Consider the following 72,089-nt stretch of genomic DNA (forward strand, 5'->3'; position numbering starts at 1 on the left):
GAGAGAGAGAGAGAGATGGTGTACAACTTAGCTTCAACTTTATATTTTGCACAAAAAGGAACTTAGAGCTTGCGGAATCAAGTGACAAGATTTGGTTATAGCATCACTAGCACATTGTCTTAGGGTTATGGGAGCCCTCTCACCATCCACCCTCTTACAATGGTAGCCAAACAATAGCCAATGAATCACAAGCAACAAAACAACAACCTTCAATGAAACAAGTCACCTTATGAAGCTGAATGAGTTTGCCAAGCCAAATTGGAGGAGAAGCATGAGCCTTTGGACATGAATTGCACCCAAAACTACCAATTCATTGATGTTGGGGTAGATACAACAATGGTAGGAAGAATATCTTCTACTCGCACTCACTCAAACTAGCTCAAGATTTTCTATGCACCAAAGTGATGGTGTATAGAAAGCTTACTCTCTCTTTACAACCAAGATAGAACTGGCGTGTGCTACGCTCAATCTAGTGTGCAATGGTATAGTGATGTCTTTTACAAGCAGGAATTGGTTCTATTTATAGGTTTTAGAAGCCTTGATTAGGATTAAGCCTAATCAATTTTATTAGGAAAGATCAAGGATTATGAATTTCAAATGAGAATGGGGTCTCTCTTTTCTCTTGAGTCACATGGATGTGGGCTCGAGTAAGAGAATTATTGATGTGGTGAAAGGAGAGAAACTTCCATGGGAGTGAGTGAATTTGGTTTACTTGTGCGGTTGCCTACTCCATATGTTGATAGTGTGGGTGCATTTTTACAAGAGAAGTTAGTTGTTAGTGGTAATAATCACTAGAATTGTTAGTGATACATTTACAATGGGTAGGATGAGTTGATTTGATGAAGGAAGAGGGGTGAATTAAAAGAGAATCATTGAGATGGTGAAGTTTTGAAGAAGCTTGAACTCACCCTTGTGTAGATTGTGGAAAAAATGACCGCTGGTCTTCTTCTTCTTCTTCGCTTCTTTACGCCGCCGCCACGGTTGACCACCACGATGAAAAGAGGATTTGTTGATGAAAAATCCTCAATTTGCAGAAGTTATCATGGTTAAGATGCTGAATTTTAGATAGTTTTAGGAGAGGTAAATGAAATTGTAACATAGAAGCAATAGAGAGAGACGTGGAGAGGGTGTATGTATGTAGAGGTTCATAAAAGAACTATAGGGATGAGAGAGAAGGGTAATGGTGAAGAGGGTGGGAGAAGCCATGGAAATTGCAGGTTTGAGTGAGGGAAGGAGAGGGAGGGATGTGTAAGAGTGAGTAGGTGTGTGGAAGGGTGAGAGAAGACTAAGGGCTACTTGTGAGAAAAGTGGGTAGACTGGGTCCACTCAAAAAATCATAGCTCACTGCTGGTAGCTCCAAAAATCATGAAAAAATTTGAGGTGATTATTCAGAGCGTGGGCTACATTTTCTTTTTTGACCACCGCTCCAAAGTCGGAGTGGAGATAGGTGCCAAAATTCTCACCAAAAAGCCTGTTTTTATGCCTGCAAAAGTCTTTTAGTGCCCCCCTCCTTTGTTGAATTTGTACAATGCATCCAAGAGTGAGCCCCTCCTTTGTCATATTATAATACAAAGCATCCAAGTTGCCCTTGACCCATGCATGGAGGAGGATTATTGGTGAATAAAGAAATATATACATGGTGGGACTAGTGTATGGACTATTCATGGACTTTAGCTCAATGAGCACATGGTGTTAGAATAATGAGTAAAAATAATAATAAAAATATGGAGGAGTTATGGATATGCAAAGATATTGGAATCATATGATATGATCCCTCCTTGAATTATTTTGGGTGAAAGAGGAAAAGGTATGCAAGTAAATAATATAATAAACGTAACCAATGAGTAGAAATCAATTTTTTGTTTTCACGAGGGTGAGGGTGAAAATGTGGGAGTGATTTGTATAAAGGAAAAATATGAGGTTAGAGTATGTACATATTGGCAAAAAATATAATTATGGTGTAAGAGGATGAAAGAAGGTGTACATAGGTTTAATAAAACACACACCTAAGTAGAAATATTTATATAAAATACCAAAATAATTATAAAAATCCCTATATTTAGGCCATATATACAATGAAATATTTACACACAAAGAGGCCATAATATGCTTTTATTTTTATTTATTTTTTTATTTTTGGCTCAACTAGCCCAGTGACTAGCTAGCTGAGGGTTTTTAAGAAGATATGAGAAAAGCCCCCTAACTCACACACACCTATGTACAGTGAAATGGTAGGGATAGCCATAGCATTTGGGTGAATTTGGTAGGGTGGAGTAACTTACTATGGCAATTATGGAGAGCCGAAAAACGTTCTGCAGCTTACTGCTGTGCCTCCAACCGTGAACACATAGCCAGTAGTGCTCCTTCGAGTATCTTTGTCACCTGCCATATCTGCATCAGCATATCCTGCTAGAAAAATATCAGTTCCTCCAAAATACAAAGCATTTGTTGTTGTCCGTTTTAGATACCTAAGTATCCAAGTCACAGCTTGCCAATGCTCTTTACCTGGGTTGTCCATGAACCTACTCACAACTCCCACTGCATGTGCAATGCCTGGCCTTGTACACACCATAGCATACATTAGAGAACCTACCGCTGCAGCATATGGAACTTTAGACATATAGGCTATCTCCTCTTGTGTCTTTGGACACATATCCTTCGTTAGTTTAAAATGACCAGCCAAAGGTGTAGAAACTGGTTTTGCATTTTGCATTGCAAACCTTTCTAGTACCTTCTTGATGTAATCTTCTTGAGATAGATTTATTGTCTTCTTCGTCCTGTCCCTTGATATTTTCATACCAAGTATTCTCTTTGCAGCACCTAAATCTTTCATTGAAAAAGATTTAGACAGCTCCTCTTTTAGGTCTTTGATGTCCTGTATGTTAGCACTTGCAATCAACATGTCATCAACATACAACATTAGGATGATGAATTTCCCATCTCCCAAATTCTTCGTGTAGACGCAGTGATCCGAGTTGCATCTTGTGAATCCATGATCCAACATCCATCGATCAAACTTCAAGTACCATTGTCTTGATGCTTGCTTTAAACCATACAAGCTCTTCTTTAATCTGCAAACCATTTTCTCCTTACCTTTTACTTTAACTCAGTCTCCTTCTTCTTCTTGGACCAGCAATCCTTCTTGACGTGGCCCTTCTTGCCGCAGTTCCAACATTCAAGAAGTGACATTGTGCGTGACTTGCTCCGCCTTGAGCGATCACGACCCTTTTGGTATTTGAACCTCTCCTTAGGCCTTCCTCTTGTTTCCTCTGATAGTGTAGCACTTGATGATTCTCCTGTGCTTCTCCTTCACATTTCCTCGCTTAGGAGAACACCCACAACATCATCAAACTTAAGAGTATTTGTGCCAGAAATAGAATTACTTACAGCCATCACAAGGCTGTCCCAACTATCCGGTAGAGATGATAGTATAAGGAGAGCTCGCACTTCGTCATCTAAATTGATTTTCATTGCTCGAAGTTGACTTATGTTTGTGTTAAAGTCATTTAGGTGTTCTGCAACTGAACCATTCTCTGCCATCTTTAGATTGAACAAGCGCTTCATAAGAAATACCTTATTGGATGCTGATGGTTTCTCGTAGAAGTCGTCAAGTGACTTCATCAAGTCCTCCGTGGTCTTCATTTCCGAAACATTGAAGGCCACCGTTGACGCCAAGCTTAACCAGATTGTTCCTAATGTCTTTCGATCAAGGACAATCCATGTTTCATCTGCCATTGTTGCGGGCTTCTTCGCAAGACCGCCTAGTGGGAAATAGAGGTCCTTCTGGTAGAGATAGTCTTCAATCTGCATCTTCCAATGTTGGTAGTTTTTGCCGTCGAACTTCTCAATCTTGAGCTTCCCTTCCTCCGCCATAACTCCCACTCAATTGAAGGAAACTTTTCCTTGAGATAATTTAGCTACAAGCAAACCTTGCTCTGATACCAGTTGTTAGAAAATAAGACGTAGCTAAATAGATTTTTGAGTAGATTACTTAATGGAGAGAGATAGATTTCACACACAAGAGATTATAGAGTAGAGAGAGAGAGAGAGAGAGAGTACACACGATATATGTGGTTCACCCAATGTGAGCTACGTCCACAGGAAAGCAGCCACTCAATGGCTTTAGCACTTCAAAAGAAGAAGTAGTTTACAAAGGGATTAAACCCTTGATAGAGCTCCCGCCTTGCTTCACTCTCACCACCTCACACTCACCTTGTTGCATCAACTTCACACTATAAAATGTGTGTAGAAATGGCCTCCTTTTATAGGCCAAAAGGGCTGCCCTCTCTTATGAGAGACAGCCATGTGTAGCCGCCCTTGTGCGAATAAGTCCAAATCGGACCCTCCAATCCGCCCATATGTGGCCTCCCTTGAGAAGACAAGTCTGCTTTTGAATTCGGCCACCGGCCATTGACTTCCGACCACCGACCATCCGATCGGTTGTTTTCCGACCACTTTCCGGCCGCCGTCCGGCCATAATATTCCGGCGAAAAAAAAAATCTCGGGGGCCTCCGCCCCCAAGGCCTCTAAAGTTGCCCCTGATTCTTGTCCGTGAAAATTTTGGTTTCTGGTGAGTGATTTTCCTTCACGCACGATGGCTTCTCCTCATAATGGGGGCCTTACAAATGTGCGCTTTTACCACAGAAAATTACAAGGGTAAATCAGGCTCCATACTTAACACTTTCCCCTTTGAGAGAGAGAACTTGATAAATGCAAAATCAATTAATTAAATCTCCTAAATTATCATTGGACCCCTTGGATGGCCAACCAATAGGCTTCAGGCACACCGTGAGGGCAACATGAGGAGGAACTTGACAAGTGTCCCTTCTGCTTTCTTTGTACCATGCATGCCTAGTGTGAGTGTGTGTGTGTTCTCTCTCATCCCCCCTCATGTAGGGTTCACCACCTCCTTGTAGGGATTGAATATTTGACTTTTTGACACCTCAAGCCCCTCATGCATAGGCCCACTTCCCACCACAAGCTTGGCCCTTAAGCACTTTAAGCTTGGGCTGGGTTCTCACCTCAAGTACAACCGTAGCATCTCAATCATCTCAATCATCAAGCACCTCAATCATCAAGCACCTTAGTCATCAAGCATGACAACCAGGACATGCACCTCGAGTTGGGTCGGGTTCCCGCCTCAAGCTCACAGTCCTAGCATACCTAAGGTGAAAGGACTTTTATACACATTATTGGAGATCTTCAATGAATCTAACCCTAAGCTATTATTCTCCATTGGTTAGCCTTGCTCTTTGATAGACCATCTCTCATTTGGGCCCCTTTTCTATTGGCCCTGTGTTGAGATAGATCTATAAGCACATCTCAATATCTTAACCCTTGTTCCTATTTATTCTCCCACGTTAAGTGATCAATTTAATATGAGAAAATCATTTGGGTTGGTTAGATATTAGTTTTTATGATAGTTATGCACACAATGTATTTATGGTCACGTATGTACATAAAAAGTGCTTTTCGTTTCACAACACATAAGCAATAGGAACACTGTTTTGGTCGTATCTCACAAACCGTTATGAATCAGGTCAAACCCTTTAAACTGGAGATTAATATACATCATTTAGAAAATTTTCTCTCCAAGGTGTCGGGTGAAAATTTTGCACGAGCTAAGAGTTATGGTCAAAAAACAACTTGCTACCCACTACACAATCAAAATTTTGAACCCCACGCTCGTTGGAGAACCACTGTATAGACTCACAGATGAGAAAACCCATTTAATCAAATCAAAACTTGATTAAACTCGTTGAAAAATGTATTTAGATGTCTGAGATCACTTGATGAGTGTGAGTTATTAGCAGTTACATGTATGGATTTTACATACGTGTGTAGGGGTGCTACCGGGGAGTACCATATGGCATCGTGAGTCGGACGAGTTGTTCATATATGATTTATGGTTTGTTTTGATGAGTTTATTTCAAGTGTTTGATATCCATAAACATATATGGGTGTACAGTCTGATTGCTTAAAAAAGATTGTTTGTGCACATGGAAGATGTTATTATGATTGGACTCGTGTGTTATGTTTCTCATGGTAGTGCTACTACAAGACTAGGATTTCCTACATTGCTTAGCCTTAGACAAAAGGGTTGATGACTTGGGGCTTTGCTAGATTGGGGTTGTTGCCTAGGTTTTCTTTTTTGTTAGGCTAATCTACACGGTTAGTGTGTCGACAGGGATTCAATGACCTACACTGCTAATGTGTCAAAGATCTTGACTTAATGGCTTTGCCTAAATACCTGATGATAGGCATGGAACTCGCATCGAAGAGGTGTGGCACCTAAACTAGTATGGTTGGTGTTGATATCCTACCACCTGCTGGTATTTGGGATCCTTTGAAAGCTCGGGTTCATGGAGGGAGGCGAAGTGGCCTCAGCCTATGTTTGGCTCAAGTATGTTGGTGGTGCTCTAGCTCGCTCCTAGCAAGTGAAATTCTCTTTGTCCATAGTAGAGTATAAGTGAATGGGTGGACCAGTCGATCTCTACACATGGTCCGGTGCTCTGCTAGTCACGACTCGTTTTAAATTTTTGATGTTATGGTATACCTAGATTTTGTTATCGCATTAATATATGATTACCTGTTCTATTTAGATGGAACATTTAAAGATTCTCTTTTTTCATTCTCATGTGTCTCGACACACTCTCTTTCACCCTCCACTATTCTCTCTCTCTCTCTCTCTCTCTCTCTCTCTCTCTTAACAACTCTTGAGTTCTCAACTCCTCGTCAGCTAGATCTTTAAGGTCTCTTGGGATAGTTCCTATGACTTTAAAACTCTCTTCTTCTTCTTCTTCTTCTTCTTCTTCTTCTTCTTCTCTCTCTTCTCGCAATGCGGTCTATACACACAATCCACCCTCGACAATGTTACTTTTCTTGAGTATGCTTTCATTCATATCACCCATTCAGAGGTAGAACTAGTCGTTAGGTGCCTCTAGATATAGCCTGGCTCATGGCCTAAACTTCATGCTAGGTCGAGCGATAAGAACTCCTCCCCTATGCAAACGCTTGTGCAACTCTGATGTATATTTAAATTGTATAAAAGTGTAAATTATGTATTTTGTGCATAGACCCCTGGGGAGGGGTATCTCTCACCTTGTATCATAGCCTACGATTATGGGGACAGCCTGAAGACTGATATTAGTCGGGTTAGTTATGCATCATGCATACATTCATGCATGATGTTTGAGAAGGAATGTTGTATTGACGATGTATCTATGAGTAACAATGATTGTTGATATCTATTTGACTTGTCTTCTTGTATGGAATTATGTGGTATTGAATTATGATGAAGTGGTTGAAGTGTTCAACAATGTATTAAGAATTTCTTTGAGTGTTTGTTTTGGAGTAACAAATGGCTTCGAAAGATGACGTCTGCATGCTTTAGCAAGGGGAATGTTGTTTTGGCCATAGTATTCAACAATGCCCCAAAGCATCAATACTGCTGTAAGAAATCATAAAATCCAATTCTTATGAATAAAGAGAATAGACTCGATTTTGGTATACATGTGTACTAAGTCTTCTCTCTCCTTGTCATGCTTTTAGATGAATCTTCTTAAGTGTCTAGATGAACTCCCAAGTGATTTTTCACAAAATGTCTTTTTCAACTATGTGGTTGGATTCAATGTTTATTGGGTAGTTGAAGTGGTTCAAGCATCAAGTGTCTAGATGAACTCCCAAGAAATTTTGCACAAAATGTCTTTTTTAACTATACAGTTGGATTCAGGGGAGTTGAAGTGGTTCAAGTGTCAAAGGGGACTGGAGATTATCTTGTTCCAAACACCTACGTAGCATTGGAAATGTATGTTGCAGCACAACCTGAACATCAAAACCCAAGTGCCTGATAAATACATAGTTGACCCACACCTATGGGTCAAGGAGAAGATTCAGGAGGGCAACATCAAAGTACAGGGATATATTCTTTATCTTAACCTATGCTCAGTCCTAGATATATCAAGCCGATAAATCATCCTTAGTAAGAAGGCACTCATGCTCAATCAAAGATATGGCTTTTGTGAGAAATTCATAATCCGGCTTGGAAGAAATCCAATGGTGGCAACCAATTCTATTATGTACCTCAAGACTGGTTTAGTAGTGTCTATGGACCTATCCTTAAGTTCAATCTTCACAATGTCACTATCACTTTCAATGACTTTGAGAAGCCTAGATGTGTTTGGGATTTTGCTCAAGAATATCCAATGGCGATGAGGTATTTTTATAAGAATGATATCAATCAATGACACACCCATATAAACTTCTTTCATGCATTACCACCAACACATACCTCTCAAGGGGAAGAGTGGTATGAGAAAGAGGATGTAAATCTCACTTCACAAGTAGAAGTTCTAAACTTTGAAACCCGAGATATAAGTAAATACAAGGGTAGAACCTCGATCATAGGAGCCAAGAATTGGTTCATGAGACCTTTTCGCATCTACGTACCTTCTTCAAAGTAGCATGTAACCTTTTATAATTTATAATTGGAAAATTTTGATTTTAATATGATTTAAATTGTCTTAAGGTCATAATCTTTGAGTTCTAATATCAACTCTAACTAACTTGAGCGATGGATGTGTGTGTAGATAACTGACATTCTACCTCAAGCGATATGGGTGGATATACTCTCTCACCTTACGGTGGAAGAGCATCTTCAACCAGGACTGGAAGTACAATGGCTTATCACGACCATGTGTGATAGAGCGGAGAAGAAGAGGACCTTCAAAACTTTTAGACCTAGACCACCTGCAGCTCCGCAGAACTTCAACCAAAATCAGAGACCTCCTCAAAACCAAGGGAACTTTAGACTAGGGAATCCACCTTTTGTGCGGAATGGGAAGTTTCAACAACAACAACAATAGAATTTCTTCAACATTCAACCTCGTCTAGGAGGATGAGAAAAGCAAAGACCTCAAGGAAGAGCCCATGCCAACAGAGTTCAAGGTGTTGGAGGTGAAGGGAATCAAGTAAATGCATATGTTCCTGCTACAATTAAACATCAAGAAGTGAATGAACATGTTTTAGTGATTATAGCGCAATAGAGTATCAAGGTAACCATTTTACCTTATTGATTGATTATGAGAGTACACATTCTTTCATTTCTCCTAGATGTATTAGAAACCTCATTCTGCTTGAACACCCTGATTCAGACATTATAGTGGAATTAGTCACGGGTAGGAAGCTTAAGTCTTCTACTTTAGTGGGTAACATGAATTTTGTTTTGGATGGTCACAATACTTCAGCTCATTTTAGAATCTTACCAATAGGAATCTATGATGGAATTCTAAGAATGGATTGGTTTAAGGCCAATGATTCTCACATACATTGTAAGAATGCTTCATTGACTTTCGTAAATGATCGAAACTCTGGAGTTATAGTTACTAAGAAATGGAGAAAACCTAAACTTCAACTAGTGAACTTTACCAAACTAAGGCTATAGAATGAATAAATTGATTTATGCGATAAATATTAACTCCACAGAAAAGAAGTCAGACACACGTGAACCTGAGTGGCTAATAGAATTTGATGATGTATTTCTTGAAGAACTTTCATAGTTACCACACAAGCATGAAGTTAATCATACAATAGAGCTTATTCTAAGAGCTCAACCAGTTGCTTGTAGACCATATAAGATTTCGGTGTGAGTCTATGGAACTCAAAGAGAAACTCACTCAACTTCTTGAACAAGGCTTTATTTGACCTAGTTTTTCTCCATGGAGTACTCTTGTTCTTTTTAATCAAAAGAAAGATGGTACTCTACATCTTTGTATAGATTATCGTGGATTGAATCACGTGACAATCAAGAATAAATATGTAATACCAAGGATTGATAAGTTACTTGATTGATTATATGGAGCTTATTTCTTCACAAAAATTGATCTTAAGTCGGGGTATTATCAAATCCGAATCAAGGAGGGGGATATACCAAAGACAGGTTTCAATACTTGATTTAGACATTATGAGTTTACAGTCATGCCTTTTGGACTTACGAATGATCCTGCAACTTTTAATCATCTTATGACCGATGTGTTTAGAGAACATCTTGATGATTTTGTTTTCATCTTCTTTGATGATATTCTAGTTTATTCAAAGAACATAGAAGAACATGTACAACAAGTACTTGAAATTCTACGTCAAAATGAGCTTTATGCTAAGCGTAAAAAATGTACCTTCTTCACTGACAAAAAGTGGACTATTTGGGGTCTATTGTATCCAAGGATGGTGTTTCTACTGATCCAAGTAAGATTAAGGATATTGTAGCTTGGCCTACACCTAAATCAGTCAAAGAAGTACGTGAATTTCTTGGCTTAACAAGATGGTATCGTACTTTCATTGAAGACTATGCTAAGATTGCATCTCCATTAATTAATACCCTTAAGAAGACTAAGTGTTTACTTGGAATGAACGTGCTCAAGCTATCTTTGAGAAACTCAAAGAAGCTTTGGTAAATGCTCCAATACTACAGCTTCCAAACTTCTCAAAGACATTCATTGTACTCACTGATGCAAGTGGACAAGCAATTGGTGGCGTTCTATCTCAAGAAGGAAGGTTGATAGCTTATAAATCTTGTAAGTTACGTACTCATGAGTTGAATTACCCTACCCATGATTTGGCATTGTTGGCCGTTGTTCATGCTCTTAAAGTATGGCGACATTATCTTCTTAAAAGGAGATTTGAACTACATACAAATCATAAGAGCCTCAAGTGGATATACACCCAACCTGATCTTAATATGTGACGAAGGATATGGATGGAGTTAATATGCAAATATGATTTTGGGATTGGTTATAAACCTAGAAAGGAAAACCTCATAGCCAATGCTTTAAGTAGAAAGAGTATTGTAGCGACTATCACATGCTCTACTACCTTTTTAATTGACCTTATTTGTGATCAACATTTTGATGCACCACCGATGAAATGGGAATGCATATCCATGGATTTCATTACAGGACTTTCTACATCTCTATGATATAACTCTATTTTTGTGGTTGTTGATATGCTTACAAAAGTAACCCATATCATCTATTGATTGATGCACCATCGATGAAATGGGAATGCATATCCATGGATTTCATTACAGGACTTTCTACATCTCTAAGATATGACTCTATTTTGTGGTTGTTGATATGCTTACAAAAGTAACCCATAGCAGCTACAAGAACCCAACTGGCCTTTAGTACTATTTATCACCCTCAAATAGATGGGCAAATGGAGAGAATTAACAAAATTATTGAGGATGTGTTGAGAGATTATTGCATGCATGAACAGAGTAAATGAACCAGATATTTGTATTTAATGGAATTTGCATATAATTCTTCATTTCAACTCTCAATTGGAATGTCTTCTTTTCAAAAAGAGTGTCTCACTCCACTAAAATGGACAAACCCTCTAATAAGAGTTCAAGTATCCAAAGATATATTGGATGAAATGCAATTATAGACGGATCTTATACGCCAAGATTTAAGATTGCTCAAGATAGATAGAAAAGTTACGCTGATCCTAACGATCTATTCGACTCTTTGAAGAATGAGATATGGTAATTTTGAGAGTAAAACCTAAACGTAGCTCTTTATCAGTGGGTAAATGTAAGAAGCTCAATGCCAGATACTGTGGAACTTTTGTAATCATAGAGAAAATCAATGGTCAAGCTTACAGACTCTTCTTACCACCACACATAAAAGTACATGATGTTTTTCACGTCATCTTACTCAAGAGGTATGTACCTGACTGAAATCACATTCTTGATGATTCTCTATTGTCTACTTCCATGATGGAACTTTTGTTGAAGTATACCCTCAAACGATTCTTCAAAGTAGAACTAAACCTCTTCGTAATCGGACCATTATTGAACACGTTGTTAAATGGTCAATATATCCAGAGAAAGATGCTACTTGGGAACGTTATGATATAATGAGACTAAAATTATCCAAATTTCATGTCAAGGTGAGGATACCTTGAATTTTTCAAGTGTGGGAGGATATAAGATCCCCAATTTTTGGGTCTCTTTTAAAAATACAAAAAATAGATTTTAATATCTACTTGGTGAAATTTTGGTTTAATATGCTTGTTTGGCAGTGTTGTAAGGTCCTAAAGAGAAAAGCAAGGTCGTTTACATGTTTTGGTAGGTTAGACGGACGTTTGGTTCAATTTTGAAAAAATAAACTTTTTTTTTATCTTTTTCATACTTTTTGTGCTTTCGGTGCTTTTTTGCAAAAAGCAGGATAGGATCCTCAAACTATGAGTCCCGGAGAAGCTATGATTCAATTTTGTAAAAATCTGCTTTTCAGACGCTTTTTACGCTATTTTTAGCTTTTCGTAAATTTTTAGTGCTTCTTAGTGAAAAGCGAGCCCGCTTTCTTATTAACGTGGATGAGAGAAACTTGTGGTTCAATTTTAGAATTTTTTGTTCTTTTAACGTTGTTCTTAGCTTTTCATCTTTTCGGTGTTCTTGAAAAGCAACGTGCTTTTTGGAATGGCCTAAATATAAAAATATTAATTTTAGTCATCGTCGATTTTAAAAACGACCATTCGGAGAAAAAACAGGATTGAACGAGATTTTTATAAAAAATATTTTTATGAAAAGAGACATCGTAAATACGTCGGGGCAGTACGGGAAAGTCATAATTATGCCAGGGCATCACGATGTAGCATAGTCTAGTCACAGTCACATTAGTTGCCGGGATATTGTCCAATTAGTCAATTTTTACTGCAAAATTGAAGGGAAATTGAAGAGTTGACTGCCAAAAGCAAAGGCCATGTTTTTAGCATAGTTGCCAAAAGGCTAGGAACTAATCTAGGCTGAGAGGTGGGGTTACCTCCTCGCTTGGACAACACTCTGGCTTGGCACCATACCTATAAATTGACCTGCAAGCCTCAGTTTTTAGTATCCACAACCGCGTCTACTACCACACGGTAATACATATCTATTATATGTAGTGGTGCATCACATATCCATAAGATCTTCTCTCTCGTTCGCGAAAAAAAAGGACATTCTCTCTCTACTTGCTTACTATCTTCTCTTCTCTTTTCACAGTGTGTCTGCTCTCCAACGGCTTTGTCGTGAAAACCACTACATAGCTCTCATCACCGCTCACTTGCGGAAAATCAACAAGCCTTTCAACAGCTACTGGTAATGAATTATAAAGCTCGATAAGAAGCCCTAAACTCCATAGCCATCATCTCTTTCTCTCTCTACGTCGTTTTGTGAGTAGCGACTCTCTCAGTGGTTGCTTTTTCGTATACGAGGACATGTATGGACTTGTCGGGTGTGGATGAGGTTGCTCCATGATTTTTTCATCATGTTTATCACACTGAGTTACACAGCGTGTTTAAGGTTACGTATGTATATAAAAAGCGAATTTTGTTTCACGTCATGTGGGCGATAGGAACACTGTTTTCGTCATATCTCACAACCCGCTATGAATTAGGTCGAACCCTTAGACACATCGTTTAAAACATTTTTCCTTCAACTTTCACGTGAAAATTTTGCACGAGCTAAGAATTATGGTAAAAAAATAGCTTCTAGTCCATTGCACAATCAAAATTTTGGACCCCAAGCTCCTTGGAGAACCACTATATAAACTCATCGGATGAAAAAACCAACTTAGTCAAATCAAAATTTTGATTAAACTCGCTAATAAATGTATTTAAATCTCTAAGATCACTTCGTGAGTGTGAGTTATTAGCAGTTACATGTATGGGTTTACTTACGCGTGTAGGGGTGCTATGAAGGGGGAGTACCAAATGGCATCGTGAGTCAGACGAGCTCTTCATATATGATATATATTTTGTTTTGGTTGATTACTTTTAAGTGTTTGCTATCCGTAAATTTATATGGGGGTATATGGTTAGCCAACCCGAACCGTACGGGTAAATATGAATAAGGTGGCCTTCTTTTTCTATTACCGTTTGGTGCATGAGTTTAATATGGGAAACGTGACATGATAAGGTGTTAGTCTATATTATGGGGCTAAGCTTGATGCATTGGTTTGAGGTCAAATACTTTCATTTGCGTGTTATGCATGCACACAAAAATGGTAAAAAGTTTTTTTTGCATGTATGTGATGCTATGGTTTATGGTTGAAAATAGTGACGGGTTGTTTTGCATCTTGTTTATGTTGATGAAATGATTTCATGTGATGTATGAAACCTCACAAATGGATGTAGACACCTCATGTGCATGTGTATGTTTCTTTCCACCCTTCCAGGTCAAAACTAGCTCTATGTGCTAGGGGGTGAGGTGCGGTCATAGTGCATCACTTATGCACGATTGGATATTGTCAAAATTGGATTTTGATATCATGATTAGTTGCTGGTCGAACTTCTTTTATGCATAAAAAATTTAGGGCTTAAGGGCCATGTGTGTGGGCTCAGTTTGATTGTAGTGGATATATCAAACTCCAAGTGTGGGAGTTGGTTCAGTACGGAATATGGTCTTATGGTCAAGAGCTGAGATCCCTTATGGATTATGGTTGTGATTCTTGATTATGGAAGCCAGTGTGGCTCTTCGATTTTTTTGGGATGTGGTTGTGTTGCCAATTTTTTTGCAACCATGTTATGTGCTAAAGTGGTTTTACAGGATTGAATATGCATCACCCTGAGTTGGGTGGAGTGCTCACCCATGTGATATGATTGGATCATGGTTTGGATTGGAACATGAAGTGGTTTTGGTGGTTTATAGTGGACGTGTGAGGGTAGAGACCATGTACATTTTGACTGCTTAAAAAAGATTGTTTGTGCATATGGAAGATGCTATTGTGATTGGACTCATGTGTTATGTTTCTCATGGCAACTTCGCTGCAAGACTAGGATCACCTACATCACTTAGCCTTAGACAAAGGGGTCGATGACTTGGGGCTTTGTTGGATTGACGTGTTGTCTAGGTCTTCTTTTTTGTTAGGCTCATCTACACGGTTGGTGAGTTGGGAGTTGAATGACCTACACGGCTAAAACGTTGGGAATCTTGCCTTAGCTTTTCCTAAACACCCAATGATGGGCATTGAAGAGGCGTGGAACCTAAACTGGTATGGTTGGTGTTGATACATTACCACTCGTTGGTATTTGGGATCCTTTCAAAGCTTGAGTTCATAGCGGGAGGTGAAGCGGCCTCAACCTATGTCTGGCTCAAGTAGGTTGGAGGTGTTCTAGATCTCTCTCGACGAAGTGAAATTCTCTCCGTCTAGAGTAGAGCGGAAGTGGATGGGTGGACCGGTCGATCCATACACACGGTTCGGTGCTCTTCTAGTCATTTTATATTTCTGATGTTATGGTATATCCATATTTTGTTATGGCATTAATACACAATTGCATGTTTCATTTAGATGGGGTATTTAAAGATTGTCTTTTGTTATTCTCATGTGTTTGTGTGCACTCTATTTCACCCTCCACTATTCTCTCTCTCTCCTCTCTCCTCTCTCTCTCTCTCTCTCTCTCTCTCTCTCTCTCTCTCTCTCTCTCTCTCTCTCTCTCTCTCTCCCCCCCCCCCCCCCTCTGCAATGAAGTGTACACACATATTCACCCTCCACAACGTTATTTTTGTTGCGTACGCTTTCATTCAAATCATATTTAGAGGTAGCACTAAACACTAGGTGCCTGAACTCCATGCTAGGTCAGATGCTGAGAACTCCTCCCCTATGCAAACGCTTCCGCAACATTAAAATTGTATATTGAAAATTGTATAAAAGTGTAAATTATGTATTTTGTGCATAGACCCTTAGGAAGGGGTATCTCTCAAGATTAAGGTCTAGGCGATTCCTTGATGCATTGAGTCTTCTTATGATCCACATAGATTCCTTTTCCAGAGATGGTGTGACCTAAATATTCAATCTCAATTTTGAAGAATAAGTTTTTCTCAATATTCGAACAAAGTTGGTTTTCATGCAAAAATTTAAAACCAAATCCAAATGTGCATAGTACCCTTTTTCATTCTTACTAAAAACCAAAATTTAATAAAATAAAACCACAACACAATCTTGATGCTTCAAAAATGATGTGATTTATCATGTATAAAAATATAGTAGGTGCCTTTGTTAAACCAAAAGGCATGACAAGAAATTCATAATGACCAATTGTGTTTGAAACACAATTTTATGAACGTCAATTTCCATCATACACACTTGATGTTATCCAGATTTAATATCTATCTTACTAAAAATGGATGTACCATTTAATTTATCAAGGAAGGCATCAACACAAGGAATATGTAAATGACTCTTTATTGTGATTTTATTAAGTTTTTCTATAGTCAATGCACAAACGATAAGTACCTTTTTTCTTTTTGAGTAAGAGAAATGGAGCACCAAAAGGTGAATTACTTGGCTTAATTAAACAATGATTTATAATTCCTCAATTTGATGTTGATTTTTTCTTTGTTCAATTTGATTTCGATGATATGATGCTCGACAAGGTGGTGCACTACATGGAATCAACTCTATTGTGTGCTGTAGTAATCTTGAAGGTAGATCTTCACCAAAAATTTCTTGATATTTCATCAAAATTGTTTTTGAGGAGGCAATTGATCTTCGTGTGTTTCAATTTCATTGATTAGAAGGAGAAAATCTAATCTTCATTTGTCAATTTTTCTTTTGAGAAGAAGACAACTAGTCTTCGTGTGTTTCAATCTCATTGATTATAACCAAAAATTGTTTGTTACCTTTTCAAGCTAACCTTTTAGCCTGAGTGTGACTAAGAAGGGGTTCTAGTTTTAGCTTTTGGTTAGCTTGTAATATGAAAGGTTTTTCCATTATGTGTGACAATGAGTGTATGCTTTTCATATTCAATCTTTGGATTGAAATGATGTCTCCCAGGCATACCCAGAATCAATTTTTTGTTTTTCAATGGTACTACTAAGAAATCTCGTGATTCAACAAAGTCTCCAAATTGGTATTGCAAATCTTTTACCATATACACACAATTTATTTTGGTTTCTTGGAAAGCGGCTTTTACTTCATAATTTGTGGGAGTCATATGCAACTTTAACTCTTATGGAATGCCTATAGAAATGAAATCATGTGTGCTTGTTGGAATTAGGGTTGTAGGGAAACACACACATCTTGGAGAAGATGAAGGAAGCTCAAGGAACATAACAGAGAGTGTTTTACTTAGTGTACAATGGAAAGATAGATAGCCCTAGTGTGATGGGCATATATACAATGCACACAAAAAAAACCTTGTAGTGAGGGAAAAAAAGCCCCGATGGTTCTAAGTGTGATCACACACATCACTACCACATGTATATGGTCACACATCTCCCCTGGGAGTGATGTGATGAAAGAGAGCTAGCACATAGAGTATAGGGAAGTGACATGCCCTGAGGACATGATCAATCCACAAATGGAAGTAAGACCAAATCTTTCAAACTTCTCATGAGACAATGCCTTTGTGAAAAGATCTGCAAGGTTGTCATGTGTTGGCACATAAGCCAAGCTGATCTCTCCTACTGAGATACTCTCCCTAACATAGTGGTAATGCACCTCAATGTTCTTTGTGCGAGCATGAAAAATTGGGTTCCTCAAAAAACTCCCAATGAACTGTGACTATCAGTGTAGATAGTGTTGGGAGCGTCATGTCCAACACCCAAATCAGCCATAAGGCATCTTAGCCATACACACTCAATTGTAGCTATGAAGACTGCCCTGTACTCAGCCTCACAACTAGAAGTGACCACAATAGGTTGCTTCTTGCTCAACCATGAGATACATGAATTGATGAGCATGAAACAAAAACCACTTGTGGATACTCGCGTGTCAAAACAACCAGCCCAATTTGAGTTCGAAAAAGCATGTAAGTCTGGCGGCAATGATCACCTCTTGGGATAAAACAAGTCAAGATGTAAAGTGCCACTTAAGTAACTAAAAATCCTCTAGACAGCCTGACAATGCTTAGACCCTAGGCTATGCATGAACCTGCTGACTTGTGAGACTGCAACCTGAATATCCGATCTCATGCTGAGTACATAAATAAGGCAAGCAAAAACTGGTAAATAGTGGCATCGGCAGAATCACCAACATCATGAAGTTCCATGGGAGTGGCAATAGCTTTGCAATTCTCAAGTTCAAACTTACATAGCAATGTCTCTATGTAACTTGTATGACACAAGGCAATACCACCATCACACTGCTTAAATTGTATACCCAAGTAATGATGCAACATCCCCAAATCCATCTTGAAAGTATCATTCAAATTAGCCTTATATTCAGCAATATGTTTCTCATTTGGTCCAATGATCAGCAAATCATTGACATAGAGAACCACAATGAGAAGCACCCTCATGCTTTACATATAATGTGCTTTCTGTTGGACTATTACGAAAGACTCGTTTGACCAAATGAGTGCCAGCCTTCTCATAGCAAGCACGAGGAGATTGCTTCAACCCATACAAATCTTTCTTACATTTGCACACTTTATCCTCTTGTCCTTTCTTGGCAAAACCATGAGATTGCATTACATAAACTTCCTCAAATATGTCACCATTCAAGAAAGCATTAAAAAAATGTCCGACTGATGTACATCCCAACCAAAATGAGATGCCAATGCACATAGAAAATGCACAGTAGTAGTCATTCGACAAAGTGGGAGCAAAAGTCTCTTCATAATCTATGCCTTTTTCCTGTGCATAACCCTTTGCAACAAGTCGCGCATTATAGCGATCAATCTCACCATATGGCTTGTGTTTCATCTTGTAAACCCACTTTGTACCAATGGCCTTTTTTCTAGGAGGCAAATCACATAAAGTCCATGTATCATTTTCTATAAGTGCATCATATTCTGATTGCATGGCAGCCATCCAAATTTTCAAATTCTGTGCCTCATCAAAAGATAGAGGTTCTTCAACATCATATAAACTAGACACAGCCAAAGCATAAGAATCTGGTGCATAAGATGCATGCGTGAACAAGTACGACTAGACAAAGGTGCATCCAATTTGCTGTCACATAAAGTATGCACCAACCTGCTCATTCTCAACCCTTTCCTCATTGAGCACATCATGTACATCTGCATCAGTAATAGGCTGATTTTAACATTTTCAGAAACCCGCATAGGATGTACATTTGCCTTCATTGAAATTTACATTGGAACTTCCACCACTAAAAAGTGGCAACAAAGTGTCACAAAAGTCCTATGAGCTTACATTAATGTCTCTAGTACATGACAGCAAGGGTTGAGCAAAATCACAAACACAACATCCCATGAAACCAAGATCCATTTTGTTTGCAAATGATACAACCTAAAACCTTTTCTTTCAGCACTATAATTAACCAACAAAAATACATTTGACATCCTTATCATCCATTGTTTTGCATTGCGTTTGTGGCACCCTCGTGGCACCAAAGCATATGCCAAATAGCCAAAAACATGCATGTACTCAATTGAAGCATTTCTATCATGACATGCTTTATATGGAGTCATAAACTGCAAAGCTTTTGTAGGACACCTGTTAAGTACATAAGTGGCACACATGCTGGCCTTAAGTCAAAAAAAAAGTGGAAAAGCTTGAATTTTGACCATACATCATGCCATTTCCGTAAGTGACCTATTTTTTCTCTCAACAATGTTACCATATACATGTGGTAGTGATGTGTGTGAACACACTAGGACCACTGGGGCATTTTTTTCCTTTTTAGGAGGTTTTTTCCCCCATGCATTGTCTATATGCCCATCACTCTAGGGCTGTCTATCTTTCCATTGCACACTAAGTGATACACTGTCTATTGTGTGCCTTGAGTTTCCTTTGTCTTCTCCAAGCTGTGTGCGTTTCCCTGCAACCCTAATTCCAACAATTGGTATCAGAGCAGGTCACGTCCTCTCGGGCTTAGTCGCCAACATCGCCAGAACACCCCTGCTCATTTTCTCAGAGTTCAATGAGCTTTGGTGAGCGTCAGTAGGTCAAATTTTTTTTTGGGAAAGCTTGTAGAGCTTGGTCTTCTCAGAATTTCATTTCGGGCTCATTTTGACCTCCGTTTCACTACAGCCAGGTTTGCACAAGCAATTTTGTTATTTTGTGCAAACTTTCTGTCAGTGTCAATTACTGCATAATAGGTCCCATACAGCCTATTGCGGGTTGTGCTATATAGCACGCCTGGTCAGTTTCTCCTCATTTTGGGTAGTTTTCACATCAGGTGCAGGCATTTTCCATGGCTGACAACAACACACATGTGTTCAAGATATTTGTTGTTGAGGATAGATTGGATGGGGACAATTAACCTATGTGGGCTTACATGATGCAACATGTACTTGTATCAAAGGGAGTTTGGAACATTGTGCAGGGCATTGATGTACGTCCTTCTACTGTGGATGCAGGCGATGTTGAGGATGCTCTAGGTTTTGCTGCCAAGGTTGCTATTGGCAGAGCTATTTTACCTACAGCTAAGCAGGCTCGTTGGGATGTAAGAGATGCACATGATTATACATTGATTGCATTGTCTGTGAAGCGCACTAGCACTCCTCACATCCGTTCAGTAAAATTTGCAAAAGTGGCTTGGGATATTCTAGCATGTCTTTATGCAAGCTGCAATGACGCTAAAATTTCTTGCTGCGTAAAGAGCTAGAATTAAAGATTATGCAAGAGGAAGATGAAATGGAAACTTTCCTTGCTGTTGTCAAGGATGTTAATGAGCAACTAATTTCTGCACGAGTAGTCAATTCTGACAGTTCACTTGTGCAGACTGTTCTTGATGCTTTGCCAGATTCTTACCAGACTTTTGCTAGTACTTGGAGACTTATGACCCAATGAAATTCTAAAGTTGTCAAGTTTGATGTATTATGCTCATTGCTATTGCAAGAGTCACTTTCCAAAAAAAATAGGACTAGGCAGCGTGCAATTGAACAAGCTTTTATTGCAGCTCAAAGAAATGGTGGGAACAACAATGTAGCCACTTCTTAAGGTTCTACTGCGAGTGGCAAAACTTCTATTTGTAATGATTCTATTGGCAGCACTTCATATGGAAATTTTGGCGATAAGGGCAAAAAGAAGGTGCATTTCCATTATTGTAAAGCTAATGATCACTTGATCAAGCAGTGTCCAAAATTGAAGGCAAAAGAGGCTGGATCCACTACAGGGTCCAATACAATTCACCAATTGTAAAGTCTTCTATCAAAGGAGATTGTGATGCTGATGTTGATGCAAAATGGGCATTTAAGCTAATGATCACTTGATCAAGAAGTGTCCAAAATTGAAGGCAAAAGAGGCTAAGAAGAAAGAGGTTGGATCCACCACAGGGTTCAATACAAGTGCATCGAATGTAGAGTCTTCTATCAAAGGAGATTGTGATACTGATGTTGATGCAGAATGGGCATGTAGTGCAGAGTGCACTTATGATCCTATTGTCCATGATGCATGTATGTCAGTTGCTGCAGATTCACATGTGTGGTATTTTGACATTGGTGCTACAAAGCACATTACCTCACAGCGTGATTTGTTTACCTCTATTGAGTCTGTCCCCCATGGGAATATGGTGACTTGTACCAACAATGCCTCTTATCATGTTCAAGGACTTGGAAAGATTGTGTTTACTGATGCAAATGGTAGTTCTTGCACACTTGTTGATGCATTGTATGTACCTGGGATTAAAAAAAACCTTTTGTCTATATCTGTACTTGTTAGACTTGGTCTCGTGGTCAAATTTGTGGATGACAAATGTACATTTCATGATCTCAATTTTGGTGATGAAATTATTGCATCTGGCCTTTTGTGTCATGGGCTATATAAGTTCCCTTTGTATGACAAGTATGAACAAAATTTTGAAGATGCAATTTCAGATTCAAGGGCTGTTTCAGATGCAAAATTGTGGCATGCACGTTTTGGGAATCTGAATTTTGCAAGTTTGCTGCATTTGCAAAAATCTGATATGGTTGCTTCTTTGCCGCCTCTTAATGCACCTTTCGAACATGTTTTTGAAGACTATATTTTCGATAAAAAGCAGCGTGCTAAGTTTCCAAAGGATAGGTCAGTTCGTGCTACATGCAGATTGCAACTTCTGCATAATGTGTTTGTGGGTCTATGCAAACTCTGTCCTTGGGAAATTACTTGTACTTTGTGACTATCAATATTGTTGACTACTCCATGCATGCATGGGTAAATTCGTTGAAAGCTAAGTCCAAAGTGTTTATGTGCTTCAATCAATTTCTTGCTATGGCTGGAAATGTCTCAAAATGTACTATGGGCACCCTCCATTCTAATCGAGGGGGGGAGTATGTCTCATGAATTTAATGCATTTTTGGCTAGTTGTGGGATAAAACACCAATGTACAGTGCCATATACGCCTTAGCAAAATGGTGTTACTGAGAGGAAAAATAGGTCTCTCACGAAGTGGCACGATGAATGGTCAAGAGTCAAGCTTTACCACATTTTTTTTTGGCTCAAAGCTGTCATGTGTGCCACTTATGTACTCAGCAGGTGTCCTACAAAAGCATTGCACTCTATGACTCCATATGAAGCATGGCATGATAGAAAGCCATCTATTGAGCACATACGTGTTTTTGGTTGTTTGGCTTATGGTTTAGTGCCACAAGCGAAGCACAAAAAATTGGATGATAAGGTTGTCAAATGTATTTTTGTTGGTTATAGTGTTGAAAGCAAAGGAGGTTACAGGTTGTACCATCCACAAACAAAGCATATTTTAGTCTCACGTGATGTTGTGTTTGTGGAAGATTCTATTCAGCCTCTCGTTGTCATGTACTAGCGATAGTAATATACGCTCACTTGACATTTATGACAATGTATTGCCTCTTTTTAGTGGTGGAAGTTTGAATGTAAATTCAAATGAGGCAAATGTATAGCCTATGGGGATTTCTGAAAATGTTATAGATCAGCCTATTACTGATGAAAATGCGCATGATGTACTTGATGGGAAAAGGGTTGAACATGAGCAGGCTAGAGATATGCCAAAATGGCTGGTGCACACTTTGCATGATAGTAAATGGATGCACCTTTGTCTAGTCGTATCATTCAGGTTCTCACCATGCCTCTTATGCATCAGATTGTTATGCTTTGGCTGTGTCTAGCTTATGTGATATAGAGGAACCCCTATCTTTTAATGAAGCACAGAATCCAAAAAATTGGATGGCTGCCATGCAATCAGAATATGATGCACTTATAGAAAATGACACATGGACTTTATGTGATTTGACTCTTAGAAAAAATTCCATTGGTACAAAGTGGATTTAATGGTTGAAACGCAAGCTGGATGGTGAGGTTGATCGCCATAAGGCTCGACTTGTTGCGAAAGGCTATGCGCAACAGAAAGACATAGATTATGAAGAAACTTTATCTCCCACTTGTCGTATGACTACTGTGCATTGGCATCTCATTTTGGTTGGGATGTACATCAATCCGATATTGTTATTGCTTTCTTGAATGGTGACATTTTTTAGGAAGTCTATGTAACGTAGCCTTGCGGTTTTGTCAAGAAAGGACAAGAGGACAAAGTGTGCAGATGTAAGAAGGCTTTGTATGGGTTGAAGCAATATCCTTGTGCTTGGTATGAGAAAGCTGACACTCATTTGTTCAAGCGAGGTTTTTGTGACAGTCCAATAGAAAGCACATTGTATGTCAAGCGTGAGGGCGATGTACTTCTCATTGTTGTTCTTTATGTGGATGATTTTCTGATCACTGGTCCCAATGAGGCACATATTGTTGAATTTTAGACTGATTTGAATGCTACTTTCAAGATGAAATATTTGGGGATGTTGCATCATTACTTGGGCATATAGTTTAAGCAATGTGATGGTGGTATTGCCTTGTGTCAGAAAGTTACGGAGAGACATTGCTATGTAAGTTTGGACTTGAGGATTGCAAACCTATTGCCACTCCCATGAAACAGGTTTGAAGTTGATTCTATATGATGGTGGTGATCCGTTTGATGTCACTCTTTACCAAACTATTGTTGGCTACCTTATTTATGTATGCAACATGAAGCCGAATATTCAGTTTGTGTCTCATACGTGAGCAGATTTATGCAAAGTTCACCGTCTGAGTATTGGCAGGTAGTCAACAGGATCTTTTGCTACTTGAGTGGCACTTTCCATATTGGCTTGTTTTATCCCAAGGGGCGGTCATTGCCGCCTTCTCATGGTTTTTCAGACTCAAATTGGGCTGGTTGTTATGACACGCGAGTGTCCACAAGTGCTTTTTGTTTCATGTTTGGCAGTTCATGTATTTCATGGTTGAGCAAGAAGTAACCTACTTTGGCCACTTCCAATTGTGAGGCTGAGCACATGGCAGTCTTCACAACTATTGTTGAGTGTGTATGGCTCAGACGCCTTATGGATGATTTGGGTGTTAAACAAGATATTGCCAACATCATCTACACTGACAGTCAGAGCACATTGGCAATTGTGAGGAGCCCGGTTTTTCATGCTCACAGAAAGCACATTGAGGTGCATTACCACTATCTCAGGGAGAGACTCTCAGTAGGAGAGATCAACTTGGATTATGTGCCAACATAGGACAATCTTGCATATATTTTTACAAAGGTATTATCTCGTGAGAAGTTCGAAGCTTTCCCCAAAGCTTTTGGCGACTGATCATGTCCTCAGGGCATAGCAGTACCCTTTACTCTTCGTGTTAGCCCTCGTTCACCACATCACTCCCAGGGGGGATTTATTACCATATACATGTGATAGTGATGTGTGTGAACACACTAGGACCACTGGGGCTTTTTTTCCCTTTTTAGGAGGTTTTTTTTCCCGTGCATTGTATATACACCCATCACTCTAGGGCTATCTATCTTTCCACCGCACACTAAGTAATACACTCTCTGTTGTGTGCTTTCATGTGGTAGTGATGTGTGTGTGCACACTAGGACCGCCGGGGGATTTTTTCCCTTTTTAGGAGGTTTTTCCCCCGTGCATTGTATATACGCCCATCACTCTAGGGCTATCTATCTTTCCATTGCACACTAAGTAATACACTCTCTATGGTGTGCCTTGAGCTTCCTTTGTCTTCTCCAAGCTGTTTGCATTTCCTTGCAACCCTAATTCCAACAAACAACACCATTTTGTTGAGGTGGATACGGCATTGTATATTGGTGTTTTATCCCATGATTAGGTAGAAATGCATTAAATTCATGAGACATATACTCCCCCCCTCGATGGAAATGGAGGGTGTCCATAGTTCATTTTGAGACATTTTCAGCCATAACCAAAAATTGCTTGAAGCACAAAAACACTTTGGACTTTGCCTTAGGTGGATACACCCATGCATGCCTAGAGTAATCATCAATGAAAATCATGAAGTAAAGGTCATTTCCCAAGGATGGAGTTTTCATGGGTCCACAAACATCACTATGCACAAGCTACAACCTGCATGTGGCCCTAACTGAACCATCCTTTGGAAACTTCAAACGCTGCATCTTACCCAAAATACAACCTTCACAAACATGTTTGACAGGTGCTTCAAGAGGATGCAAAGAAGCAACCATGTCAAATTTCTGCAAACGCAGCAAACTAGAAAAATTCAGATACCCAAAACATGCATGCCAAAGTTTTGCATTTGTAATAGCCTTTGAATCCACAACCATATTTGCAAAATTCTCCCCACACTTGTCATACAAAGTGAGATTATACAGCCCACGACATAAAATCACAGATGCAACAATTTCATCACCAAACTAAAATCATGTACTGTACATATGTCATCCATAAATTTGACTACAAGACCAAGTCTAGCAAGTGCAAATACAGAAAAAAGATTCTTCTTAATCTTTCGTACATACAATGCATCAACAAGTGTGAAATAACTACCATTTGCAACAATAAGCACAATCTTTCCAACTCCATGAATCGGACAATAGGGCATTGTTTTGGCACAAGTGATTGAATTCCCATGAGGGACATCCTTGAGAGAGGTAAACAAGTCACGATGAGAGGTAATGTGCTTTGTAGGACCACTATCAAAGTACCACACGTGAGCAACTACAGCAATTGACAAACATGCATCATGGATAGAAGGATCTTAAGTGCACTCTGCACTAAAAGCCCATTCTGCATCAACATCAACATCATTGTCTCTTTTCACAAAAGACTCAACAATAGATGCAATTGCAATGGAACTAGCATTTGTAGTGAAACCAACCTCTTTCTTCTTAGCCTCTTTGGCCTTCAACTTAGGACACTTCTTGATCAAGTGATCATTAGCTTTACAATAATGGAAACGCATCTTCTTTTTCCCTTTTCATCAAAATTCTCAGACAAATTGTTGCCAGCAGAAGCATTAGGTACATTTGATTTACCACTCGTAGAAGAATCATGAGAAGTGGCTACATTGGTTTTTACCACCTTTTCTTTGAGCATCAATAAAGGCATGTTCAACTGCACACTGTCTAGTCTTGTTTTTTTTGGAAAGTAACTCTTACAACACAATGTGCATAATGCATCAAACTTGATAACATCTAGATTTCCTTGGGTCATAAGTCTCCAAGTACTAGCAAAAATCTGGTAAGAATCTGGCAAAGCATCAAGAACAATCTACACAAGTGAACTGTCAAAAATGACTTCGCCAGCAGAAATAAGTTGCTCATTGATATCCTTGACACCAGCAAGGAAAGTTTCCATATCATCTTTCTCATGCATAATCTTCGACTCCAGCTCTTTACGCAACAATGCAATTTTTGCCTCATTGCGACTTTCATAAAGGCCAGCCAGAATATCCCAAGCCTGTTTTGCATATTTTGCTGAACGCATGTGAGAAGTAATAGTACACTTCACAGACAATGCAATCAATACATGAGCCTGTGCATCTCTTTTACATCCCAACGAGCTTGCTCAGTCATAGGCAAAACAGTTCTAGCAATAGAAATCCTGCCACCAAAACCTGCAACATCCTTAGCATCACCTACATCCTCAACACCAAGACGTACATCAATGCCTTGCACAATATTCCAGACACCCTTTGACACATGGACATGCTGCATCATACAAGCCCACATAGGATAATTGTCCCCATCCAATCTATCCTCAGCAACAAACATCTTGAACACATTTGTGTTGTTGTGAGTCATGCAAAATGATGCACCTAATGTGAAAATTGCTCGAAAAGAGGAGAAACAAAGTGGGAACAACACGTGCTATAAGGCACAAACCGTAGAAGACCGTAAAGGACCTATTATGGCAAAAAAAAAAAAAAAACATTGACAAAAAATTGCACAAAGTGACAAAATTGCATCTGTAGCACTACCTGTAGTGGAAACGAAGGCCAAAATGAGGCCAAATAAAAAATCTGAGCAGCTTAAGCTTTACGAGCCTATCCGAAGTATTTGTCAACCTCTTGATGCTCACCAAATCTCACAAAAATTGGAGAAAGTGAGCAGGCATATGCTGGAGTTGTTGGCGACTAAGCTCGGAAGGATGCAACTTTCTCTTATACCAATTGAGTTAGGTCTTCGAGCAACCTTTGGAGCGAGTTTTTTTTTTTGCCACCCTCCCTAGCTCTCCTTCCTCCTCTTGACACCCATGTGCCTCCTCCCCTCCACTTACTTCTCCTCCTCAGCCTCCTCCTCCAACATCCTCCCTCCCCTCCACCTTCTTCCTCCATCTCCTCCTCTAGCTGCCATCCTCCTCCTCCTTACTCATCCCTCTCCTCTACCTCATTCCTCCCTCTCTCTCTCTCTCTCTCTCTCTCTCTCTCTCTCATCTTGTCCTCCCATGTCTCTCCTTCTCTCTCCCCCACTACCCTCCTCCTCCCCTCCCCCCTCTCTCTATCTCTCTTTGCCTCCTCTCCCTCTCCTCTACCTCATTCATCCCTCTCTCTTCTCTCCCTCTCTCTCTCTCTCTCTCTCTCAATCTGCCTCATGTGTCCTCTCTCTTTCCCTCTCTCCCACTAAACCCTGCTTGCTCTCTCTCTCTCTCTCCCTCTCTCTCTCACACTCTCAAAAAACGCAACCGTTTTTTGACCTAGTAGACAACAGTCCACTCTTTTGATCATAACTTCTTCATCCGAACTCCGATTTGGGTGATCTATAGCCTCAATCGAAGAGCACGAAGTCCTCTACGCATTGTTGTAAAGACAAAAATTTTCAAAGTTATGGAAGGCATTTCTGTAGCAGCATTTTCGAAGTAAACAGGTTCAACAAAATTTATTCTCATCTCCTATTTTACATACAATGTCTTCCGGCACTCGCAAGGGTTCTTCTTCTTCAACAAGGTCCACAACCATTGTGGAAAATGATCCAAAATCTCCTAAGTGTGGAGATAGCAACACAACCACCCAACCAACGACATCGGAAACCATGATCATGGCGTACTTGGTATCATTGCAAGAGACCGTAAACAAACAAGGCGAAGACTTACGAGCACTTGCAATGGAGAATGGCACACTAAGGGTACTTGTGGTTGAGAATGAGAATCTCAAGAGGACACTTGAGATGCAAACAACACGTTTGATGCAACTTGAAGAGGAAGTCAAGGAATGTAAACGCTCTCTTGTGGACTTGAATGCTTTGAAGGAGCGGATGAGCAAAGTAGAGCATGACCATGTATTGAAAGAGGAGAAATTTGACGCTATGAGCCGGGATGTATGCGACATGAAAAATGTATGCACAAACAAGTCTTGGGCTGATGTATGTGGTAGCAATGTGGTTTCTAATTCCTCACTCATGCAAGCTATGGTTCAAACAAAGAATGTTGAGAATGTGGATGTGGAGGAGTTGAAGGAACGGGAGCGACATTCCAAGAACATTGTTATTCGTGGAATTCCCGAAGAGAAGTTAGAGACACCTCCTTCTCTTGCCATTGTTATTGAACATTTCTTCAAAACCCACTTTGGCATGTCCGGAGTTATGGTCTATGGAGCACATAGAGTGGGGAAGCAAGGAGCTCCTCGCTCGGGAGAACGGCCAATTGTATGCACCATGCCGGATGAGACCAAGCGAAAGATTATCTTTGATAATAGTTGGATATATTTGAGGGATACAAAATGTTTTGTATGTGAAGATCGCACTATTAAGCAACAAAATATGCGTCGCAAGGCATATGAGGAAAAGAATAATAAAAACAAGGAGATCTCTCATGAAGAAAATGTGCCCAAGGAGGAGGCAAGTCTCTCAAGCAAATAGGGATGCGTGACCTATGAGACCGAGTTACAATTGAAAATATGCTTTTGGAATTGTAATGGATACCCATGGAATGCGGGGTTGGCATTGATGAACTAACAAGCAAAGCCGATGTTGTACTTCTTGTTGAAACTTGGGAGCATGATACACAAAGGATTAACGGCTTGGAGGATTACAATGTACATTCATTGATGTGGTCAAAGAATCTCAAGCAACGAAGAGGACAAGGAGGGTTAGCATGTATGGTTAAGAAAGGATTGGAAGATTTTGTATCAATTGTGAAAGATGACAAGTACAAACATTATGTATGGCTGAAAATTATGACACCAAAAAGAGCACCCATTTTTGTAGCCGGTTGCTACATTCCTCATCATGATTCTCCCTTTTATGCTTGCATGGATAGAGATCAACCATTTTTTGATTTGGAAGAGGACATTGCTTATTTCAAAGGTGAAGGTGATGTTATTGTATTTGAGGATATGAATGCTCGCACAAAAACATTGCAACATGATACTCAACAATTTGATATGCCATACATTTCAAGGGAGTTGGAGGAAGTTCACTTGTATGATCGTACTTCAATGGATGAGAAAGAGCCGGATCACTATGGAAAGTTACTTTTACACATGTGTAATAGCACGGGTATGCTCATTGCCAATGGTGTATCTTTGTGGAGTGGAACCAATGGATTTACATGTAGGAGACATAATGGGGATAGTGTGATTGACTATATGCTACTCTCTGAAGCCATCATGTATCGCATAAAGAGTTTTATGTTTGGTCAATGGACCCCGGAATCCGACCATCGCACCTTATGTATTGACCTTTCATGTGGAGAAGCAACTAAGCATGATAATCTCAGCCAAAGGAAAGAGAAGTTATCACTATGTATGGATTTCAAACGGGCACCAATGTACATTGAAATGGTTGAGCAAAAATTATGGATGACAAAGCTTCAATGTGATGCACCATTGGAAACTAAATGGGAAGCTTTCAAGAAAGCTATTTGTTCTTGTGCGGAAGAATGCTTTGCCATAAAGCATCTCCATGGTATCAACAAAGATAGATCACGCAAAAGGTGGTTTGATAAAGAATGTCAAAATGCTCGAAAGTCCTTGATAAAGCTTGATGCAACTATGGACAAAGACAACTATCAAAGTCATTTGCATACATACAAGGCATTGATTCAAAAGAAGAGAAGAAGATGGGAAGTAAAGCAACAAGAATTTCAAGTCCAAGAAAAGGCACATGCATGTGGAAGATTTTGGAGAAACTTGAGAGGCAAGCGGGTTGAGAATTTTGGTAACTTGAGTCTAGTGGATATGTACACACATTGTAGGCAATTATATGAGCAAGCAAATACTGAAAAAATGCCATTTTATGGTTCACTCCCATGTATGCCGTCTTTTTTTACTATTGAGGATGTATGCGGTGGGCTTGAAAAGTTGGCCACTCGCAAAGCGGGAGATCTTCAAGGTATCAAGCCGGAGATGATCAAATGGACGGGAGATTTTACCCATGAGTGGATGTGTGATATGTTCAACCTTGCACTTCAACATGGTATGCCTTATGATTGGAGTACTAATTGGGTTAAGCCTTTGCATAAAGGAGGGGATGTAAAGAATGTAAGAAACTACCGGACTATAATGATTGGGTCTCTTATGGCAAAGTTGTTTGGGTGCATAATGGAGATGAAATTGAGTGATTGGGCTGAAGATAATGACAAGCATGCAAAGGGACAAGCGGGTTTTCGTCGATGCCATAGCACCATTGATCATCTTGTCACTCTTCGTGTTCTCATGGAGGAAAGTCGGTTGAAAGGCAAGAGATTGTATTGTTGTTTTGTGGACTTTAAGAAAGCCTTTGATATGATTCCACGTAACAATTTGTGGAGAAGGATGGAAGAACTCCAAGTGCCAAGTGAGTTTATGCTTGCGGTTTCTCGAATCTATGAGAAGGTGATTTGTCAATTGCGCATGGAAAGAGAAATTTCAGAAATTTTTGTAAGCACTATTGGGGTTAAACAAGGATGTCCATTGTCACCAACTCTCTTTGGTCTATGCATCGATCAATTGGAACAAATGGTACTTGACTTTATGCAAGAAGAAGGCATTGAAGAGGTCACTATTTGCAATGCGGTAATCATGCTTTTGTTGTATGCGGATGATGTAGTGCTTCTAGCACACACTTTAGAAGATGCACAAAAGCTTATGGTTGTCCTTGAGAACTTTTGCTTGCATAGTGGGCTGATTGTAAATGAATCCAAAACAAAGGTTATGCTTGTGAAAACCAACCATAAGGAGAAGCCATGCATTGTGTACAACAACGAGACACTTGAAGTTGTTGAGAGCTTTAAGTACCTTGGCCTTGAGGTTCCATCCAATCACAAGTGGCATGAATGTGCTATGCGTCGTTTGGAAGCGGGAAAGAGAGCATATTATGCATTTGAGAACATGTGTAATGCGGGAAACATCAAGTGTTGGGTTCTCAAGAAGTATCTTTTTGATGCATTGGTGACCCCGGTTCTTCTTTATGGAGTTGAAGTGTGGGGCGGGAGCATCTCAAAGTCTACTTGGAAAGAGTTTGAGAATGTCCAAAAGCATTTTCTTACAAACTTTCTCCAAGTTAAGACACAAACACCATATATGCTCCTACTTCTTGAGTCGGGATCTCTTCCAATTGAAGTTATGGGCATGGAAAGGGTTGTGGAGTACATGATAAAGATGCGTCAAAACCCCTCACATCGACTTCCTACAATTGCATGGGAAGCAAGCAAAAAAGTTCAAAAGACGCATAAAAGCAAGATCTTGAGCACGGGATGGATGCAAGACATAAAGAAGTGGTTTGGGAGATGGGATGCATTACACTTGCTACATGATGCTTCAATTGACTCTCAAGTGAATGAAGCTTTTCTACAACGCCAATGTATTACGGCTTGGGAGAAATCCGGTGGGTCACGCTTCATACATTACACCACCTATATTGCCCCCAACTACAAAACCATGTTCTTCGCTGAGAGACAAAACCGTACTCACACTTACATGCTTGAGCCTATTCCCTTGTCCGCGATATGCACTATCGCAGCAATTCGGCTTAGCTCCCATTTCCTTCAATGCGAGATAGGGCATTGGGGCAATGGAGAAGAGTCAAATCGATTGTGCACATTATGCTCACTGCAAGTTCGAGAGTCTGAGTACCACACACTACTAGAGTGCTCAGCTTTTGATCACATCCGAACTTGCTTCTCTCACATTTTCAGCCATAACTTAGACCTACACACGTTCCTCTCCCAGCCAAAGTGTGGGCTCTCCATTGCGACTCTCATCAATACAATTTTGGAGCATCGAGAGTCACTCATCAGCCATACACATACTACATCACATGCAACTTTGGTCCCATAGGTCATATTTGACCTCCGAGGACGATAATAAAATCTATCTCTCTCTCTCTCTCTCTCTCTCTCTCTCTCTCTCTCTCTCTCTCTCTCTCTCTCTCTCTCTCTCTCTCTCTCTCTCTCTCTCCTGCTCCTGCTCCTATTACCCTCTCTTTTACCCACTCCTTCACTAACCCCTTACCCCTCCCCCCCCCCCCCCTCTCTCTCTCTCTCCTTGCTCTTCCTCAAACCCTCTCTCTTCTCCTTTACCCCACTAATCCCCATACCTCCCCCCACATTGCAGTATGGTTTTCTAACCCCTACATCCCCCCCCCTCTCTCTCCATCTGCTCCTCCTACCCTCTCTCTTCTCCTCTACCCCACTAATCCCTATCCCTCCCCCCACATTGCGATGTGGTTTTCTATCAAATTGAACCAAAAGAAAACAATTACTCTGAGTTGGGTGCATGTTGCATGCTAAAATCATTTAGGCTACAATTCACATTCTCTCTCTCTCTCTCTCTCTCTCTCTCTCTCTCTCTCTCTCTCTCTCTCTCTCTCTCTCTCTCTCTCTCTCTCTCTCTCTCTCTCTCTCGCTCTCGCTCTCGTTTACGTATCCGAAACCAAATAGATTAAAACAAAGATAGAGAGTGGAGACTAATAAATGACCCAAATAACTTTATTTATTTGATGACGTTGAGTTACAATATAATAGCTAAACATTGTTGTGTACACAATTATCTTGATCCCCTCATCACATGTACATATCTAAATCCAAATAGATTAAATCAAAGATATAGAGTGGAGACTAATAAATTACCCAAATATCTTTATTTATTTGATGACGTTGAGTTACAATATAACACCTAAACATTGTTGTGTACACAATTATCTAGGTTCCTTCATCACATTTTAGGATGTGCCATGACCGCATCTCCTCCAAGACCATGTGTCGCCTCCGTTGTGTGCTCAACTTCCCCACCATGTGCTGTAGAAACTTCAATCAAATTTTGGTTAGGGACAATGCTCTTAACAAAAACTACATCAATACTTTAAGTTTACTAAGAAGTCATAGAAGACAGTATTTGAAACCAATCACCTATTAAATGAAGCCTACTACATACATTACGTACCCTGTTTGAAAGGCGTGTTCTTGATATAATTCGATGCTAACCCAAGATATGCATGAAGACCTTCTAGATATGGGAGTAAATTCATGAGGAGCACATTGTCGTTGCTTGCTCCCTTTAACTCCTTACTGTGACAACCTTATGTGGTGGGTTTTCGATTGCCTTCTCAGGATTTTCATCTACTAGAATGATGTCAAAAGGGTTCGTGATGTATGAGGCAACCAATTCAGATCTAAAGTTCTTCACAAACACCAAATTTAATTTTGGATGCTTGTCTTCGCAGTGCCTCTCTTCACAATGTCCTTGATGCAAGCAAAACTGAAAAATGTCCCACCATACCCAACCTCTTTATATTTACTCTTAATTAAATCGATAATGGGGGTGAGATTTTGCTCTTGCATGGAGCTCCAAACCCCTACATGAAAAAGTTCAAACATCACCAATAGCAATATCCCAGGTCGCAAAGACACACCCATTCGCCCTACATTATGAATATTCGCAGCGTGGGAAGGAGCACTTTCCCACTGCCATCGTTTCAACAGGACACCGTTAACATCGAACACTATGAGTTTCCTTTTGGCATGGCAAGAAGGAAGTGTGCCTATGCCTTCACAATGATCAATTACCAAACGGATCTTACTTAGCATCCTATTAGGAGGGATACATAATTCCCATTTCACACTACTCAAGGAAGAAAGACACTTACCATTACATAGATGTTTTAATTCTTTCATTGACTCTTATCTATCTAGCAATAGTACATGTCGACCCATTCGCAGCCCCTGATGTGCAAGAAGACCGCAACCAGCATACATTTGCAATACTACATTACCCTCCTCTGTATAGAAAGAGAGTAGCTTCTCGTGTAAAGTTGGACTTCTCTCCATGCCCCCTACAGAGATATCATCATTCTAAATGCATGTCTGGAAATTTAGATAAGCAAATAAAATGGAGGTGAACTTGTTGAAAACTCACGGCATACCTCGCCAAGGAGAGCCATCCATTTTGAGTTGCCAATGGCTGGCGTTGTAGTAATCATAGATAACGTTCAAATCAGGCTTTTGATTCAATCTGTAGGCACCAATTTTGCGGAATACAACAATTTCCAAGAATCACATCTGTGGGACTTAAGAGTCATAATGGGGACACACTCTATCACACACTAATTTTCCAAACCAAGCAAGTAGTTTTACCTACCACAACACCACCATGAAGGCTGAATGGAGTGGCACACAGGACGATAGTTGTATGGTCAAGATAGTACCCGTTTCGATTTGCTAAGCTCACTAATGCCCATGCATGTTCTTGACAACATAACAACGCCATATTTCCCTTCTCATCAAAATACTCCCTAGCAATACCAAAGACCTTCTGGATTAGATTGAGTTCGAAATGGTTCCATTTGGGGATACTGGGTAATTTTATCCCGACGACGCTTGTGTTGGTTGGGAGATGACAAAATATTGCATCGCAACCTGAATTTGTTGTCTCGCCTCGCACTCGAAATCTTCGCCTAGCTACTATAGAAATATTTGTGAGTAGGGCACCTACATCTCCCTTGCCCATGTCGTCAACTGCTCCCATAGGATCAATAGCTAAAACCACAGAATCTGATTTTAAAGAAATGAATATCCAATTAGTAGTGTGAGAGAGTGATACCAGGAGTACCTCAGGTTGTTAGCATGTCGGAGCTATTTGCCATTGAATTTTGCACTTCATCGTGAGGTGGAGTGTTGCATTGCACCATGACATCTAGATATAACAAACAGGTAAGTGACTATATTTTATTTACTTAAAGATATGTTCTCTTTGTTGCTAGACACCTGCTCACCTCCAACAAGAAGAGCAGGCTCTCCGCGGTGACCAGTGTCTGCTACAGTAGACAATATTGTTGAAATTTTGGTTATTGTGCCATTTGCATCATCTATATCCACCCACTACAATAAATACCTTGCTTACTGCACAACATATACCACAATCAATCATTATATACTTATGAGGTAGACCGATAATTGTTGTTATTTCCTTAGAGCATTTGGCATCCTACAATCCTTCACATTCAGTGGACACCTGGCGGTGTATATGAGAAGGCCCTATATTAATTCCAATCTCTGTGCACTATCTTTGTGCCTGCTCATGTGCCTCGTCATGCAAAGGAAGAACATGAGGCTCTGAAGTGGTATGAGATGCTGGTGGCGCTTGTTCAGACTCTGGGACATGACTATGAGCTTCTAATGGCAATGGTTCTTGTTGTTGTTGGGGAGGTATTGAGGAGTATTTAGATGGTTCAGACTCTTGATGTGTTGTGGAACTATTAGGAGCTTGAATGTTCCCCTGTATACCCACAGATTCCATGGGTACATGGGTTGGAAGATGAGGTGGCTCAATTAATGTGCTGCCATTCTCTAGGCTTGTTGGTGGCTTCCATGCCGACAAGGGTCTCGGTGTTAATAGGTTCTCTCCCATTGATTGTGTGTCTCCCTCTTGAACTGCTTTAGCACTTGATGTACTTACCTTGTTTGGAGGCATCAAAGTATCTCTATCCATTACTTGACCTTTATCCTTCTTCACGTTGCTCCCCTGTGGAGAGCATATAAATTACACGAGTACTACTAGTACAACCTTTCCATTCAGGAAACAATAAGGGTGTGCGAATAATTTCCTGGGTAGGTTGTGGGGCTCTTGTAGGTTAAGTAGTGGGAGAAGGCGGCACATCACTTTTGTCTTCATCATCCTCAAACTCCGAAGGACATTCACCATCGTTGCACCTTGGTTCACCATCCTCCTCCTCCTCTTCTTCGTTATGTGTCTCCTCAGTCACAACATCTTTTCCTTTTAGGGAACGTAGGTTCTTACCCTGGCAAAATTAATTTCACGGGTTGCAATTAAATCCTCACATGACTTGAAAATAGTTTAACTATGTATTTGTATGCTTTTACCTCTTCTTGCTGTCTTTTAACTATGCCGGTCTCTGCCTCCTTGAACTGCTCCCGCTCATTGGGGGGGAATGTGTCCTTTGCAAAGTCAATGAAAAGAGGACACTCCACATACACTTTTTTTTGCCACAATGCTGCACGTTGTTCTTCCGTATACATGCATGTGCAATGTGCTTCACATTGAGCCACTCTTTTGTAACTGGAACTCTATCTGTCCAACCCATGTTCCGCACCCATCTGGTATATGTTTGCCAAAGTATACTTATTGTCAACCACCCAAATTGTTTAGGGTTTAGGAAACAATTAGGACAAGATTACATACCTGTAAAATGCCCGTTTGGTGGCCATGTTAGTACCCTCCTTCTGTTTTTTCTTGTTAGCTTTGAGTCCACCTTTCAATCTCTCGCACTCCACTTCACATAATGTGCCACTGTACCTCGATTACCACTCTCGTATAGTTGTCACAAGGGTATCTTTTTCAGGGAGACGACACAATTTCTTTAGCAGTGCATATTGTCTCGTAGCCTTGTTCACAAGTCGATTCCACCATGTCTCTTGACATAACCAAGTGCCAAACACGGAGTGGTCATCTACATTATCACACAACTACGTTATAGAATACCATACTCTTTTTTTGTGAAAAATTTATCACAAAATGACCTTACTTAGTGCGGATTTTAGGCTTGGATATAATGTGGTTGGGTCATCGCTAACCAAGGCCCTTAGCACATTGCTACGATGATTGTTTGGTAGTTCGGCGCATGCAACACTATATATTCGATCATCTGTCAACCACTTTGGTCTCTTGCTCCAGTCTATGTCCATAAGCAATCTAGAAACAAATGTTAAAATTTTTTAAGCAGCACGTGAATGTAAACTTAACTCCCTTTGAAAGAAATCCCTATTAGTCTCTCCACCACTCTTCTCCTAAGTTAGGATCCACAATTGCGGATGCCCGTTGCGTATTTTTTTGGCCTTTCTTGTCAGCCTTATAGAATGCGTTGCGGTAATGGGTAGTGAACTCCTCCGTTGAGAGCTCATTTTGCTTATTACTCACAGATTGCAAAGCCTTTGTATACTTTGCCTGAATCGTGACATTAGTTCTTTCTTTGTTTGATCCACTACATTCTCATGGTGAGAATAACCAAAAGGACAATGAAACTTACCGGATATAGAAGTTGGGATAGCACGATAAGAGGAACCTTGTACCAGCATCTCCGCAATCCCCCACGCTTATTCATTTCAGCATCTAATTCTCGTTGCAACCAGCCTAGAACATCTTCCTCCAAACCCTTAAGCAATGTATCCATGTTGGTTGTGTCCATTGCTCTTACCATACATAGCATATCTATGAAGGAAGTTTTTACGTAGCCTTTGTCATTAATCCTGTGCCAACAAAACTTACACCATTAAAGGACTAGGAAGCGATAATCATGCTATAGCTAACCTTATCAAATTGACTAGGAAGCAATAATCATGCTATAGCTAAGCTTATTGATTCATCCAAGATGCATTAATTATGTTATAACTAAGCTTACTGATTCAAGCATGCCACCACATTGAGAACTTCTCCCTCGTTCTCTTTAGTGACCTTAACCATGCAGGCTTCCAGATAGCAATAATACTTAGGCTCCTCTTTGTGAGTTGCTTAGCAAAATCATCTTGCATAGTTTCACAAAATTCTTCTCATCTTGATATTGAGTCAGAAACAATAGTGTAAAAAGCCATGTACCTATATCAATTTGTGCATTCCATGCCCAAAGACGGTGATTCCCATCCCATGTGTACAACATTTTTCCTTTCACGTCCCCCCACCCGGATTTATGCAATTGTTTCTCAAAATCCTCATTAAGTTGCATCCAAATTGGATCCCAGGTTTTTCGAATAACATGAATAACTTCTATTGGATCTAGATATGGAGTCCTTATTGAAAGCATGAATCTAGCACGATGTGGAACGTATCCATTTCTAGAGAACTCCAACGCTAGATTGTTCACCCGATCTTGCACTGGCTGTATCGCTGGATGTGGTAACAAACGGCACAATGGCACTTGTGGCAGTGGTACCTTGTGAGTATCCTGTATAACCATTCTATAAAAGTTTTGAATCTTGTAGTTTGCGTTAGGAATGATAAATGAGCATACCATAAATGAAATTACCATCCTGAAGGCGGTGCAAAGTTTCGTCGAGCAAATCCATTTCAGCGTGGATTTCTTGGTAATAGTAAAAAGACCGTGATCTTCATCCCCCGCATCCTCTCTTTCATCATCTTCTTCACTTGAGTAGTTCGCAATAGGGACCTGGTCCTTTGATGGTGCTGGTACCTCGGATTGTATAGTGCCCTCTGCACTGGATTTCACTGGCTTCTCCACTTCTTTCATTGTGCTAGCCACATCATTTTTCAAAGAAATTCTACCCTTTTTGTTTGGGGGCTCCCAGCTAGGGTCCTCTTCTTTCTGTGCTCGTGTGACCCACTTGCTTTCAACAACTTCACTTGCTTGATCTGCACTTCTTTTCTTGACACCCGTCGATTACTTGGTCATAGGCAAATAATTATTAGCCTAGGTTACTAATAAACAACAATTAATTTCATGAGTAATTAGTGCACTAAACTCTAGTGGCTTACCTCTGCACCAAGAGTCTTTGGAGGAGGCTTTGAAACATTTGGTTTGGGTGGAGCACCCGATGCTATGCTAGTGGCTCGTGGAGCAACAGATACTAAACCTTTGGCTCCAGAGGATACAGTTCGTTGTCCTTTTGCCTGGACACAAAATGTTAGATGTTGCTTGCAAAAGTGAGCATGTAAGACTAAATAAAATTTAGAGGTCTCATTACCAATTCTCTTATCGACCACGCCACAAATGTACCCACTGCTGCACCTAAGGTGCACACATCATCGTCAATGGGTGGAACATGTGGCAACGTAGACCGGGTGCTGATGCCGATTGAACGGCTACTCCCAATGTGCCTCTAGGCAACTCTCTCCATGTAGCTTTTCGTGGGGTAGAGACTGGATCACGATTCCTTTCCCAACTTCCTTGCCCTTGCTTTTGAGCACCACGTGCTCATTCTTGCTAAAAGACAAATTTTTCGTAGCCATCTGTTTCCTGCAAGAAATTGAAATGGAATCTTAATATCTCAATACTATTACACACTACTTCCCTTAGGTTGTGATGTTCTTCTTGATACTCACGTAAGTTTCATGGACACAGAGGAGAGCCTTGCGAGAAGAGAGAGAGAGAGAGAGGGGGGGGGGGGGGAGAGGGAGAGAGAGATCATGGATAACTACATTCTAATCATAAAATGTCATCAATGCACATATGTTATGAAGCAATGGAGATATATGAAATAAATCATTTATTGACAGAGAGAAAGGGAGATATTAACTGTACCAACACTACTATACTAGATTGCATGTGAATAATAAACGTCGTAAAAATAGAATGCTTCGGCATTTGTTCAAAGGGTTGACCTGTACAGCCGAATGCGGTTGAATGTCCTCTAGATGAGATATTCTCCAATCCTGCAACACCTTCAACACATTAACATGGGTTTTGATTAGACTTACATCAACATAAAGAAAGAGAGAGAGAGTCATAAGAGAAAAATAGAGAGTTATCCAATATATATATATATATATATATATATATAGAGAGAGAGAGAGAGAGAGAGAGAGAGAGGATGTCCAACGGAGAGGACATTGATGGAGAGAGGGAGGGAGATAGAGGACTCGGAGGGGAGGGGAGGGATAGGAAGAGGAAGTAAGAAGGGAGGAGATAGAGGAGAGAGGAAAATTGGTGGGAGGGATACATGAGGAGCAAACAGGAGAGAGGTAGAGGGGATGAGGGATAGACAGAGGATAGCTAAGAGGGGAGGAGAGGGTGAGAAGGAAGGGGATAGAGAGGGAGAAGGATGGCAGGAGGGGGTAGAGAGGGAGGAGGAGGAAAGAAGGGAGGACCATACCTCTCTGCAGCAACAACATCAGATGGTCCTCCCAATCTTTACTTATGTTTTTATACTGTTGAGAAAGAGACACACATACAAAACACACACGCACACACACACACATATATATACACACACTATCACCTCCCCCATCTCTTTCACCTCTCCCTCTTCTCTCTCACCTCTCTCTATCTCTAACCTCTAAGGCTTACTCTCTCTCTCTCTATGTGTATCTCCTCTTCCTTCATTCTTCCTAGATATTAAGTTATTATATAACACACTTTAGACATGGTATGTAATGACTTAGATTCACCTATAGTTCTCTACATGAAATACTATAAAAAATTCATTTTTAGATCTCTATCCGTGGATAAGGTGCTCTCATGGCACGCCAGGATGCTGCTCCCTTCAATTTTTGTTCATAGGAGTGGTATACTCACAAAGTGGGCATACTCTCGGTGTTTTAAGAAATTTTGATTCTCTCTCTAGACTGGCGGAGCAGCAAGCGAAGGTGATGGCGGAGCGGAGCACCGAGCGAAGGTGATGGTGGAACGGAGCACCGGGCGAAGGTGATGGAGTAGATGGCGGACCACCAGTCGAAGGAGATGGCTCCATAGCGAGCGAAGGAGATGGAGGAGAGCCGACGGAGGCGTGCGAGAAGGGTTCAAAGAAGACATAAAGAAAAAGAGGAGCAATAGGGATTTCGCTATTGCTTCCTTTATTTTTGTCATCAAAAAATCCAAAAAAAGGCAGCAATAGCGATATTGCTATTGCTCCTTTTTTTGCTGCATGAAGCCCACGATTAAGCCAAGCAACATTAGACCGGGAGCAGACAACGGCAACTCACCCTCCCTCTGTTCGACCCACCAACTCGCCAACTCGCCCCACCAACTCTCCCTCTCTCCCCCGCCAAACTGGCATGCGCACAACAAAACTGTAAATGCACAACCTCTTCCTCAAGAACGGCCGGAGAAGTGCCAAAAGTGAGGAGCGAAACGTTTGCTGAAGGGCAGCCTTTACCTACAACCAGAAGACAATCTAACGATAATCCTTGGTCTGTTGTGTCATCCCCAAAACCCGCCTACCTCAACACCGAGCTGAGAGCACTGCAATTCAAAAACGAGAGAGAGAGAGAGAGAGAGAGAGAGAGAGAGAGAGAGAGAGAGAGAGAGAGAGAGAGAGAGAGAGAGAGAGAGAGAGAGAGAGAGAGAGAGAGAGAGAGAGAGAGAGAGAGAGAGAGAGAGAGAGAGAGAGAGAGAGAGAGAGAGAGAGAGAGAGAGAGAGAGAGTTAAAGCTATTCGTAAATGATGGAGAGAGAGAGAGAGAGAGAGAGATTCACTGTTTATCACACACGATGTATATGTGTGTGCGTATGTGTATATATATAAATGTATGTATAAATATATAAGTATACATTTATGTATCTATATTTATTTATTTATGTAAATATATTAATAAATATATGTAAAGGTATATATATACATGTGTGCTAAATATATATATTTATTAAATAAATAAATATATCTCTCTCTTTATATATATGTATGTATATGTGTGTGTGTGTGTGTGTGTGTGTGTGTGTGTGTGTGTGTGTGAGAGAGAGAGAGAGAGAGAGAGAGAGAAAAGAAGAAGAAGAAGAAGAAGAGAGTTTTAACGTCGTAGGAAACTATCCCCTTAAGGATCTAGAGAGTAAGGCTTTTAATAGAAAAAATTGAGGAGGCAATAGCGACATCGCTAGTGACTCCTCAAATTTATTTATTTTGGAACCATTTCAACATCCTCCCTTCCTACTCTTACCATTTCACTTGTATCAAGGAGCTATATAAAGAGATCGATGGCTCAACACAGCTTACCATTTTTTCCCATCTATTAGTGATCTCTCCTCCTCCAACTCTCAGCATCCTTTATTGCTACCTCCTCCACCCTCACCATTCCTTACCATCTCTATATCCCTCTCAACATCCTCCCTCCCTCCCTCCTCTACCCTCACCATTCCTTACCATCTCTATATCCCTCTCAACATCCTCCCTCCCTCCCTCCTCTACTCTCACCATTCCTTACCATCACTCACCATCTCTATATCCCTCTGTCCACTTTACCTACCCCACTCTATCCACTCTACCTTTACCCCTCAGTTCTCCCTCTGTCCACTTTACCTACCCCACTCTATCCACTCTACCTTTACCCCTCAGTTCTCCCTCTATCCACTTTACCTACCCCACTCTATCCACTCTACCTTTACCCCTCACTTCTCTGTCAGCTCTACTCCAACCTCTCCCTCCCTTCACTATCTATACAAACCTCTATCCATTGTACCTCAGTTCTCTCCTCCAACCTCTCCCTCTCTTGACTATCTATAAAATCCTCTATCAACTCTACCCCATTTCTCTATCATCTTTCCCTCCAATTATCCTTTCCTTCACTATCCACATTCATCTTTCCGCTCTACCTACATCCTGTGCTTAGGGCACCTTCACTACTATCGCTCATTCTCTCCTTTATCTTCCCTTCTCATCCTCTCTCCTCCTGTCCCTCACTTTGCCAACACATTCCTCCCACCTCCATCACACTTATTTCTCTCTCTCTCTCTCTCTCTCTCTCTCTCTCTCTCTCTCTCTCTCTCTCTCTCTCTCTCTCTCTCTGTGGAGAGCTCTCATTTCATCGTTCACATGGGTGGTGTGGGGGTTGGAAAACCACACCACCTATCATCGAAAGGATCTTTGTTGGTTCTATCTAGAGTTGACATAAATGCACCAGCTAGCTATAATGTGTTTGCCCTAGCAAAATCTGTTGAAGGTGAACCGTTAACATTTACTTTACAGAATGCATGTAAAGGTAATAGCTCTCCTCTTTATGTTTTGGATGCTAAAGTTTCCACAGAGTATGTAGCATTCTTGGATTCCCCTGTGAAACCTACTACACCACTACAGTCTGCCCGACATAGTGTTTCTTTCTTCTGATGAAGAGAAAGAAGACTTTCACTTTGACCCCACGAACAAAACACCCAAAGATGGGGTGATTGACCAAGACTCCCCACTACAAGAGAGATGTAAGAGGGACCGGGGTCCGCTTGGTGATTCCTTTAGCATAGTGGAGCTAGCGTTACATCCCACTATGAGATCTCCAAAGCTAAAGACCTTGATCGCATCATTGGAATGGGAATGGGTGGAAGAAATTCCATCAAGCTACAATGGAAACATGGTGTTTGAATTTCCACCACATCCAAATATTGAGAGGTCAGCTATGGATGGAATGGAGCAATTAGTGGATGGTCATGTGTAAACAAAACCAACTACCACAAACATCACATTTCCAACAAATATAAGGAAAAGCTATTGCAGAGGTGATTTCGAATGTGTGTTTGCAGAGTGCTCACATGTGTTATCTACAGGAATACCCAACCGATCGTCTTGGACATGTATTCCTTATTCTTTTGTTTTATGTACAAGAGAAGAGAGACAAAATCACAAGTGTAGGCATGGAATTACAGGTAAGCTAATTGAGAGACCAATGCTCAATGGTGACTTGCAAAAGTATGGAACCTTGAAGTTCTTTTATTGTCAACATGTGCCTGTTATTCAAAAAACCTGCGACTGCCAAGTATACTACATAATGCCAACCGACAAACGCTACTCTCGAGCCATGGTGCACCAAGGCTTCCATGACCATAATGTCAAACTAGGGTCATCCAAAAGTACCATTGCAAGGGTGAAGTCTTTGGTGGATGAGGCCATTGATGCGCTTGGCATCCAAGTTAGGCCGAGAAAAATCCAAATGGAGGTGGTTAAGGTTATTTCCCAATCTATCCTTCAGCCTTCTTCAGGTGAATGCATGTCGCTTGGACAAGTAGAGTTGTCAGTTCTACTCCAAGAAATATTTCCTCTTGTTAAAAGCCAAAGGTATGGGAAATGCATTTTAAGATGCATTTTAATCTTTTAGTCTTATATATTTCTAAACTTTCATCATGTTCTCCGCAGGATTAAGAATTGGGTGCATAAATTTCGTGGGGAATCGAGTGCTCGTGGAGCAGAGTCACTGATAATTGACTTAAAGAGACGATTGAAATTTTTGTTTGTCCATGGCATGCTTTTCCAGGTCAATCTAATAGAGAGGAGGATAGATGTTTTGTATTCAAGATGTCTACAACCGGTCCTGGCTTAGGCATAGATCTTGTTAATAGAATGTGAAGAAATGGAAATGGAGATCTAAACAGAGCGTGGGTTTGCTTTGATCATGTTCGACGGGTAGAAGGATGGACAACAATGGCAGCACACATTTACGATCCAAGGCAAGTTTTTTTTATGTTCAATACTAAACACATATTGACACATACTTCAATTTTAATGTGGCTTTGAGTTGGTGTTCAGTGTCCAAGAGTTAATGACAATTGCCATATGTGAGATGAAAGAAGAGGACACTATAGCCCAGATGATATTTTGGCAACAAATGATCAATGTGCTAGAGCGCAATAGGGTGCCCCCGCCAGATTTTGCTGGCTTTATGGCAGATGAAGCAAGGAAACCAGAATGCGGTGCATACAATTTTCAATGGAGGTCTAGATATGGTGATGAAAGGTAGGGAGAGATCTTGCCTTTTCCATTGGGAACAAAGTCTAGGGATACACACCACAAAATATGTGCTCAATGTATTTCAAGATAAGCACAAGCAACTTTGTCGAATGCGGCGGTGCACGCAAAGCAGTGAAGATGCAAAGGCCCAATATCGGTTCATTCAAGCTTTGTGGGCAACAGGAAAGGTGACAGATGGGAATCTAGGTCCAATGGAGTGCTAGTTGAGTTGGTGGCATGTGAGGTACCCTCATTGGAGGAAGGAAATAGTTGGTGTAAGTTTTCAGATATATTCTAGAATAAGTTCTAGGATTTCCATTTAATTAAACCCTTCATGGAATCAATGAAATAAATATTTTTCTTGTTTTGTAGACTCTAGATGACTACTGCATCAAGGTCGTCCCTCGAACAAATCTCTCAGAGTCACATCACGCATCATGGCTAGCAGGTGAAGGTCACAAACCTAAAATTTCTTTGTAGGATGCAATAGTTTCGGATATTGGGAATACTCTTCTTCAACAATCCAAAAGAATGGCATATATAGAGGGTAAGTATATAGGAAGCCGACCAAGCATAAGGAAGATGAGAGATAGGGCAGCTTCACGACAATTTCACACACCTACTCCATCATAGACTAGCCGTGTTGTGAACGATGCAATTGGAGGAACTCGTCTTCCAAAGGTGCCTGAGTATTTTGGAGACAGGGTTACAATGACAAGGCGACTCAAGACATTCGGCAATGATATAGGTGAGGAGGCTAATAGTTCACACAGGCCAAAGTATGTCACTCAAAATGTTGCTCAACAAAGAAAGGCTTGAAAGTTGTCATTTGGAGATGCATCACAGGTAAATGAAGATCACTCTAGGGACGAGGAGAATGCCGGGGTGACAATTAGGGCCATCGAGGTTGACATAAATGACACCATGTGGGCCATCCGTAGGTGCAAACCGGGGTCTAAGTTCACTTGCCAAGGAAAAATCAAAGGAGGAAAGTGCAAGAAAAAGGTGAATTTATGCACAGTGGGAACATCGGCACCAAGTTTTTGGGGGAAACGCAACTCGGAGGGGTGTAACAATGAGACATGGGTATGATTTTGTAGTGACGATGTCACACATGTGTGGGATGTATGTCCATATATTGTGATGCGGCCTCCAAGAATTCCACTTGAGTGGCTAGTGGCACAGGGCACGAACTTAATAGCGCTAGAAGTTGTTAACTATGGAGCCTGATTTACCCTTGTAATTTTCTGTGGTACAAGCGCACATTTGTAAGGCCCCCATTATGAGGAGAAGCCATCGTGCGTAAAGGTAAATCACTCACCGGAAACCAAATTTTTCACACAGTCAAAAACCAGGGGCAACTTTAGGGGCCTCGGGGGCGGAAGCCCCCGAGACTATTTTTCTCCCTCGCCGGAATATTAAGGCCGGACGGTGGCCAGAAAGTGGTCGGAAAACAATCGTCGGTTCACCGGTGGCCGGTGGCCGGTAGTCAATGGCCGGTGGTCGGAAGTCAATGGCCGGTGGCCGGTGGCCGAATTCAATGGCCGGTGGCCGAGTTCAAAAGCAGACTTTTCTTCTCAAGGGCGGCCACACATGGGCGGATTGGAGGGTCCAATTTGGACTTATCTACACAAGGGCGGCTACACATGGCTGCCTCTCATGAGAGAGGGCAGTCCTTTTGGCATATAAAAGGAGGCCATTTCTACACACATTTCAGAGTGTGAAGTTGATGCAACAAGGTGAGTGTGAGGTGGTGAGAGTGAAGCAAGGCGGGAGCTCCATTACGGGTATAATCCCTTTGTAAACTACTTCTTGTTTTGAAGTACTAAAGCCATTGAGTGGCTTCTTTCCCATGGACGTAGCCCACATTGGGTGAACCACGTATATTCTGTGTACTCTCTCTCTCTCTCTCTCTCTCTCTCTCTCTCTCTCTCTCTCTCTCTCTCTCTCTCTCTCTCTCTACTCTATAATCCCGTGTATGTAAATCTTTCTCTCTCCATTAAGTAATCTACTCAATTATCTATTTAGCTACTGAGGCGGTCCGGGGCGGGCAACAAGAAGAGCAACCTCTAGACACCCTTCAAGGCTCCCGTGCTGCTCAATGGGGCTGGGGCACAACACAACACAAACCAAAACAACAAACCCACAGCCAAATCCCAACTACACAAGGGGCACCACCTAGTTTAAGAGCGAACTAGGACGCAAAAGAGGAGAATCGTTAGAGCAACCCACAAACAAGAAAAGAATTTACACTAACCCTAACACCAATGGAACACTCTCACACACTAAAACACGAGAGAGAGAGAGAGAGAGAGAGAGAGAGAGAGAGAGAGAGAGAGAGAGAGAGAGAGAGAGAGATGGTGTACAACTTAGCTTCAACTTTATATTTTGCACAAAAAAGGAACTTAGAGCTTGCGGAATCAAGTGACAAGATTTGGTTATAGCATCACTAGCACATTGTCTTAGGGTTATGGGAGCCCTCTCACCATCCACCCTCTTACAATGGTAGCCAAACAATAGCCAATGAATCACAAGCAACAAAACAACAACCTTCAATGAAACAAGTCACCTTATGAAGCTGAATGAGTTTGCCAAGCCAAATTGGAGGAGAAGCGTGCGCCTTTGGACATGAATTGCACCCAAAACTACCAATTCATTGATGTTGGGATAGATACAACAATGCTAGGAAGAATATCTTCTACTCGCACTCACTCAAACTAGCTCAAGCTTTTCTATGCACCAAGGGGATGGTGTATAGAAAGCTTACTCTCTCTTTACAACCAAGATAGAACTGGCGTGTGGTACGCTCAATCTAGTGTGCAATGGTATAGTGATGTCTTTTACAAGGAGGAATGGGTTCTATTTATAGGTTTTAGAAGCCTTGATTAGGATTAAGCCTAATCAATTTTATTAGGAAAGATCAAGGATTATGAATTTCAAATGAGAATGGGGTCTCTCTTTTCTTTTGAGTCACATGGATGTGGGCTCAAGTAAGAGAATTATTGATGTGGTGAAAGGAGAGAAACTTCCATGGGAGTGAGTGAATTTGTTTTACTTGTGCGGTTGCCTACTCCATATGTTGATAGTGTGGGTGCATTTTTACAAGAGAAGTTAGTTGTTAGTGGTAATAATCACTAGAATTGTTAGTGATACATTTACAATGGGTAGGATGAGTTGATTTGATGAAGGAAGAGGGGTGAATTAAAAGAGAATCATTGAGATGGTGAAGCTTTGAAGAAGCTTGAACTCACCCTTGTGTAGATTGTGGAAAAAATGACCGCTGGTCTTCTTCTTCTTCTTCGCTTCTTTACGCCGCCGCCACGGTTGACCACCACGTTGAAAAGAGGATTTGTTGATGCAAAATCCTCAATTTGCAAAAGTTATCATGGTTAAGATGCTGAATTCTAGATATTTTTAGGAGAGGTAAATGAAATTGTAACATAGAAGCAATAGAGAGAGACATGGAGAGGGTGTATGTATGTAGAGGTTCATAAAAGAACTATAGGGATGAGAGAGAAGGGTAATGGTGAAGAGGGTGGGAGAAGCCATGGAAATTGCACGTTTGAGTGAGGGAAGGAGAGGGAGGGATGTGTAAGAGTGAGTAGGTGTGTGGAAGGGTGAGAGAAGACTAAGGGCTACTTGTGAGAAAAGTGGGCAGACTGGGGTCCACTCAAAAAATCATAGCTCACCGCTGGTAGCTCCAAAAATGAAAAATTTGAGGTGATTATTCAGAGCGTGGGCTACATTTTCTCTTTTGACTACCACTCCAAATTCGGAGTGGAGATAGGTGCCAAAATTCTCACCAAAAAGCCTGTTTTTATTCCTGCAAAAGTCTTTTAGTGGCCCCCTCCTTTGTTGAATTTGTACAATGCATCCAAGAGTGAGCCCCTGACCATGCATGGAGGAGGATTATTGGTGAATAAAGAAATATATACATGGTGGGACTAGTGTATGGACTATTCATGGAATTTAGCTTAATGAGCACATGGTGTTAGAATAATGAGTAAAAATAATAATAAAAATATGGAAGAGTTATGGATATGGAAAGATATTGGAATCATATGATATGGTCCCTCCTTGAATTATTTTGGGTGAAAGAGAAAAATGTATGCAAGTAAATAATATAATAAACGTAACCAATGAGTAGAAATCAATTTTTTGTTTTCACGAGGGTGAGGGTGAAAACGTGGGAGTGATTTGTATAAAGGAAAAATATGAGGTTAGAGTATGTACATATTGGCAAAAAATATAATTATGGTGTAAGAGGATGAAAGAAGGTGTACATAGGTTTAATAAAACACACACCTAAGTAGAAATATTTAAATAAAATACCAAAATAATTATTAAAAAATCCCTATATCTAGGCCATATATACAATGAAATATTTACACACAAAGAGGCCATAATATACTTTTATTTTTTTATTTTTTTGACTCAACTAGCCCAGTGACTAGCTAGCTGAGGGTTTTTAAGAAGATATGGGAAAAGCCCCCTAACTCACACACACCTATGTACAGTGAAATGGTAGGGATAGCCATAGTGTTTGGGTGAATTTGGTAGGGTGGAGTAACTTACTATGGCAATTATGGAGAGCCGAAAAACGGCTATCACTACGTCTTATTTCCTAACAACTGGTATCAGAGCAAGGTTTTCTCGTAGCTAAATTATCCCAAGGAAAGGATTCCTTGAATTGAGTGGGAGTTATGGCAGAGGAAGGGAAGCTCAAGATTGAGAAGTTCAATGGCAAAAACTACCAACATTGGAAGATGCAGATTGAAGACTATCTCTACCAGAAGGACCTCTATTTGCCAGTAGGCGGTCTTGCAAAGAAGCCCGCAACAATGGCAGATGAAGCATGGATTGTCCTTGATCGAAAGGCACTGGGAACAATCCGGTTAAGCTTGGCGTCAACGGTGGCCTTCAATGTTTCGGAGATGAAGACCATAGAGGACTTGATGAAGTCACTTGACAACTTCTACGAGAAACCATCGGCATCCAATAAGGTATTTCTTATGAAGCGCTTGTTCAATCTAAAGATGGCAGAGAATGGTTCAGTTGCAGAACACCTAAATGAATTTAACACAAACATAAGTCAACTTCGATCGGTGAAAATCAATTTCGATGACGAAGTGCGAGCTCTCCTTATACTATCATCTCTACCGGATAGTTGGGACAGCCTTGTGATGGCTGTAAGTAATTCTATTTCTGGCACAAATACTCTTAAGTTTGATGATGTTGTGGGTGTTCTTCTAAGCGAGGAAATACGAAGGAGAAGCACGGGAGAATCATCAAGTGCTGCACTCTCAGTGAAACAAGAGGAAGGCCTAAAGAGAGGCTTAAAAACCAGAAGGGTCGTGATCGCTCAAGACGAAGCAAGTCACGCACAAAGTCAGTTCTTGAATGTTGGAACTACGGAAAGAAGGGCCACGTCAAGAAGGATTGTTGGTCCAAGAAGAAGAAGGAGACTGAGTCTCAAGACAACAAGCCAACATCGGAGGCCAATGTGGCAGGTAAAGTAGAGCAAGATGCTCTAATTATCTCATTAGACAATGTGTCTAATTCCTGGATAGTAGATTCTGGGGCTTCATTACATGCGACACCACACAAGCAACATTTCCAAGATTACACCAAAGGTAATTTTGGGTATGTATACTTGGGAGATAATGAAGATTGTGAGATTGTCGGCAAAGGTACAGTTTCTGTCAAAACTGCTAACGAAAATGAATGGACGCTTAAAGATGTTAGGCATGTTCCTTCTCTTCGGAAAAATTTGATCTCTATAGGACAATTGGACGATGAAGGTCACAACATTGCATTCGGAAACAAACGGTGGAAGATCTCAAAGGGATCTTTGGTGGTTGCCAAGGGAGAAAAGGTTGGTGCACTTTACTTGTGTACTATGAGCACACAACCTTTAGCTTGTGCAGCAACTACAGAAGCTGACAGTGCGGTGTGGCACTACCGGCTTGGGCATATGAGTGCCAAAGGAATGCAAATCCTTCAAACAAAGAAGCTTCTACCAGGTTTGAAAGAAGTGGACTTAGAGTTCTGTGAAGATTGTGTTTATGGTAAACAAAAGAGGGTAAAATTTCAAAAATCAGCAAATGAAAGAAAAAATAAAAAACTTGAGTTGGTTCATTCTGATGTTTGGGGTCCTGCAAGTACACCATCACTTGGTGGCTCATTGTACTATGTAACATTCATAGACGATGCGACTAGAAAAACATGGATTTATATCATGAAGAATAAATCCGATGTATTTTCCATATTTCAAAGGTGGAAAGCCTTTGTGGAGAATGAAACAGGTACCAAGGTTAAATGCCTCAGATCCGACAATGGAGGCGAATATTGCAGCCAAGCTTTTGAAAGCTTTTGTGCTAGCAATGGCTTTCGGAGGCAAAGGACAACCCCAAGGACACCTCAACAAAATGGGATTTCGGAAAGGATGAACAGGATAATCATGGAGCGAGCACGAAGCATGCGGCTACATGCAGGCCTACCACTTGAGCTTTGGGCGGAAGCTGTAAGTACGTCTGTGTACTTAATCAATCAGTCACCCTCAACGGCACTGGATGGGGGAGTTCCAGAAGAGGCATGGACAGGTAAACCGGTGAATTATGCATTTCTCAAAGTGTTTGGGTGTGAGGATTTCATGCACATAGATAGAAGCCTAAGATCAAAGCTAGATGCAAAGTCCAAAAAGTGTTTCTTCATTGGCTATGGAGAAGGTGACTTTGGGTATGGCCTATGGAATCCTGAAGATGGTTAAATCTTAAGGAGTAGGGATGTAATTTTTAACGAACAAAATATGTACAAAGATTACTTGGAAAGAAAACAAACAAAAGAAACAGGTGATGAGTACATGGAGCTTGAGGACGGTGAAGACTCAAGGACTCCAAACGGTGATAATGTGCAACAATGTCAACCAAATGAGGAGCTTCAACCTATTCCCCGAAGATCTACAAGAGCAGGTAGACCTCCAAAAATGTTTGTTCCTTCCTTCAACCATCTCTTGATCTCAGATTCTGGAGAGCCAGAATCATACGAAGAAGCTATGCAACATGAATCCAAAGAAGAATGGACGAAGAGCATGCAAGTGGAGATGGACTCACTACATCGGAACCAAACATGGGAGCTGGTTGAGTTGCCTAAAGGTAAGCGGGCACTTCAAATGAGGAGCTTCAACCTATTCCCCGAAGATCTACAAGAGCAGGTAGACCTCCAAAAATGTTTGTTCCTTCCTTCAACCATCTCTTGATCTCAGATTCTGGAGAGCCAGAATCATACGAAGAAGCTATGCAACATGAATCCAAAGAAGAATGGACGAAGAGCATGCAAGTGGAGATGGACTCACTACATCGGAACCAAACATGGGAGTTGGTTGAGTTGCCTAAAGGTAAGCGGGCACTTCAAAATAAATGGGTGTACAAGCTGAAGGAAGAAGAAGGTGGGAAGAAAAGATACAAGTCTAGGCTTGTGGTAAAAGGGTTTTCTCAAAAGAAAGGTATTGACTTCAATGAAATATTTTCTCCTGTTGTAAAAATGAACTCAATTAGGCTTGTCTTAAGCCTTGTGGCTGCTCATGATCTAAATCTCGAGCAAATGGATGTAAATACGGCATTCCCTCACAGTGACTTAGAGGAGGAAATCTACATGCTTCAACCAAAGGGGTATGAAGTAAAAGGTAAAAAGAAAATGGTTTGCAGATTAAAGAAGAGCTTGTATGGTTTAAAGGAAGCATCAAGACAATGGTACTTGAATTTTGATCGATGGATGTTCGATCATGGATTCACAAGATGCAACTCGGATCACTGCGTCTACACGAAGAATTTGGGAGATGGGAAATTCGTCATCCTAATGTTGTATGTTGATGACATGTTGATTGCAAGTGCTAACATGCAGGACATCAAAGACCTAAAAGAGGAGCTGTCTAAATCTTTTTCAATGAAAGATTTAGGTGTTGCAAAGAGGATACTTGGTATGAAAATATCAAGGGACAGGACGAAGAAGACAATAAAGCTATCTCAAGAAGATTACATCAAGAAGGTACTAAAAAGGTTTGCAGTGCAAAATGCAAAACCAGTTTCTACACCTTTGGCTGGTCATTTTAAACTAACGAAGGATATGTGTCCAAAGACACAAGAGGAGATAGCCTATATGTCTAAAGTTCCATATGCTGCAGCGGTAGGTTATCTAATGTATGCTATGGTGTGTACAAAGCCAGGCATTGCACATGCAGTGGGAGTTGTGAGTAGGTTCATGGACAACCCAGGTAAAGAGCATTGGCAAGCTGTGACTTGGATACTTAGGTATCTAAAACGAACAACAACAAATGCTTTGTATTTTGGAGGAACTGATATTTTTCTAGAAGGGTATGCTGATGCAGATATGGCAGGTGACAAAGATACTCGAAGGAGCACTACTGGCTATGTGTTCACGGTTGGAGGCACAGCAGTAAGCTGGGCTTCAAAGCTGGAGAAAGTGGTTTCACTTTCTACCACGGAAGCAGAGTATGTAGCAATGACGGAGGCAAGCAAAGAAATTCTGTGGCTTCACAGATTCTTAGAAGAGCTTGGATTCAAACAAGACAATTGTGTTTTGTACAGTGATAGCCAAAGCGCTATCCATCTTGCGAAGAACTCAGCCTTTCATTCAAGGACAAAGCACATTGAGGTGAGATATCACTTCATACGCACTCTTTTGGAAGAGGGACAACTCAAGCTAGGAAAGGTGCATACAAGTGAAAATCCTGCAGACATGTTTACAAAGGTGGTCAACAAGGAGAAGTTGAGCTTTTACTCATCTTCAACCGGCATTCAAGGATAAGAAGACAGAATGGAAAGCAGTCACATGTTTGGTTTGAAGATCAGTCTCCAAGTGGGAGATTGTTAAGTATGGAGCCTGATTTACCCTTGTAATTTTCTGTGGTAAAAGCGCACATTTGTAAGGCCCCCATTATGAGGAGAAGCCATCATGCGTAAAGGTAAATCACTCACCGGAAACCAAAATTTTCACACAGTCAAAAACCAGGGGCAACTTTAGGGGCCTCGGGGGCGGAAGCCCTCGAGACTATTTTTCTCCCTCGCCGGAATATTCCTTTTCGCCGGAATATTAAGGCCGGACGGTGGCCAGAAAGTGGTCGGAAAACAATCGTCGGTTGACCGGTAGCCGGTGGTCGGAAGTCAATGGCCGGTGGCCGGTGACCGAATTCAATGGCCGGTGGTCGAGTTCAAAAGCAGACTTGTCTTCTCAAGGGCGGCCACACATGGGTGGATTGGAGGGTCCAATTTGGACTTATCTACACAAGGGCGGCTACACATGGTTGCCTCTCATGAGAGAGGGCAGTCCTTTTGGCCTATAAAAGGAGGCCATTTCTACACACATTTCAGAGTGTGAAGTTGATGCAACAAGGTGAGTGTGAGGTGGTGAGAGTGAAGCAAGGCGGGAGCTCCATTAAGGGTATAATCCCTTTGTAAACTACTTCTTGTTTTGAAGTACTAAAGCCATTGAGTGACTTCTTTCCCGTGGACGTAGCCCACATTGGGTGAACCACGTATATCATGTGTACTCTCTCTCTCTCTCTCTCTCTCTCTCTCTCTCTCTCTCTCTCTCTCTCTCTCTCTCTCTCTAATCTCGTGTATGTAAATCTGTCTCTCTCCATTAAGTAATCTACTCAATTATCTATTTAGCTACGTCTTATTTCCTAACAGAAGTAAAGTCTTTGTAGCTAGCAAGGTTTCATATCGCAACGGAAACTATGGAAGTGCAAGGGCAAAGACGTGCGGGCAGGTACAGGATAGGTGTTTCTGAAGAGGCATAAAAAAGGATCGACAGTGCTCTAGGACTAGAAATGATCATCGAACAAGTGGAAATGGTAAAGATCGGCAAGCATGAAGTCGTCATTTCGGAAACACCAAACTCAAAGTTACGTGGTGAAAAAGATCAAGTCACAATAGCCAGGAATCCGAGTTGTACTTGAAGAGACTTCCAAAGGAGGTTACGGGAAGGAATGACCTATGTGGCTTGCAAACACTTGTATTATATCTACTTGAGAGTGTTTGGAATGGACATAAACCACAACATGTTCATTCATCAGTCTAGTCTGATGGCTGATAACGAGCTCAAAACTTTATTGAGTGCAAAAAGGTTGTTGTAATAATCTAGCATTATTTGGGCTATCACATTTACCTTGAGCTGTGCAAATGATGATATTGTTTTGAGTTTTCCACTAAGTGAATTCTCTCATTATTGTCTTTTAATATGCAATTAGGGATAGGGAGAGAGAGAGAGAGAGAGAGAGAGAGAGTGCAAAAAGGTTGTTGTAATAATCTAGCATTTTTGGGCTATCACATTTACCTTGAATTGTGCAAATGATGATATTGTTTTAAGTTTTCCACAAAGTGAATTCTCTCATTGTTGTCTTTTGATATACGATTAGGGGGAGAGAGAGAGAGAGAGAGAGAGAGAGAGAGAGAGAAAGAGAGTGTGTGGGGGGAGGGGGGAGAGAGAGACAAGTGAGAGAGAAAGGGAGACAAAATCAACAAAATAAAGAGAGACAAAGAGGATGAGAGAGAGAGACAGAGGATGTGCTTGAGTAGCCCATTGGAGGGAAGAGTGGGAGGAGAACCGGCGGCAATGGGCAATGGTGGTAGGAGGAGGAGTGGCAAATGGTGGTAGTGAGCTAACACCACCAACCACCGATGGTGGGCTAGGGTGTTGATGGTCATGGGTGGTAAGGGGCGGCAATGGGAGGTAAAGGTGGTGGGAAAAAAAAAAGCTCGCTCTAAAGCTCGCTCCATAACCACCCCCATACCAATTGTTGGAATTAGGGTTGCATGGAAACACACACAGCTTGGAGAAGACTAAGGAAGATCAAGTCACACAATATAGAGTGTTTTACTTAGTGTGAAATGGAATGATAGATAGCCCTAGTGTGATGGACGTATATACAATTCATGAGGGGAAAAAAACCTCTTGAGAGGTAAAAAATGCCCCGATGGTCCTAAGTGTGTCCACACACATCACTACCACATGCATATGGTAAAAGTGCTCCCATCATCATGTAATAATTTAAAAGCATAATCATCAATCTTAACTTGCTTACTTAAAAATCGTGGCTAAGAAGTAGAGGAACCTCTATGATCTTGGTAGTTTGAGTTACCTTGAGGTTCTTGATTGGTATCTTCAAAAGTGTTGGCAATGTTGAAAACTGTTGTGCACTTGATGGTCATTATCTTCTTCAATCCCCTCAGTAAAGTGTAAGGGAGGAGTGACTAATGCACGCACGATCCTTGCTCTTACTAACTACTTGACGATTCATCAACCAAATGAGCTCAAAATGCGAAGGACACTTGGGAAACCATAAGCAAGGCCTAATAGAACGTATTTGAACCCTAATATCCCATGTTTGATAGATACACAAATCATGATCCATCATTTTATAGGCCGACAAAACATTAGCAAAAATGGTGTAATAGCATCACTTACAACTTAAGAACAGTATTCTACCAAAAATTAGTATTGAAATTTGAAAATACCATCAAAACAATGGATTTAAGCTAACGGAGTGTAATCATGAACTTCATCCAAATTGACAACACACACAATAGTTATAACTCAATTTGAATTACCAGAGAGGAAGATATGATGATTACAACTTTACTCTATGTAGCAATAGCTTAGCTCATACAATGCTTATCCAAAAAGGTACTTTTAAATTGACTTTTATACTTAGGGCTACTAAAAAATGGCCTAAGGCCCTGTTTCCATGGGTTACAACTTTACAATATGAGAGAGATATTCACAAGTTATAAATCAAGAGTTAGTCCTATGCAATTCAATATTACAAATGTAGACTTTACAAGGAAATTTTCACTAGAAGGAATATTTGCATCAACATTTGCAAACAGATAGAGATGCTAGACATCAAGAAGTGGTTTGGAGATGGGAAGCACCACATTTTCTTCATGTTGCATTTACTAGACCCTACAGTAAATGAGGCTATAAACTGTTAGAATGCCAAAATTCCACAACAGACAAACCTAGCTAGGAGGGATAGGTTGTTATCTCTCCACCCAACCATTGAGAACATACGGATTGCTCCCTCATTCTCAGAACTTATATGTGTGTGTGTCCTATCATTTAGATTGGTCCGATCGCCCGGGAACTACGGTCGAACAATCTCACCCTTGAACCCCATCCTCACGGCTCTACAATTGGAGAGTGGTTGACGTGGTCACAACCATTATAGACTATGTGACATTAATCCCCACTTATAAAGAGTTTTTTGTCCTTAAAAAAACATGGGAAAATCTCTTGGCAATCACACTACTACATTCCCAAGTTGGTGATTGTCTATATCTGCAACTTAAGTAGTACTTCCTGGTACACTTCATGATATGTTTGTCTATATCGATTCCCTAGAATCCTTTTCGGTTCATGCGGTATCTTTGGTGATTCTATCAAGTTGACCAAAATCTTGAGGAAAACTACGTTCTCCAACTTATGAATTGATTTTTTAGTTTACTAATGTGGAAGATAGGGTGAAACTTGAGAGTTTTCTAGTAACTCAATCTTGTAGGCTATGCTCCCAATTTTCTTCAAGACTTTAAAGGGACCACAATATGTAGGAGAAATTTTGTCGCACTTTCTTGTTTTCATGGTTTTTGACTTCATAGGAACCTTTAGGAATACAAAATCACCTTCTACAAATATAACTTTTCTTCCTCCTTTATCGACATACGTCTTAGCATGATCCTATGCACTACGAATGCTTTCTGTTGTTGACTTCAACATATCATTCATACCTTCAAGTACATCCTTGATAGATTGAATCTTCTCCTTTTCTAGGCCTATAGCCATAGGAGATCTCGGCTAGCAACCATACATTAACATGAATGGTGTAAATTCAATTGCTGAGTGTTTGAAATTTTGTAAGCAAACTCAAAAATGGGTAAGTAGTCTTCTCAATTAGATTGCTTCTTACTTACATAAGAATGCAACTTGTTCTCTAGGATTTGGTTAACTCTTTCAGTTTGACCAGCAGACTCCAGATGATCCTCTATACTCATGTTGGAATTAGGGCTACAGGGAAACACACACAGCTTGGAAAAGGCGAAGAAACTCAAGGCACACAATAGAGAGTGTATTACTTAGTGTGCAATGGAAGGATAGATAACCCTAGAGTGATGGGTGTATATACAATGCACGGGGGAGAAACCTCCTAAAGAGGGAAAAAATGCCTCAGATGATAGGAATGTCTCTATCATTTTTGTGTCTACACCACAGTTCATATCAGGATCTTGTCTATGTCCTACCGCTCCACAATAATTACATTGCAACTGCCGCATATTATTTTGACCTCTGTTCTGGTATCCCCAATTATTTTGGTTCTAAAATCTTCTTTGAGGTGCGGGTCCTTAATATCTCATGTTAGCATCTAGAGGAGCTACCACATTTGCAGCTGCCTCCCTCATTTTATAATTAATATACTTAGGTCTTCTTCCCTTGAAATCTGGATTATAATAATAATTTTCATATTCATGACCAAATCTTTGACAAACATGACTATATGGTTTTCTTCACATTCCAAAGTGACTCATTCTAATTATCTGCAGTTTTTCCTGAATGATTTTGTTGATTGCATCTGTAGTTACTACTTCCTTTCCCTACTTCTTTTCATTCTTTTGCTTACCCTTACCTTTCTTTAGCTTCTTCTTTTCCTGCTTCTTCTTCTTCTTTTCTGACCAATCTTCATCATCAGTATCAGTCTCCTCAGTATCTTGATCTGAATCTTCATCTTCTGAGTCTGAGTCTGAATCCTCAGTCTTCTTATTCTTTTTTTCCTTTAGCTTTGCCCTTACCTCCATATCTTCTTTTAGCTCTTGCAAATGCTTCCACCATGTTAACCCTCACGGCTCATGGACACCCTATTACCTACAACGGACGTTGTAACCTACGGTGGACATTGTATTATTTATTTGGTAGAGTCAGGTACCGAGCTTGTCGGTCCAATAGGAAAAGGGTAAGAGTGATCGCCGATGAGAGGCGCACTCTAACTGGAACATTCAAGGGATTAGTTGGCTAAGCATGGGCGCCCAAGTGTGAATGGGGAGAGCTCATATAAAAGTCAACTAAACCTAAAATTCACTCATTCTCTCGGTGTGCAATAGAAGAAGTGCTCTTGCCCTATCTCCATCCCCATCTCCATTGTGTGCTCATAGGTGTGTGTGTGTGTGTCTGTGTGTGTGTGTGTGTGTGTGTGTGTGTGTGTGTGTGTGTGTGTGTGTGTGCTTGAGGGAGAGAGGGAGAGTGTGTGTGTGTGTGATAGAGCATTGCGACGGCACCTGCGGCGGCGAGATGGTTGAGCGCAGTACGGCGGCGGCTCCCTCTTATTTGCGGCGAGGAATCCTTCACGACGACAAGCGCAGGGAGGTGAGTGACACACCCCTGCTCTCTATGAGCTTGCTAGGCCTGCTAGTTGTGTGCTTGCAGCCTTCGTGGCTCGCACACGGTGCTCGACAAGTCCCTAGCTCCGACACGTGCGACAGACGCGCACATTTTTGGCGCCGTTGCCGGGGAGTTGCCATGCACCAAGCTTTGGGAAGCACTCTGTGCTGCCCCGTGGAGTCACTAAGCTTAAGTAGGAAGGAAGAAAGAGAAGCCTGGTGACTGTGTGTGCAGATCTTGTGTAGATTTGCAAGAGTTTTGTGTTATGGGTTAGTGTACGAAAGGTCTGTTTATTTGCACAGTCTATTACAGTTCTTTTGCAGCTCACAGCAAGTTTGCACATTTCAATTTTTGCTTACAGTTCGGTTCAGCACAGTCAATTCAGTTCGTTTTCGGTACATCTAGTCCAGTTTGTGTTCTGCACAGTCGGAACGACTCAGATCTGGTTTGCACGATCCTGTTATCCACACCTAGTTTAGTCCAGTGCGCAGCAGTTTCACGCCCCACTGATCAGCACATTTCCGTCAACATTATCTTCAAAAAACAGAAAAACAGAAAAAAACGATTGTTAATTTCAAAAGAAAAAAAAAGATTTTTTTTGGCGAGGTCTCATGTGCAAGGCTCTCTTGTGAGGGGAATATTTATTTCCACAAAAAAAAATTAGTTGTAAGTTTGTCCCAAAAAGATAGATCGGGATCATTTGATGAGCTTGAGCTTGAGCTTGGGCTTGGGCTTGGTCTTGTTCTTATGATTTAAGGTGAATGCTATTCACTATATATAGGCTAGTGCTCAAGTGAAAGGAGAAAGCATGTGGGGCAAAGCCTTCACCTTTCCCTCCGCAAGTCACCCTTCAACTTTTTATTTTAAGCCATGTGCCCAAGTAGAAACTAGATGAAATTGACTGTTTTAGGGACTTTGGGAGCTTCCGATAGTCAAACAGTGTTCTGTAAAGTGCGCCTAGATATCCTAAGCAATACGCTCGTTTCGAGCTATCGCACGTCCCAATCCGTTTTTTGAACCTCAAAAAACATCAAAAACAAGAAAAAATCAAGTAGAGAACGAGGTGCAAAACACCCACAAAACAAAGCAAGTAACCTTTGAGGGTACTTGCCGACACTTGTAGGGAGCCCAAAGCACATGTATCTACGCTCTGGTCGTGTGCTAGAGTCCAAACAACTAGCTAGTGCTTCGATTTACGAGGGTACCCACTATCCTTCCATGCTAGGGTCTACGCCCTCGGCGGGGATCCAAGGTAGTGCAACCCAAGACCCAAATATAGCGGCTAGCGACTCTTCCTCTGACTACGATATTATGGAAGAGCATCTTACCAAAGCCCCGGGGGAACAAATGAAACCATACCTAGCTGGGCCCAACAACCTGGAACTAGTGTTTTTAGCCGTTTGATGGAAACTTTTAGTAGAGCTGCGCGCTCTGAACCTACGGCTAGTGAAGTAAACGAAGGGGGTGGGGAAGTAGAATCACCATTCACATCTCCTGTAGACCCCACACTCCCTCAGAGTGTCCACGTGGACATTCTACCTACCTCATTTAATGAGGGCCCTACCGAGTTACCACCTTCCAAAGTCGCCTCTAAGGTAGCGGTGACTAAAAGTCAAAACATGGGAAGCAACATTGCATCCACCTCACGACAACCCTCTAGTACACCAAGTTTGGACGGGGTATTTCTCAATGAAAATTGGGAATATGACCTACACGCCGAGACTTTGACCGACCTATACATGGGCTACACATACCATGTGGGTTGGTTAGAAGTTGTACAATCCACATCTAGTGCCACTAGTCTAGAGGAACAACAACACATGACCTGCAATGTCATCCATAGAATTATCCAGTCCGAGAGGCAAAATCGAGGAATGAACATACCTTCGACGGGTCCTATGCGATTTTTAGACACGAGCAAAGGGAAACAACCCACTCTCTCACAAATGGAGACTCCCCCAGTGAGTCCCATCGATCCCTCATATGTTGTTTCGCCAAGGGTCTCAATGCAATCTGAGCCCACAAGTGATATCTTTACTTTTCCAAGTCTAGCTCATCTTTCCCTTGATGACACCATGGCTACCATGCCTACCCCAATGATGGGCATGCCAAGAAACACGCCATGCACCTCATTTGTTAGTAAAGCACCACTACATGGTAGCTCAATGCCTGCAACAGTACCTACAAGTGTGTACCAATCGTATGCACCTATGGGTCATCACACTCATGTAGTCCCTACCCCTCCCATTGTTTCAACTACCTATGCTCCACAACCACAATACACAAGTTCTCATTTCCATGGGACTATACCGGCTAGTATTAGAATGTCACATCTGACGTCTGTTATGCCTAGGGCCACCCATATGAACTATGGACCACCACATGGCACAACATCGTACCCAACGTGGAATCCAAGGGCTTCCTATGCGCCTAGCCCAATGTCAATACCTACTCCACATGTAGTCTCTGGAGCACCTTCACCCACGGTGCCTGCTCATTTAGGTGACTTGGCAACAATTGCTCAAGCTATTGGTCGATCTATTGCTGAGAATATGTGTAACACGCCTGATAGAGAGCCTAGAAGTAAGGCAGTACAAATAGCCAAGCTCACACAAAAATTTAGTGGAGACGGGGATGTGAGAAAGCATATTGAAGTGTTTGAACAAATATGCGATTCTCTAGGAGAACACAATGACCTACATAAGAGCAATGCTTTAAGCCTAACCTTAAGTGGGAAGGCTGGAGATTGGTATAGAACCCTAAGGGTGGAAGAAAAAACGATTTACCCTACTCTTAGGAGACTGTTCTTAAAAGAATACAAACGAGAGGGAGTACTTTGGGGTGTAGCCTCTCAGCTCCAGAAAGCCCAACGAGAGGAAGGAGAGTCAGTGAGAGACTTTATAAGTCGCTTGAAGCATTTGAATTCTCGTTGTAATCCAAATGAGCGCTTCAACAATAACCAATTGCTTGATAGATTCATTAGGGGATTACGACATGAGGATATCTACAATGGCCTAGTCATTAGAGGTATCACCACTTGGGAAGCAGTCACCACCAATGCGATCCAATTGGAGGATAATCTAATGATTCAAGGAGAAAGAGTGTCTGTTGAGACTAAATCTATTAGCTCGCAAGCATCAAGGCATCAGCCAATGACCCTAAAGCCTATTGCTAAGGAGCCAAAGATATCTGAGATGACTTTAGCAGATCTCACCAAGGCTATTCAAGAGAGTCTTAGAGACAATCGTGCTCCGCAAAACAATCATATGTATCCAAGAAGGGAGCAGCAATGGTGCTCAGTATGCTATGGACCGCATAGTACCAGTGAATGCCCTACTTTTAGAGTAAAATTCAATGGGAACTGCAATGCATGTGGAAGGTATGGTCATCAAGCTAAGGATTGCATAGTATTTAAGCGTACAATGGCCAATAGACCAACCTTAGCATGGACAGACACACCTCGAGTGCCTACATTGATGCCGGCCCCACCTCTTGAACAAACATCACAACATATGGTCCCTAAGGCCCAAAGTGTTGTTCAAACAACACCCTTACCACCTCCAGTGCTAGGACCGCAACCACCACATCCGAGAATCACTTCTGTGAATCAAGTGGGTTGTGAGTCATCTATTTCTTGTTTGGAAGTCTATGAGGAAGTTATAGATCCTAATATCGCCTATGGGATGGATGGGCTTGAAGAAAGTCCACAATACTACATGGAGGACTATTGGGGACAAGTCAAACATGTATATCAAGTAGCTGCTATTGCGGCAAGAGGCCAAAATATCAACTACACTGCTAAGAGACCACCTCTTCAATGCTATGAGTGTGGAGGTCCACATCGTGTAGCCAAGTGTCCTATTAGGCTACAAAAGAATGCCACACTAATGCAAACCAATCAAGCGAGCACGTCTACAATGCCGATACTCATGTGTAATCGATGTGGCATAGATCATTTGATTGCCCAATGTCCAAATAATCCAAATGCACCGAAGATCACGCCATTAAACTTGATTGAAGTTACCGAGGAGCCATCACCAAGTACACCCGTGGTACCAGTAAACGTACTCACACGATCGATGCTCCAAAAACAAAATTATATTTTTGAGGAAAGAGACACGGCATCAATTTCCCAATCTCAGAAAAAGAAGAAAACACGATGAAAGAGATCGCAAAAAGAAGCGAAATCAGACCCCAGTTCAAAGACCAACATAGGGACTGGTGATGACCCCGTATATATGAACGACGCTGAAGAAGATTCTGATTCAAGTGAAACCATGGAGACCAAAACGACCACTAACATAGAAACCAACAAGGAAGATTTTCATGAGCCACAATGGCCAGGATCCAAAAAGAAGATAGGAACTTACCCAAACCCTACAGAGGAGATTGAGCGAGTCAAGCATTTAAGGAGTTTGGTAGAAGATACCCAAAGGGATCTAGAACCAGCACCTAGGAAGATCCAGATTACAGAAACCGTGTTCCCTACGCAACAACAACCTCACCAAGTCCATAGACCCTTGGACATACCTAGTGTCATCCAAGAAGAAAGTGACTTAAAGTCATGGGAAAGTGGGCGTACTCACTTCTTGATGGAAAGAATGTTTACAGAGGGATTACCTAATCCTATCAAAGAAATGGAGATCCCATCTTCCCCATGTCAAGGGACTCAAGGCCAAAAGGTGCCGTTAAACATTGCCAAATTGATGGATTTCATGTCTTCAGAAGTTAGAACCACCATCATGTCCAAACTATATAAAGACCCCGAGCTAGTCTCAGCCCTTCGAGCCTTCCTCAATGGAGAACTGAAGTTTGGGCTACCACAATTTTCACAGATGGATGGATCTGGGGAGATGCCAATAGAGGAGGAATACATAGATCCACAACCGAACCTAGATGAGAACCTTGTGATAGAAATACCTGTTAACAAGTTGGGACAATACTTTGAGGGTGATGAATCTAATGCGACTATACCAATCACTACTAAGGGATTATCTGTGAAGGGAATCCTTGATGGTGGCGCTGGGGTTAGCATTGTGACTAAAAATTGCTGGGAAACTATGGGAAGACCTCACGTTGCGACCACAACCATAGTAGTGAAGATGGCCAATGGGTCTATTGTTAAACCTATTGGGATGATAGAAGATCTCGAGATCAAGGTCTTTGGACATAAAATAAGGATTACCTTTATTGTTATGGATTTCTCCAAACACACTATGGCATCGGAGATGATCTTAGGACGTCCTTTCATGAGGGAAGCAAAAATGGTGCATGACTGGTCTAAAAACCATGTCTACTTGCAGTTCCAAGATTTTGTCATTCGAGTGGATCTTGTGATGGGTCGAGCACATCCTCTAGGAAACAGGTTTATAATTGATCATAGATCTAACACCACAGTTCACTCGGCCCCATTGCAGTATTGTTACACATGTAAAGCGGACACTGATGTTGGGAAAGATTCTCCTTATATGGATGTACTACCTGGGATGACTGAGTCGGACAATGTGGATTGGGTCCACCTAGCAGCAACCATAGACACTTGGGGAAATAGGGGGACGACCTGGGTAACACCTGAGGGGGATGAAATACCACCACTTGTACCCTTAAACATGCTATAAGCAATGCATATAGCTTCTGATGATCTACAAGATGATAGTTTGACTGGCATTGAAACCAGTAGCGCCTCACAAGACTATAGCCCACACGATTTGGGGTCAGAATCATCAATTGAAATTGACTCTCAGGACGAAGAATCTGAGTTAAATTTTAGTGCAAATGTGGGGACAAACCATTCAGGGCCCAGTGGTAACCTAGATGATAATCTATCCAAGGGAGCAGAAGACATAAGTAGTGATTCATCTAGTGAGTCTTCACTAGAAATCGACCATAATCGAGAATTAAACAAGAAGAGTAAGAGATATAAGAGGTGACGATATCAAGCAAATGTGCGTGCTAGAATAAATGAAAAGAAATCTACCACAGAATGGCTTAATTATATAGGGGCATGTGATGCTCATCGAAAGTTGGTAGATAACTGGGGTGAATACCTTCAAAGCGTTATGTGGTGTAGTCCACAAACCATTGACATCACACAACTAGAGGCTACAGATAAGCCAAAGTTGAGCCGTACCGTAAGGAGACGACAAAATCGAGAGTTAGCTCAACAACAAAAGGATTCTGAAGTTAAATCAAAGTCCACAGAACAACAGGACCCCACAGACTTACACCCTGCACCTGAACATTTCAAATCCTATACCACAGAGGAGCGTAAGGTTGTGTATACAAAGACTCAAAGAAAACCTATCGATGGAAGCAATGGATTCTATGATGGTCCAGCGATAGTTAAGGAAATAGAGTTAGCAGACCCAGGAGAAGAGTCTAAACCTGTTTTCATTGCCCAAGATCTGACCGAGACTGAGGAGTGTGTACTTAAAGAACTTCTCAAGGAATTCAGGGATATATTTGCCTGGACTTATCATGATATGAAAGGTGTTCCAGCTTCCGTGGTGCAACACACAATCCCTATGAATAGCATGGCTAAACCAGTTCAGCAACGACCCTACCCAATGAATCCTAAATATGCAAAGATCGTTCAAAAAGAGATTGAAAAGCTTGTGGAATGTGGATTCATATACCCTATTGAGCACTCAGAATGGGTGTCTCCAATAGTGATTGTGCCAAAAAAGAATGGGAAACTCAGAGTGTGCGTAGATCTCAAAAAGGTCAATGCCGCCACTAGAAGGGACCATTACCCCTTGCCATATTCGGAACATGTGCTTGAAAGAGTTGCAGGGAAGGAAGCTTATAGCTTTTTAGATGGGTACTCTGGCTACAATCAAATCACAATTGCGCTAGAGGACCAAGCTAAAACAGCCTTTATAACCGAATTTGGAGTGTTCGCATTCCGTGTTATGGCCTTTGGCTTAACCAATGCCCTGGCTACCTTTCAAAGATTAATAAACACTGCTTTTAGAGAATATTTGAGGGAGTTTTGTGAAGCTTTCTTAGATGACCTTTGTGTTTATTCCTCTTGGAAAGAACATCTATCATGCTTACGAAAAGTGTTTGAGAAGTGTAGATTGTATCGCATCTCCTTAAACCCTTTCAAATGCCAATTTTGGGTTAAACATGGAGTCATTTTAGGGCATATAGTTTCCAAAAATGGGATTTCCACAGATGAGAGCAAAATTAAAGCCATTGTTGAATTGTCACCACCTACAAATTATAAAGGAGTTCAAAGGTTCATGGGCCATGTTGGTTATTACCGACGGTTTATTTTAAACTTTGCCGAGATAGCTCGTCCTTTGTACAAGCTTCTTATTGAGTTCCAATGGACTGCGGAGTGTGACCATGCTTATGAGTCATTCAAAAAGACCTTGACTAGCGCTCCTATTCTACTAGTGCCCGATTGGAATGTAATTTTTCATGTGCATATTGATGCATCGAACTTTGCTATTGGGTGTGTTCTAGCTCAACCAGGAGAACATAAACTGGACTACCCCATTAGCTTTGCAAGTCGTCAGTTGAATGATGCCGAAAGAAACTACACCACTACAGAGCGAGAAGGTTTAGGTATGATTTATGCAGTGAAGAAATTTCTCTACTACCTTCTGGCCAACAAGTTTGTGTTCTATGTTGATCATCAACCCTTGTTGTATCTAGTAAATAAACCTTGTTCCACGGGAAGAATTACACGATGGTTGTTAATTCTCCTTGAGTTTGATTTTACCATTGTGGTGAGACCTGGTAAAAGACATGTCATGGTTGATCATTTGTCTCGCATACCCAATGGTGAAGCCCCTACTGGAGTCGATGATGAATTGCCTGATACTTCTCTATTCCTAGTCGAAACCATACCTGAATGGAGTGAGAATATTGTGAACTTTCTAATTAATGGTTTTCCACCCAAAGAGCTTCGTAAGGACATAGCTCGAAAACTGTTAAAAGAATGTGAACCTTACTCTCTCATTGCAGGAACTCTCTACAGGCTAGGGAAGGATGATATTCTTAGACGTTGTGCCCGTGAGGATGAGTATTTATACATACTGCAAGAAGACCACATGGGTATAGCTGGAGGACATTTCTCAGGGGAACTAACAGCTAGAAAGGTGTTGCAATCAACCTATTGGTGGCCAACCTTATTTAAGGATGCATCACTTTTTGCAAAAGGATGTGATGAATGCCAGCGTTACAAGATCACACAACAAAAGGGTAGGATGCCCTTACATCCTGTTAAAGTGACTCAACCATTTGAAAAATGGGGTTTGGACTTTGTAGGCCCAATTAGTCTGGCAGATCGTAGCACTCAATCTCGATATATTATCGTTGCCACTGACTATGTGACAAAGTGGGCGGAAGCCAGGGCGACACGTAAGGCCGATGCAAGGTCAACTGCCAAGTTTCTCTTTGAGAACATTGTTACAAGATTTGGTTGTCCCTTTGAGATTGTGAGTGACAATGGTACTCATTTTATAAATGGAGCAATAAAAGAACTCACTACTAACTTCATGATAGCCCACCATAAGTCCACACCTTATTATCCGCAAGCAAATGGCCAAGCTGAGAGCACCAATAAAACCTTAATCTCTATCTTGACCAAAACAGTGGAAGCTCATCGCATAGATTGGGATTTAAAGTTAACTTCAGCTTTATGGGCTTATCGTACTGCGTATAAAGTTGCCATTAACTGCACACCATTCAAGATGGTGTATGGCCAAGAAGCGGTTATGCCATGGGAGTTTTTTGTTCCTAGTCTTTGAGTAGCTTCTCAAGAAGGTTGGGATGGTAACCCCTTAGTTGAGCGATTATATATCCTTGAAAGGCTAGATGAAGAGAGGCAATTAGCTGTGCAAAATGCACTTGTGGAGAAAGATAGGAGGAAGAAATGGTTTGACCGTCATCTAAAGAACAAAGATATCAATGTTGGTGATAAAGTCCTTATGTATGGAGTGCGTAATGAAAAGAAAAAGTTGAAATATGCGGGAAAAGGACCATATAGAGTATGTGAGATCACCCTACAAGGAACCATTCGTGTGGAGACTGTTGATGGAGTTGAAACCATTGGATTCCTCAATGGGAGCAAATTTAAAAGATATTATGATCCTTTAAGCCAAGAGGAGTTGCGTGCCATCCATACAAAAAAGGTAGCCAAGGCACAAATAGAATTGAAGAAGATACAAGCTCAAGCTGAGGCTAAGGAGCGACAACAACGTATAAGACAAAAACGAGAGGCTAACCTTGGAGTCACACATGCATTCCATGTTGAAATCGACGAGGATTGGTTGGACTCTGACACACCTCTACGATACCCTATTGAGTTAAATAGTGCCTATGGAAAAGTGCTATATAATGCCTTATTGGACACGGGTGCTAAATATAATATGCTATCATATGGGGTGTGGTGTCAATTAGGGAAGCCACCTCTATCTGAGAGTATTATCCAAGTCAAGGGTGTCAACAAGAAAAAAACTGCGGTTTTTGGAATCTGGCACACTTTTGTCAGTTATGACAATGGGGTTGTAGCTCAAGACTTTTTGGTCATGCATGTTGGAACTATGGAGGGTAATATAAACCTAGGACGCACGTGGATGATAGCCACCAAATGCACTATTGATTGGGGGACAGGGGGTGTCACAACACAGAAACCAACTCTTAGCCCTGCCACGCAAGCCATAGTCCCTGAGATATTGCCTCTTAAGGAAATAAAACCCAAAACATTGCATGTCCAAGAGGTTGAACCATATGTCCCCATAGCCCAACTCTCTAGAGCTTCAACTGATGTAGTTGAAAGAAAGCTGGAGACACACAAGAACCATCCTAATATAACAAAGAAAACATACAAGTGGGTCCCTAAAGCTTCTTTAGTAACCATGGCTGATGCTAAAAAACGGAAGCCTCGTAAGAAACGCCCCCCTCACTCCAAGAAATGTAAAGAAACATTGCGTTGGATTCCTAAACAACTATTGGAAGCCCAAGGATACTATGAAGGAAATGATCAAATCTGGGTGCCCAAACGTAAAGTGTACTCTTACTTGTCACCTGGCCCATGTAAACCCAATCATGTGGCTCCAAAACAAATTGAAAATTGTGGAAAGGAAAAATCATGGAATGCGACACACCTGCTCCAGAGCTAGTTTGGGTACCAAAGAAAGAACGATTTGTTCCACCTAGCTCAGGAACAAGGAAAGCAAATGAAGCTTCTTGCTCTTCATGTAGTTCCTATACGAAAATAGAAGCTTCGACACAATCTCCACCTACCATTGTACATATCCATACAAGCAAGAAAGAGTTTGCACCTCCCGTTGTAGGTTCACCACCTACAACAATGTTGCAAATAAAATCATGGGAGAGTACCTTACCACCCTTGCAACTAGATGAAACACATAGGGCGATCGAAAACTATTGGTTAAAGCCTTCACCCATAACAACTTGGAACAATTGGTTTCAAAAGGTGACGACATCATTCCAAAAGGTATGATCTACCCAAGGAAGGGGGGAGTGTTTGCTGACATGCATCATTCACTTGCTTCCCTCTCAACCTTCCTCCCTGACCTCTCAATCTCCAATCCTAGGGAATGTATATATAAAGCCTTATAGTAGTTCTAGCAAACAAACAAAAAAATATTTTTAAAAAAAAGTAAAAAAAAAGTAAAAGAGCAAGAGCGACTAGCAACGAGAGAGCACCCTATCAGATCCTACACATAAGTCTAAATTCACCATGTCACATCAAGCAACACACAAAAACAACTCATGTTTTAAAGACCTAACCAAATCTATCTGTATTCTCAGAGATGGCTAGTTCACCAGAGGCATGCGCTTCTATTTTTTATAAAAGGTACCCTTTTTCCTTTTCTCAAGTGTTTCACATCTGCTACCCTGTACTTTCTTGCGAATGGGATTTGGTAGAGAGACTTGCACGTGAGCGAAATTTTGAGGAGTTAGAATGGCTGATACGTCTATGGATAACTAGTGATCCCTACCCAGTAGCGAATGTTTCTCCGGTGGCACATGCTTATTCTTTTGCACAGGATGAGTATCCACGCATCGCGAGGTTCTTGATTAACACGCTTGCGCAAGAGGATGATGAAGAAGAAATAATAGAGACCGAGGAAGACTGTGGCCTCACGGAAAATGATTTCGTTTATCTAGATGATGAGGATAGAGGCCTAGCCTTAGCGTGGCCACCCGGTTTATATAATATCCTCTTTCCTTGATTCTAAAAGGGATGACAGATAGGTAGGTTAGGGGTCTGGATTGTGTTTTGAGTTTGTTTTCTAGGAGTTTTAATTTTTTCACACTGACATGCCTCCTAGAGGTATCGTGCTTGTTTTTTGGATGTCTTAGGTAGTACTTATATGGATCTCCATCCACATGGCTGAGGACATCTGCTTCGACGAAATGAGAAACTCCATACCTCTAGGTGTACTACTTTCCATGATTCATGTTGGTGGATATGTATAATTGCTAATAATGATTTTTCATGGTTTGTTGAGTGCAATAGTTATGTTTGTTATCTGCCATTATAGATGTATAAATTTGTCTTTGCTTAAGTTGATGGAACTAGAGTTTAATCTTATGGATGAGCCTTGAGATTAGGAGACCGTGACTTTAGGTTAACTCATTTACTTGACCACTAGGCCTAGCTGATAAAATTATCTGAGTATTTGAGACCTTAGGAATGTTTAAGGCATAGAGAAGCTTGCTCACTTAAACAACAAAAACACTAGTGAGAATACAAAGGAAATGGAAGCAGAAAACATAAGTGCCACAAATGAAAAATCTAATGCTGGAAGAGAAATCCTGGCTTGATTTGGTACTTCACTCACATGTATTGTCTATGGTACTAGAGCCCTAGAGGTTCCCAGTGTGGGCGCTTTTCTTTGAGAAGCAACAAACCCCGGACATACAAATTAATCACACACGTCAAATGATTGTGAACCAAAGTAAAAAAGAGAAAATTAAAAAAATGAATGACACTTAAAAGACTTCCATCGAGCTTACAGTTAACATTTCAAGCTTTTGTTTGCAGTTGTGAGAGCTAGTTGGCTAATCAAAGCTGAAAAGCACAATTAGGGAATCTTGCATTTAAATAATCTTCTTAGCTTAGCTAGTACTAGAGTAGTTGTTTTAACCCTAGTCATAGCTAACTAATTGATAGACTCACACATAAGCCCAAAACTCTTGATTAATTAATTTACTCAAAGTGCAATTTATTTGTCCTTAATGGTAGTCTAACATTTCATAAATCTTGCATTTACTCATTTCCACATGTACTTTACATTCCCCTCATGATTTATGGCCATATAATTCCGCTTGTTGAAACAATGACTTTGCCTTGCAAATTCAAATCCAGTGCTCTACAACGTGGACATAACAAGGTTCAACTCAATAGCTTCCGAGGACGGAATCTCCATCAGGAAGGGGGACATGTTAACCCTCACGGCTCACGGACACCCTATTACCTACAACGGACGTTGTAACCTACGGTGGACATTGTATTATTTATTTGGTAGAGTCAGGTACCGGGCTTGTCGGTCCAATAGGAAAAGAGTAAGAGTGATCGCCGATGAGGGGCACACTCTAACTGGAACATTCAAGGGATTAGTTGGCTAAGCATGGGTGCCCAAGTGTGAATGGGGCGAG

At 41.0% G+C, this 72,089-nt stretch overlaps 1 pseudogene; it reads right to left on the reverse strand.

The window, feature by feature from the left end:
- Positions 1–33,325: 33,325 nt before the first annotated feature.
- On the reverse strand, positions 33,326–58,867 carry LOC147424427 (uncharacterized; annotated as a pseudogene).
- Positions 58,868–72,089: the final 13,222 nt, after the last annotated feature.

The sequence above is a fragment of the Adiantum capillus-veneris genome, chromosome 25 (genome assembly GCF_014529385.1).
Source record: "Adiantum capillus-veneris isolate H3 chromosome 25, ASM1452938v2, whole genome shotgun sequence".
In the NCBI taxonomy this organism is placed as follows: Eukaryota; Viridiplantae; Streptophyta; class Polypodiopsida; order Polypodiales; family Pteridaceae; genus Adiantum; species Adiantum capillus-veneris.